General features: G+C 38.9%; 5 protein-coding genes, 2 long non-coding RNA genes and 1 other non-coding gene across 13 annotated transcripts; 2 read left to right on the top strand and 6 right to left on the bottom strand.

Annotated features, from left to right (window-relative positions):
• The first annotated feature begins 10291 nt into the window (after positions 1-10291).
• LOC122639643 (DNA mismatch repair protein MSH5) lies at positions 10292-32211 on the top strand. 5 transcript variants are annotated; one of them, XM_043832517.1, is made up of 34 exons: positions 10292-10458; positions 10996-11027; positions 12100-12194; positions 12507-12587; positions 12665-12734; positions 14082-14145; positions 15749-15903; positions 16057-16158; positions 16256-16283; positions 16357-16388; positions 16465-16522; positions 16701-16787; positions 17722-17778; positions 18229-18330; positions 18435-18479; positions 22411-22488; positions 24909-24959; positions 25058-25139; positions 25949-26022; positions 26128-26227; positions 26522-26618; positions 26746-26835; positions 26980-27044; positions 27124-27182; positions 27640-27716; positions 27828-27914; positions 28224-28285; positions 28445-28506; positions 29217-29270; positions 29356-29441; positions 29930-29961; positions 30050-30073; positions 31822-31937; positions 32039-32209. In XM_043832517.1, exons 1-34 carry the CDS (start codon positions 10414-10416, stop codon positions 32126-32128), a joined length of 2439 nt encoding a protein of 812 aa, XP_043688452.1. In that variant the 5' UTR covers positions 10292-10413; the 3' UTR covers positions 32129-32209. The 5 variants fall into 5 exon arrangements, 4 of the variants coding, with proteins under 4 accessions (XP_043688452.1, XP_043688455.1, XP_043688454.1 ...); XM_043832516.1 differs by lacking the exon at positions 10292-10458 and adding an exon at positions 10594-10867; XR_006329550.1 differs by lacking the exons at positions 10292-10458; positions 32039-32209 and adding an exon at positions 10590-10867 and having other exon boundaries at positions 29364-29441; positions 31822-31930.
• LOC122639644 (small ribosomal subunit biogenesis GTPase RsgA 1, mitochondrial) lies at positions 18194-49230 on the bottom strand. Of its 2 annotated transcripts, XM_043832521.1 has the most exons (6): positions 48339-49230; positions 47484-47705; positions 47198-47392; positions 46892-47085; positions 42827-42961; positions 18194-18222 (listed from the first exon to the last, which is right to left on the bottom strand). In XM_043832521.1, exons 1-6 carry the CDS (start codon positions 49008-49010, stop codon positions 18207-18209), a joined length of 1434 nt encoding a protein of 477 aa, XP_043688456.1. In that variant the 5' UTR covers positions 49011-49230; the 3' UTR covers positions 18194-18206. The 2 variants fall into 2 exon arrangements, with proteins under 2 accessions (XP_043688456.1, XP_043688457.1); XM_043832522.1 differs by lacking the exon at positions 18194-18222 and having other exon boundaries at positions 42832-42971.
• On the bottom strand, positions 26286-30160 carry LOC122639647. Its single transcript, XR_006329552.1, has 3 exons — positions 30150-30160; positions 28811-28817; positions 26286-26427 (listed from the first exon to the last, which is right to left on the bottom strand). It is a non-coding gene; the product is annotated as an uncharacterized LOC122639647 (long non-coding RNA).
• LOC122639645 (F-box/kelch-repeat protein At1g67480-like) lies at positions 36440-37984 on the bottom strand. The gene is made up of 2 exons (XM_043832523.1): positions 37420-37984; positions 36440-37164 (listed from the first exon to the last, which is right to left on the bottom strand). The coding sequence occupies exons 1-2, from the start codon at positions 37947-37949 to the stop codon at positions 36537-36539; spliced, it is 1158 nt and encodes a 385-aa protein (XP_043688458.1). The 5' UTR covers positions 37950-37984; the 3' UTR covers positions 36440-36536.
• Positions 38126-38557, bottom strand: LOC122639646. The gene is made up of 2 exons (XR_006329551.1): positions 38351-38557; positions 38126-38245 (listed from the first exon to the last, which is right to left on the bottom strand). It is a non-coding gene; the product is annotated as an uncharacterized LOC122639646 (long non-coding RNA).
• A 3498-nt stretch (positions 49231-52728) lies between the features above and the next one.
• TRNAF-GAA lies at positions 52729-52801 on the top strand. Its single transcript has one exon. It is a non-coding gene; the product is annotated as a tRNA-Phe (tRNA).
• Positions 52802-54187: 1386 nt separating this feature from the next.
• On the bottom strand, positions 54188-59197 carry LOC122640900. The gene is made up of 4 exons (XM_043834181.1): positions 58710-59197; positions 55490-55635; positions 55286-55396; positions 54188-54799 (listed from the first exon to the last, which is right to left on the bottom strand). The coding sequence occupies exons 1-4, from the start codon at positions 59107-59109 to the stop codon at positions 54218-54220; spliced, it is 1239 nt and encodes a 412-aa protein (XP_043690116.1). The 5' UTR covers positions 59110-59197; the 3' UTR covers positions 54188-54217.
• Positions 59198-62472: 3275 nt separating this feature from the next.
• LOC122640062 (glucan endo-1,3-beta-glucosidase 1-like) lies at positions 62473-65575 on the bottom strand. Its single transcript, XM_043833175.1, has 4 exons — positions 65314-65575; positions 63921-65222; positions 63531-63558; positions 62473-62987 (listed from the first exon to the last, which is right to left on the bottom strand). Exons 1-4 carry the CDS (start codon positions 65387-65389, stop codon positions 62789-62791), a joined length of 1605 nt encoding a protein of 534 aa, XP_043689110.1. The 5' UTR covers positions 65390-65575; the 3' UTR covers positions 62473-62788.
• Positions 65576-70269: the final 4694 nt, after the last annotated feature.

Below are 70269 nucleotides of genomic sequence, written 5' to 3'. Positions count from 1 at the left end.
GGCTATAAGCATGACATAAGCCATAGTTGATGGGAATCCATGTAAAGGTTAGGTTCCACAAATAGAATCTTGAGAATGTAAAATGTCTTTTCACACGTGGAGAATCGTGCCCTTCCGCTGCCCTTTACGTAGGGGTGTCAATGCCAGGCCCACACCGGTAGACCCGACCACCCCGATCGCTTGAAGACCGAACCGGCCCAACCTGTTTATAAATGGTCGTTCCCGATGCTAGAGGTGACACCGTCGGGTGCCCGACCGACCCGCCTGTTTAAAGCCGTTTAATGCCCCGACCGAGCCCGACCCCCTTTGCCCCGTTTAAACCCGACCCCCTAAGCCCGATAATTATAACCTATTCTACCCCAACCCCAAGGCACGGCCATGTCCAAACGGCCAAAAGAGAAAAGACCCAAACGCAAACGTTCCAACTTCCAACTCCCAAACGACCTAGGTAACCTAACCCTCCTAAATGACTAAGTAACCATTAACCCTAATTAACCCTCCAAATTCCACCTCTTTTTTTCTTTTTTCTATTCAGTCTTGCAAAATCAAAATTTCAGTCTTTGAGTACGTAATTGTTTGTGGATTCAATCTAACACGTTTCCTCATAGGGTTTGTTTTATGATGGGATCTTATAATCTAATGAAGATTACATTTGGAATTAAGGTGGCTTCTTTAATTAACTTCTACCAGAATCTAACAAGTGAATGAACCCAGACAGATTGGTATTTACGCTTGTGTTCAAGGCAGTTGTGCATTTTATTGCATTTGTAATATTTAAATTGGAGCAATGCTAGGAGGACATTATCTGCCCACACCGTTTAATGTCCGTTTAGAGTTAAATAGGCCATTAGCCCGACTGAGGCCCATTTAAGACCTGTTTACCTTGAATAAGATTGCCCCGATTAAAGACCGAACACCGACCGACCGACCGAAATTAAACAGTACCATGTCCACCCAATGCAAGCCCGAACACCTAAAAGGTCGGACACGATGCAGCCTATAAAATTGGTGAGGCCCGTTTAGGCCCGACCGAGACCGACCGAACCCGATCGGTTGACACCCTTACCTTTACGGCTTTTCCTCTGACTTTCCCCATGTCAAGTCTCAACTTTCACGAAATTACGATGCGCATTGCTGTGATTGTCTCCGCCATCCTATCCTCATACGTCATTCAATTGGCTCCGGTTGTAAACAAACCCGGTTCAACTCATCTATTGGGTCGATGCCAAGTCATAGAGACATGGGAGTCAATTGTCCGGTTTGGTCCACTTCCAGTCCAGATGAATTGGTCTCACTCTTGTTGAAGTCGACGTCAAACCAGTAAATTAAAATTTTGATTTCAGTCTGATTCGGTTCCAGTTTTGTTTCGCTTTTTCTTAACAAGTTTTTATCAGTTTATATTGATTTTTGGTTTGTTCTGAATTTTTTTTAATATGTTAAAAAATAATGAAAATAAAACTGCTTATTTTTTTCCCGAAATGATTTTGGATTCGAATGGATTTTCATTTCTAAAGGTTTAAACCCAAACCAAAGCTGAATATATAAAGCATTTGGTTCAGTTTGTACTGGATTTTGATACCCCTATTCGATTTGATCTGACACTAGCTGTATGTCAACTCTCATTGATTCTGGTTGAGTTAATGTTCGATTCACAGAAATTTCAAACTCCTTTAATCATTTATTAACGTATTACATTGCTATGTCCAATGGTTCAAAAATTCGATGACTTAATGATGATGTGGACTATGGCAACATGTTCACTAAATGAAAAGATCCAACTAAATAACCTTCATGGAAATAGAACTGTGCAGTATAATGGGAGTTCTGGATGTGGTTGTGATGAAAAATTTCTCCGTAATTTCGTGAAGAAAAGGAAGGGCAAGAGATCGGTGCTTGGTCAAGTAGATCTTCCACCAATGCACAGGGCAAAGAAAGCACGCACAAGGGTATCAAATCAACATGAATGGGGTTTTTAATTTCATAAGAGGTAAAGTGGTAATTTCACATGCTCTCATGTCCACGTCTCCACGCAACCAGCACCGGGTTAGGGTCGTGATGGATATCACTCAGCTTAACCCAAACCAACATTGAGTGCACGTCGGGGCAAAATTAGGTTCATCTTTGAACCAAAATGACCTAGAGTGGGCCAAGTCATATTGGTTCAAATTTTCTGCATTCCCCAACTAACTCGATCCCAGTTGCATTTATCTTTGAAACCTAGCCCAAAATCGCGGGCTAAAAATCCAGCTCAAGCATTAAAAGATATTATTGTTACATCTACCGACCGTCATTCATGTGATTCCCAAATATAATGCACGGCTCTTATATAATAAGATTACCTTTCTTTCTTTCTCTCTCTGGCCATGATGGTTCCTTCGGCGACTTCGTTTAATGGTGGTTCTTGCTCTCATCATCTGAAACATCTGGAAAAAGTGGAATCGTCCTTGGTAATTTGAGTTGATATCCGGCCTGAGAATGGATCTCTTGTTATTCTATGGCTTCTTCTTCGTTTTCTCCATCTTCTACAACTTCTTCTTCGTCTTTCCGTTTCCTGATCTGAACTTGGTAAAGGATCTAGAGTTATGGACGCTAGAGATTGATGTCAGGGTTTCAGAAATTGTTAAATCGGTAATCGGCCAATTCGTAATGGAATCGACTGGGACCAATTTCAATTTCTTGCGTTCTGAATCGGAAAATTTATGTCAAGATTCCTTCGATTTTTGCCATCTCCAATTCGGGCTGATTCCGATCCGATCTGAATTGGAATTCGGCTAAGACAATTCCTGGTTTAAAAAACCCTGATTGACGTATCTCATTCTCTTCTTCATTTCTTTTCGCTTCATGATCTCCCAAGTTTCAATTCCACTCTACTCAATACAAGTTGGCTGGTTGGGTAAGTTTTGAACCCACTTTTCGAGATGTTTCAGACGACGAGGGTGGGGGACCTGCTTAGCAGAAGAAGAGTGCAGGGAGAAGGGAAGAAGCAGATCGAGGGTTGAATGGGTAGCTTTTCATCCATATTATGAATTATAGATAATCTGAATTCTGAATTCCCCATAATACTAATGAAGTGATCCCATATTGTAACGCCTTATTCGACCATTTGATTGTGCTTCATAAATAAATAAATGGTAGAAGAACGCTGCTGCGAAATTATGGCCCAGCCTCCATTACCTAAAAAAGAAATTATGGCCCAACCCTATGAGAGTTATTGCCGAAAGAAATGTTGCTTAGGTAATTAAAACTATTATGGTTCTTATTGCTATCCTATATATAAAAGGGACCAATATAAAATCCAGTCCTTGGTTTTTTGAATTTATCCAATTTGTGCTTCATATTTTTTATAGTTTCTTTATGATTATTCTGGAGACTTTTGGACGAAATTCTCCTGTTTATTCGTTCTTGAGAATACAACATCAGAAGCAGAGATGATATTCATCTTTAATGGAGAATTTGATCATCCAAACATCCTAGTCCAACAAATATTGTCACGAACATGAAAATAATTTAAAATTGTTAATCCATCTGTTATTGCCTTAATTTGCTTGCAAATGGATATCATGGCTCTTGATTTCACTATTATTTGTCCATTAATAAGAAACATTATATTTCAATTTTCTCCACCCTCACCCCTACCCTTTTCTTTTTCTACAGTGATATTTCAGTGTGTTTGTTTTCAAAGAAAAAATTGGATAGAACCCTTGCCTCAAAAAAAATTTTATAGTAAGCTTAGACATATCTAGGGCTGCAACAAGGTTGGGTTGGGCTGGGATTTTTAAAACCCTAGCCCAACCCTGAGTCCTCATAGCTAAGCTCAGACCCAGCCCGGCCCTAACTCAGAGCCTGAAAAATCCAACCCTAATCCACCCTCAGGGTCGGGCTGATTTGGCTCTGATTATGGGGAGGGAAGAGATCTAGATGCATGGGTTGGGCCAAATTATCAATTTTACATAAAATATATTATATCACTTATTATCTTCATATATAATATATTATTTAACAAAATATGTGTGATGTTTAAAGTTTATAATATATGTATTATCAATATATATTTTATGGGCAAGAGATCTCTACTTGGTTGCATGGTCTCTACACAAGCATCTGGGCCAATGGGGGAGCACGCCTGGGTATCTACCCAGGGGGCAGAGGCATCATTTCACGGTGCCTTGTGAGAGGGCATAGGAAACACCATCAAGTGGATATATTTTTACCATATTTTATAGTATAACTTAAAACAGGGTTAGCCCGGGCTTGGTCGGGCTTAGCCAGAGGCCTCAGCCTGGCCCGACCCGACCCTGACCTAGGGCCATAAATTTCCAGCGCTAACCCGCCCTCAGGGGCAGGGTATCTTAACCCAAGCCCTGTTCGGGCTTAGGGTGGGCTAAGACAGGTTCAACCCTGACTTCCCCCATCCCTCTCTCTCTCTCTCTCTCTCTCTAACACTCACGCATACACACACATTCTTGTTAATCCATCTGTTACAGCCTTAATTTGCTTGCAAATGGATATCATGGTTTGTTATTTCACTATTATTTGTCCTTAATTTTGTGTGTGTGGGTGTGTATGGGTGAAGGGGAAAAGATCCCCATGACGTCGGTTGATATTGAAAACTACAGCATTGGGCCCCTCTCCAATGAGTGCCCAACAAAGCATCTAACAACTGGGCTGACTGGATGTACATTGAGCCCCATGTAGGCACACATCCCAGTGCACACCCAGTCAGTCCAGCCGTTGGATGCTCATTGGAGAGGAGCCAGATCTCCATAGCCATCCCTCTCTCAACCCAAAACATTGTCCCCCCCCCCCCCTTAAAAACTCATAAGTAAATATCCCCCTATTTTATGAGTTGTTTGTAATACCCCTTCCAATGCTTGAAACAACACACTGGCGTCGAAGGAAACCCTCCCCTCATAGGTGAATTCTATCATTGTTGTTTGATTGTCAAGTATGTATAATAAGCAAACTAGTCATTCCCCACTCTTATGAGAGGTAAAAGGGAATGGCCAATCTTCTCTCAACTTTTTTTCCCATTTTATTTTCTCAACTACTCAACATGATGGATCATGGATGAGATACAAAACTAGGGATAATCTTTTCCAAAAATAGTTATTGTTTTCATAATTTTTCTCTAGTCTACACAACCAAATGAGTATATCTCCAATTTTGCTCTTTACATTTTTTTTTTCTTCATATATTGTGAGGGTAACCAATCAAACACAATGTATGCCTAAGTCAGATCTCTCTAAGCAACCATTAGAACAAGATGCCTCTGTAAATGGTTATACCTGAGTATATATAGTGTTCGTAGCTCATAGAGGCGGTGGAGGAGAGAGTCTCAACATGGTAGGTTTTATTTTTGGTAAGAGTATCACTGGTAGAGTCTCATCAGAAGTGTGATACTTGGTTCATAGGCATCGTGGACGCTTCATTAATAGTTTTCTTATAGAAGTAGGATGGTCGATCATGAGGAAAGATTAATCCATGCCTACATGGCGTGTTACACCGTTTTTGGTAGGTTCTTTATTAGAACAAGCTATTGAAGTGATGCATCGAATCCTCAACCGTCAAGGGGTTGCAATGCTCTGATGATGTGGCGTAATTTAATTGGATTGTTATATTTAAGTATAACACATACCAAAACCCTAGGATGGTAGGTGACCAGTCCTCTATGAATGGTGGAAAACTTTATCCACGTTTTATCTATGCCTATAAGCATGACATAAGCCATTGTTTAGGGGAGTCGATGAGAAAGGTTAGGTTTCCAGAGAGAGAGAAAGAAAAAGAATCTTGAGAATGTGAAATGTCTTTTTTTGATAAATAGAATTTAATAGCGATGGAACAATGTTCCAGCAAAATTAAAGTACAAGCAAGAGAGGATACAAGGAGGGGGGAATTAGAGAAAGTAGAACATTGTGATTTGGCTCCTGCGGAGGCTAGGCAGTCTGCTATAGAATTACCCTCACGAAGAGTATGAGAGAAGTAAATCTCATCAAAAAACTGAACCAAAAACATACAATCGGCCACAATGGGAGCGATGCGCCAAGGGATGGATTGGGTTTTGCCACTGAGAATCTGCACGACAAGGAGGTTGTCACTCTCTATGATGATCTTTTTAATATTAAGAGACAACGCAATCAAAATAGCTCTTTTGGCAGCTGTTGCTTCTGCTAATAGGGCATAATTCCAGCTGATGCCTTCTGAAAAGCAGCAAAGAAAAGCATTGACACTTCTACAGATTCCTCCGATACCTGCTTTACTTGGATTTCCTTGGCTGGAACCATCCACGTTGAACTTGAAAAATGGAGTCAAAGGAGGAATCCATTTTACCATTCTTGGATCCTTCCTTCTTTCAAAATGAAACGCTTCAACTTGCTCTTTCGTTCCAGAAATGGCTCTTAAAATGATCTCACTAGGATTGAACCTCTTATGTCTGAAAATAAGGTCCCAATAGCCAATCCATATATTCCATATAATGCTATAACTTAAGGCTGTTTTGAGGATGTTGTCTCTGCTAGAGTTCCTTTGGTTTTTAATGAGACTTATGATTACAGTGGAGATAGGGGTGTCTCTGTTGTTGGATATCAATCCCACTTGATGCCATATATGTTGTGACCATGGCCACTCCATGAAAAGATGATCCTCCGATTGCATTTGATGATGGCATAGAGGGCAAGAAGGATCAATGTTAAGGCTTCTACTGTTTAAGAGATTTGGAAGTGGAATTTTGTGATGAAGGATTTTCCAAACAAGGTGTTGGGCTTTGGAAGAAGCCAGTAGATGCCAAATCTTGTTCCAATAAGATTCAGTAAAGGGAGAGAATCCTTTTATAGCAATACTGTAAGCCGAAGCCACACTGAAGATTCCATTGGAAGTGGCAGCCCAAATGAACTTGTCTGTAGTGTGAAAGATTGGAATGGGAATTGAAATGATTGTGAATGTCTTTTCGGCTGTGGAGAATCGTGCCCTTCTTCGGCCAAAAAAAAAATCGTGCCCTTCCGCTGCCCTTGACGGCTTTTCCTCTGACTATCCCGTCTGAACTCTATCCGTGTTACGAAATTACGATGCACATTGCGGTGTTTGTTTCCACCATCCTATCCTCATACGTCATTCGATTGGCTCCAGTTTTAAACACACTCAATTCAACTCATCTATTGGGTCAAGATCAAGCCATAGAGCCATGGGTATAAATTGTCCAGTTTGGTCCGGTTCTAGTCCAAATGAATTGATCTCACTCTTGGTGAAGTCGAAATCAAACCAGAAAAATAAAATTGGTTTCAGTCTAAAGGTTTAAACCCAAACCAAAGTTGAATTAGGATTGCAACAGGGTCGGGTTAGACCGGGCTTTATAGAACCCTAACCCAACCTTGAGTCCTCTTAGCTGGGCTCAGACCCGACCCTAACTCAGGGCCTAAAAACTCCAACCCTGACCCGCCCTTAGGGTCGGGCTGAGCTGACCCTGATTGACCTTGATCACGGGGAGGGGGAAGGAAAATGCATGAGCTGGAGAAAAAATTATCAATTTTACGTAAAATAATACTATAATGACATGTATTATATCATTTATTCTTCATATATAATATATTATATAACAAAATGTGGGTAACGTTTATAATTTATATAATATATATATATATATATATATATACGTATATTATATCAATATACATTTTATAGTATAACTACATGGTCGGGCTAGGCCGGACAGGCTTAGCCCAAGACCTCAACCCTGGCCCGACCCGATCCTGACTCAGGGCTAGAAATTTTCAGCCCTGACCCGCCTTCAAGATCAAATATCTCAGCCCAGACCTTGTTCGGGCTCAGGGCGGGCGAGGGCCAACAGGGCCAAACTTGCTCCCCTAAGCCGAACCAATAAGCATTTGGTTCAGTTTGCTTTAGATTGGACTTTGACACCCATACTCGATTTGGTCTAATACTGGGTGTATGTTAACTCTCATTGGTTTTTTTTTGGGTAAAACTCTCATTGGTTTGGTTGAGTTAATGTTCGATTCATAGAAATTTCAAACTATCTTAATCATTTATTAACATATTACATTGGTATGTCCAATGGTTCAAAAATTCAATGATTTAATGATGATGTGGACTATAGACAACATGTCCACTAAATGAAAAGACCCAACTAAATAACCTACATAGCAATAAAAATGGACAGGATAGAGGGAGTTCTGGATGCAGGTGTGATGAAAAATTTCTCCCTATTTTCGTGAGGAAAAAAGAAGGGCAAGAGATCGTTGTTGATTGTGTAGATCCTGCATCAACAAAGAGAGCATGCACAAGAACATCAACATGAATGAGATTTTTAATTTCATGAGAGGCAAGGCGGTAATTTCATGTCACTCAACCCAACCCAATATTGGGTTGGGAATTCGGATTTTTTCAATCCTAGCGTGCACGTTGGGCCAAAATTAGGCTCATCTTTGAACCAAAATGACCTAATGTGGGCCAAGTCATATTGGTTCAAATTTTCTCCATTCCCCTACTAACTCGATCCCAGTTGCATTTATCTTTGAAACCTAACCTAAAATCGCGGGCTAAAAATCCAGCCCAAACATTAAAAGATATTGGGCAGGTTACGGTTTTTGGGGCTCAATTTTTACCTCTGCCGACCGTCATTCATGTGATTCCCAAATATAATGCACGGCTCTTATATAATAAGATTACCTCTCTCTTTGGCCATGATGGTTCCTTCGGCGACTTCGTTTCTTGGTGGTTCTTGCTCTGATCATCTGAAACATCTCGAAAAAGTGGAATCGGCTTAGTAATTTGAGTTGATATTCGGCCTAAGAATGGATCTGTTGTTATTCTGGGGCTTCTTCTTCATTTTCTCTATCTTCCACAGCTTCTTCTTCATCTTTCCTTTTTTTCTGATCTGAACTTGGCAAAGGAACTAGAGTTATAGAACGCTAGAGATTGAGGTCAGGGTTTCAAAAATCGGTAAATCGGATCGGTAATCGGTTGATTCGTAATGGAATCGGCTGGGACCGATTTCGATTTCTTGCGTTCAGAATCGAAAAGTTCATTTCAAGATTCCTTGTTTACGATCCCTTGGTATCGGATTTGTTTCGACCATCTTAGAAACCAAAAACGATATTGATACAAATCAGCCTGGATCGACAGTTCTACTCCTGATCTGTACCATTACAATCTTATGGGATCGGTTAAGTATCAAGATCGGTGGTTAGCAATACCGATACAAGGGCGATCCAATACCAATATATGATATCATCTGGGTCTTGGGCTTGTATCGTTCACTTTTTCGCTTCATACTCTCCCAAGGTTCAATTCCTCTCTACTCAATACAAGCTCGCTTGGTTTGGTAAGTTTTGAATCCACTTTTCAAGATGTTTCAGACGACGAGGGTGAGGGACCTGCTTAGCAAAAGAAGAGGACAGAGAGAACGCTGACGAGGGAAGAAGCAGAGGGTTGGCCAAATGGGTAGCTTTTCATCCATATTATGAATTATAGATAATCTGAACTCCCCATAATTAATACTAATGAAGTGATCACATATTGTAACTCCTTATTCGACCATTTGATTGTGCTTCATAAATAAATAAAGGGTAGAAGAATGCTGCCATGAAATTACTGCTCAACCCCTCTTGAAATCAAAATTTCCACTCGTGTTGATGCCCATGTGCATCGTGCTCTCATTAGTCTTCGCATTGATGCAAAGGTTATACTATCAAGTAGCGATCTCTTGTCCATTAATAAATTTTTAATTGATAGAGAAACAAAAATGATGAATATCAATACAAGGAAGGGAAGCGTTTCTTGGCATGGTGGTGGCTGCTAGTTAAAGTAGAGTGTTGGTTTAAGTTCTAGGAAAGAAAGTTCTAGGAAAGGGTCGTTTGTTCGACTCCCCCCCTCCCCATTAGATGTTACACATCCTATACTTCTCCCATGTTCCTTTGCACCCTCTAACCACCTTTCCTTGGAGTTGGGATGTCGCCCCAAACCGCCCTCTTGGATTGTCATCCTAATGGCCTATGGGCCTAAACAAGAAATGACCCAAAAAAAGATAAAAATTGGAAGGATTTGTCATTAAATTTGAGTTTGAAATTTGACATGTTATCTAGATGTCTAACTAATCTAAGAGAACAAAATACAATTATGATTAGGCTTCTGAAGAGTGATTTTATCATAACTCCCAGTTCAGTCCAATCACAGGCCAAAACCTGTGGATGAAGAGATTCTCTCTTCACCTTGTACAAGGAGAACAGGGTTCTTTGAATTCTGAACAATTCAATTAAAAATTCCCCGTATCTAAAGCTAAAGCAAAGCATGCCATGCAAGTCTTTAGAAAATAAAACTTAGGCGCGCAAACGGCGAGTCTATATAAAGATGGAGAAACTAGGGACACCAACCTCTTAAGTCCTAAGTCCTAACCCCTACTCTATGAGCCAAATGGAGGAAGTCGACGAAACGGAAGCAGAATCCCAGGTAATTTTATTCACATTTGCTCTAATCTGGTTATGATTTTGTCTCTAATTTTCATGAACTCTACCGATCGTACGCTTCCATTAAGCTTGTCTGCAATTTCATCAGCATCTCCATCTACCACCAATATAGCGGTTACGTTTCTGATAATATCTTGGTTCTCTGAAGCTCGTGCTGCAACTTTGGTCGTTTTCCCTAGCTGTTCCCTATTTTTCTCTCCGCGGTCTTGGAAAAACTCCAGTTTAGTGGAGTTTAAACTCTAAAGCTATCAGATATAGAGACATTTATTTGATTCAATATTTCCCCCTGTAATTATGAGTTAAAGGGTTTGGATGCTTGCATAAACTGTATAGGCATGCCTTCAGATCTCCGTCTTCACTCTATGCAGATCTTTATGTGCATACTTACTCCTGTACATGATCGATATACATCATCTGTTTTCTTTACATTCGTATTATTGTGGAATTACAAAATTACTGAGTTTAGATTATGGAGTTTGCGTCAATTAATTCATCTGGATTTGTGTTGCTTCAATTGCAGGTGTACATGGCATGCATCATGCAAGGTAAACGGTGAGTTTTGTACATCAGAGTTGAAACTATTTCCTACTCGTTACACTTACAATGTCCGTTGAACAATGAACTTATTAGTTTTTAACTATGTCCAAAATGAATAGCACAACTTAAAAGATACCAAATTTTCCGAAAAAGGATTTTTCAGACCTAGAGGCTAAAGAGTAAAATAAGTCTTCATTGCACTAACTTGATTTCAGCTGGAATTGTCTTTGAAAAACGTCAAATTAGATAATTAGATGAAAAATCAGTGGTTCCAAAGTTATTTTCTGAGATCTTCTCTCTTGTACAAAGAATCTAGAGTAGAGCATATGCTTATCTGCTTTTTCCTTGGCTTTTGTGGCAATCCCAAGATACTTTATGTTCATGGTAGGCCTTATTATGAACTGGAGTAATATGAAATGAATCAGATTGTATCTGCTACTAGTGAAACTGTCACAATCAGAAGATGGTTTCCTGATAATATTTCAAACTTATTACTTTCTAAATTATAATTAGGTGTGACTATAGAAGTTATCCTTATAGGATGATATTCCCATAAGTGTATCCTAGTGAAGTTGTTTTTGTTACATCCTTCTCTTTACGAAAAGGTCAACACATCATTTGTTAGGAATGAAAAGGTATGTATCATTTAATCCATCTCATAACTAACTACTAAGAGATGGTAAGTACAATCACGACTTGAACCTGAGTGGAACGGATTGCTTTGATGCTTTGGGGGGGAATTTTAAAAAGAGAAGAACAGAAGAGAAGCAAAAGTGAATGAGTGAACAAAGATTAATTGGCAATAATGAGTAAGTTGCATCAACAAGTCATTGATGATGTTTTACATATCTGTTAAACTAAATATGATGTCATGATCATACTAAATGACTTAATTTTTTGTTCCAAACTCCAGAAACAGAGGACCAAGAGCTCAAAATTCTCTTGAACCACTAAAGGCCTAATCTTAACACTGACAACATTATAACATAATTTGAAAATGAACTCAGTTTGTGTATGTTAGCATTTGCTGTTACGTGCAATCAACATTTATTTGTTTGGAGATGACTTTCTTAATTCTTGCTGCTAGAGTTGGGGTTGCATACTACGATTCCAATATCAGCCACCTTTATGTCACTGAAATTTGGGAAGATGGCAGTGCAGGTTTTCCTCTCGTTGATCTCAGTATGTGATTCTGTCTTTTTCCCATGTTATCAACAGTGGGTCAAACCTTACAAGTTTGGCCATTGTGGTTTTATTTGTTTAGTTTCTAAAGAGAAGGAAACAATATCTTACATATTCAGAATCATGTTGTGTTTTTTTGATACTCAAGACCGAATAATATTGAATTTGCCTCAGCGTTGCTCTTGATTATATATTCATATGTTTGTAATGTTCATTCCTCGGCATATTTGGATTGTTGCATAGATGAATTATCACCTTTAGATTTGCATTTTTCTGTATCTTATATGTTTCTTTTCACTAACATTGGCTCAGTAAAATATCAAGCCAAGCCCCTGATCATTTACACAAGTACAAAAACAGAAGAATCCTTACTCGCTGCTTTACAGAGAAGTGGTTTGTAATTGCAAACTTTACTGGATAAACACAAGTTGTCAAAATTTTTATTTTAACGACCTTCTGAAGTATCACAGATGGAGCTGAAGCCCCTCAAGTGAAACTTATGAAAAGCTCTATATTCAGCTATGAACAAGCATGGCACAGGTAATAAAGCATTTGCATAATGCTTCAACCTTTTATTTTGGGGGTTTATAAATACCTTTTTTCTGAACATGTTTGTTTCCAAACAAAGTGCTTTTGCACCAGGGGCTGGCATTGGTTCTGTACTTGGCATTCATTATTTAGTAGCTATTGTAGATGTTATTTTGCATGAATGTCATAAATTGAATAAGCTGAAGATTCCAATCACTGGAATTCAGGTGATGCTTTAGTTATAGGCAGTTATTTAACACAAACCTTGGTAAGGATTTGCTACAATTCTGATTCAAATGTTTAGACAGAAATTTTCCAAAAATTATTTTATTACAATTCTAATTCAAATCTTTATACAGAAAGATCCCAAAAAAGGCTGAAGAAACTTGATGATGGAATACTTAAGAACTAACCTGGGAAAATAAAACCTTATTCAATTAATCTGTTTAGGGACTAAACCGTCATCTGAAGAACCCTTAAATGCATGATACCTTATCAAAGACACATTTGACCTGACCATTCTACTCACATTCTGCCAACAAAGTTGCAAATAAAAACCCCCATAACGGATCCTAAACAACACTTCATTCATACTGTCATACTCCATTCAATATTTGAATATCAATGGTTGCAAATTGACATCCGAGATGCCCCTGCATCAATTAGAAGGAAGACCAAGGATAGGAGCACTAGAGAACTTATAACTGGCATGAATAAACAAATAAATATAATATTAGCATAAAACTGATAAGTTTTCTATTTACATAATTTTTTAGTTATTTTACAATTTTGATGCAATTCCTACTTAAAGTTAGTCATAATAAAGAAACATCATATTCTATTTCGCATTTTTAATTATCCTTCATTTATTCCGACACTGTCATGAACCATATAATCAATAATTTCATAAAAATGTCCTTCTTTGTAAGTCATGGGCATAGCTAGGTAAGAATCTTTTGAAGTCCTAGCTTGAACTTCATGGTTTAGTAGTAAAAAAGAAGTTTGTATGTACTAATGTAACTTATTAGGGCATGAACTTGTTGAGATAAAGCATAAGCAGGCCAAGTTCTAACGCTATAGCATGGATTCACTCACAAACCACTAAACCAGGAGTGACCTAGCTGAAGGATCTGTGGTACCCGTTCAAATGTGATGCTGCTCCAAAGCCATGACTATACATTATGCAATTTCCCATATTATTTTGAGGAATCCTGTTTTCTTCTCTTTGGTTGGCATTGCAATGAACTATTTCAACTCATATAGCTATTTTTTTGGCATGTTTTGAGTGGTTTTCTTTCCTTGATGCAAGGGTTCTTTTGTCTCCTCTGATCTTCTCGCCCCTTATTTCAAACATTGCAGATTGATATACCTTCGGGTCACAGGGATGGATGATGGGCTAAGCGTCAAAGAGAGAATTTGCTTTGTGAGTTGATTTTTTTTCCTTTCTATTGTTAATTCTGGTTTATTGATTCATATCCTTTTATTGTTAGTTCTCCCAGAATTGAACCGATGACCGACGCTGTATGAAAGCTACTCTTGTCTTTGAAACACTGAGTCACTTAAGACTCTCATCTAAGAGAAAGAGTGTCCCAAAGGGCTACCTTTTCTCTTAGATGAGAGCAGCACAGCCAATAAGGAGGCGGAGCCAGTGGATGTGTGATTTTTGGAGTTGTCATTTGTGCACCTGTCCCCAGAATGAGTGATCCATTCCCCTGCAGATCATAGCCTTACCACTCGGTCCCTGATGTTCAAGCCATAAAATGATTTTATCCAAGATGAATTTGTTCAGTTGAATGAATGGCAAGACTAGGTTGGGTAGTATAAAAAAAATGCATTCAATGGTTCTTAGGAGTATAACTAAAGTGTCGAGACTAGTAATGTTATGTGTGATGGTTCTGCCATGTGCAATCAAGATGAATAAAGGTACCAGTGAGGAGTGATGTTGTGCAACTTGGAGGTGTTAAAGGAGGAGGGACGGCTGAAAAAGAACTGGTTGGAGAGTGAGAAATGCAAGGGTGTTTATGAGTTAACAGCAAGCATGGCCTTAAACAGGGCAGAATGGTGGAAAAGGATTTGTGTAGCCAACCTAAGTGTGGTATGGAGTGGGAGTGCGAGAGGATATTAACCACTGGAGCACAAATTTCAAATGCTTCAAATATTTGGAGCATCTGTGAATATATTTTTTAGATTATCTAGTATTTTGGTCACTTTAAGGAGGCATTTTCAACTTCCAAGCTTTTATATATAATTATTGTTTTAAAATGTCTTCTTGTATGTGGATCGATAAGCAATAGTCTTGTTGGCATTTAATGCAATTTAAAAGAGATACAGAAAGAGAAAGAGAGCCCGCTGCATTCAGGTGGGCTCTGGTCAGTTTGAGCTTGACTTACTCGGGTACTCTATGCTATATAAGTGTTAACACTGAGCACCTCCATTTGTTTCAAGCTAGAATATTTTCTTGGATTTTTTAAAAGCCAATATAAAACTGCATAAGGATTAAGTAAGGGGGAAAAAATTCACCCAAAAATAAAAGTAAGGGGAACAATATTTTACTGAAATGCAATATAAAAAGTTGTAAAACAACTTCCATTTTTGTTTCAGGATGTTGTTTTCCAAAGAGGTGGTGATATCTTCGATAATTGATACACTTGGCAGTTGGCACCCATGGAGGACTCAAACCCCATCATATGGCTGGATTCTTTTCCTCATTCAACTATGCTTAAATGTGCTTTCTTGTCAAGTCCAACAAAAAAAATGACAAATGACAGGAAAATATAAAATAAAATTTATATAACAATAATTAATTTTCCAGGAAAATATTTTACTGTGGGAGAAATGAAGCCTGACACCGTCAAATTGTTAGTTTGTCTTAACCACTACAATTTTCTTTCTTTACTTGTTCCATATGTTGAGTTGTTGACTCTGATATTTGCATGCATCACTATCATTTTGTGGCTTGTTTGTAATTTTTTTTTTTAACTTTTACAATGATTTTTAAACATTTCCTGTTTTCTTATCAATTGCAGTTGAACTCTATGATGGACATTGGAAGTGAGGTCCAAGTTCGTGCGAGTGGGGCCCTTCTTGCTATATTAGAAAATGAGAGACTTGTAGAGACACTTGAACAAAGGGAACGTGGGAACGCATCAATTGCTGTTGATTGTGTTACAGAAATTTCATTTTATCCTCAAAATACTATGTTCCCAGAAATTCTGCTTTGTACATGAAATCTCAATCTTTAGTTGCTATTAGTTTAAGGCTATATGGTTCAGCTCATTAGTTGATAAGTTTGTGATTTCTACCATCATTATGTGAAACCTTACATCCAAAACAGAAACAACTTTCTCAAACTGGACTCTGCTGCTTATGAGACACTGCAAATTTTCCAAATAGACAAACATCCAAGCCATATGGGCATTGGGAGAGCAAAAGAAGGGTATGAAGTGAGACAGGTTTTGTGGTCTTTTTTTCCCACCTAAGTGAGAGTGGTGTTTTTGGTCTTACGAACGCACATTGATGTTCTTAAACTGCAGGTTTTCTGTGTTTGGGATGTTGAACAAGGTATGGTAGAGCTATGTGGTTTTAAAGTCAGCAATATCCATGGACTAAACAGCTTAACTTTTCTTTATTTCAGTGCATCACACCAATGGGCAGGCGCCTTTTGAGGTAAATCATGTCATGAAATTTGTGTCTCCATGGTTTTGGGATTGTCTCTAATTTCATGAATCTTGCATTGTATCAGAAACTGGTTTCTGAGGCCTATACTAGATCTTGAAATTCTGAACAATCGTCTCAACACTGTATCCTTGTCAATCAATAGATGATTCTTTGATTATTTGCAGAATCAATAGATTGGGGTGGCATAGCTGGATTCATGTAACTACCCTGTAGTTGTTGAAGGTTTTGGTGATCATAATATTACTTGATTTTGTTTTCCATAATTGATCATGAGAATTGTAGTCTCCAATATGATAATAGATATCATTCTTTGTTTCTTGTGAAGAACTGATTACCACTTTACGTGAAACACTGAAGTCTGTAAAGGATATTGCCCACATTCTCAAGGTGTTGGTTTATTTCTTAAATTTTCTTTTCCTTAATAGTTCTTTTATTGACTTGGGCACCATTTCAGTATCAAGATTTCAAGCTCTATTTCCCAGTACTTTTAGCAGAAAGGTCAACCAGTATGTGGAGATTTAAGCCATAAATTCATACTGTACATATATAGATGCAAAATTTTGTTTGTGTCAGATATAATTCTCTGATGAAAATGTTGAAAGTTTAGCAAATAGTTTTGTTGTTATGTGTCCTTACTTTTAACATTCATGAGATTGAATTAACTTTAGTTTTAGACATGAAAAGAAAAGTGGATTCTATGGCTTAAAATATGGTAGACCTATTCTACTGGATGTAACTGATGATCCTCTGCAGTGGCAAGCAACTCTGTCCTGATTCATCTATATTTATGCAGTATCATACCAGGAATGTGACATTAGGTTAGAGTTTTGTGCCCAGGTGCTCTTTTAACTGCATTGGATACTGCAACCAATTGTTTAGAAAGCCAACATTGATCTCAGACCCAGATTCATTTCTTCGGTTGATTTTCAGTTGAATTTACTGCATTTAAAAAAAATGTTTTTTTTTTAGTAAACAAAGAAAAATGTTTCAGTACTTCCTTGTAGGTGATCTGCAGTAATGCAGTCTAATTTTATACAATTGTACAAGTGCATGTTTTCTTGTAACAGATACACCAGTCAGTTTCAACTCCATTGGTTGTTCATTGGCCTTCCAAAATGGACTTCTGTTATAAATTTCAACTTAATCTAATTATATTCTTTTATCTTCATTTATTCCTGAAAAATAGTATATTTGATTCTTCATTTTCAGGTATGATCTAACTTATGTTCTTATTTTCATCTGTTTATTTATTATTGTATTTTTGCATTTGGAGTTTCTTTATAATCTCACATGTTAGCCCTACTGCTTTTGCTCATGGAAGAAATTCAACTCCCCAAGTTCTGTATATACAGCTGGTGACTGGATGACTTTCCTGAAGGTAGATACACAGGCACTTTTTTTCTTTTTTTTTTTTTAAATTTGAATTCTTTGATACTTGAAGATGCTATACTGTTTAGTGACTGAGGTGAAACTGATATTATGTAAAAGAAACTACAGCATTAAAAAATAATATAATTAATTCATGACAAAGTGTCCCATTCAGCACGCAATTGTTCCTTGACGGAGCAGTTTCTTCTGATGACATACCATGTGGCCATGTTTATCATTTATTTTTATTCAGATTATGTGACTCTATCATGTCATGAGTGCTTCTAGAGTCTCGTATGAATGTTTACAGTATTGATGATCACCTTTAGGCACCTGGCTTTTCTGAGTAAATAAATCATGCAATTTTGGTTTTTCCTTTTGAACAATGTAATGTGGTCTCATAGATTTTACAATCAAGCAATCGAAGTACCAGATTTTCTAATTCTGCTTGTTTTGGCAGAGCATTTGTTCACTGTTGCATGTGAACAAGATATTTGAGGTCGGTATTTCTGAAAGTCTTCAAGAGCATGCGAAGTATTTGAACTTGGATATTGCTGAGAAGGTATTGAGCAGGTCTTTTGTGGGTTTTTCTGCAAACCAAATTATTGTATGGATTTGAAGTTTCTCACTAGATGGACAATAAATGTGGTATATGTGTTCTTGTAGGCTGCTTTAAGCATTTCACAGGAGCTGGCTTTTGTCTATGAACTGGTAGTCTGTATTTGTTTCCTAATTGCTTGCAGTTGCATTCTCTTTTATTAGTGTTATATTTTCTTTAATTTTCTTGTTTTATTGTTAGATCTGAACAAAGGTAACAAATTAACCGCATGTACTTGGTTCCTCGGGGGTTACTACACAGCCATGAGGTTCAAAGTGGGAAAAGGGTCTAATCCCTGGATCAGAAGCTTTAAATGATTTGAGCAGAAAATGATGGCACTTATTTTCTCTTTGATAGAGATGCCTGCAATATGGTACTGATTTGTTGTGCTTGGGTTCCCATCCGCATCATGTGGTTTTTTTTGGTGGACCCATTAGATGATGAGGCAATTCTTTAGCCTTATTAATTGGGACATTGGTATTACATTAGACCTTGGCATTTTTCCAATGCCTTTGAGTGAAATATCTTGCATGGTCATACCTTATGAGGCACCAATTGTCTGCTAGAAACATCGGAGGAGTTAGTGTAACTGTACAATGTTTGTACTATATATAGGGAGCTCTTTTCCATTGTGTCCATAAATACAACTTAAAGAAAAAGGCAGTATCTGTATAATCATGTGATTAAACCCAACAAATGCTCCCAGATAGATAACCTAAACCTTTTGATTTAGTGCTAAAACCTATTTGCACTGCATTAGTACCACTTTCTGTATCCTTGAAAGGTCGCTCTGGTCTAAAATCAGTATCCAAACCATTCTTTTGACTTGATATACCCAACAACTGTCTTACTTTGTCCGTATTCAATTCTCCCATGTTAAAGTGTACCGTGGGATAATATTCCACGCGGTAATGTTCAGTAGTTGAGTTGTAATTAGTTTGTTATTGTTATTTATTTCCCTTTACTTATTTCCTTCTATTGTAATTAGACTTAGACTCTTTGTAGGTTTCCTACTAAGAGTTGGTTACTTGGTAATATAAGGAAGGGGCTAGTCCATGATACAAGCATTCTATTCTTTTTCGTCTTCTATCTCTCTCTCTCCCTCTTCTCCATCTCCATCGTGTTCACTGTTCTCTTCTTTCTTCTTCTTCTCTTTCATAGGTGCTGGTTTATAGGTTCAATATATTGTCACATGGCTCAGAGACTTGTTAATTAGTTCCTATCTTTTTTTTTTTCTCCTAGTTTGAAAGTCCTTTAAGGTCTTTCCTTTCTGGTTTGCAGTAACCTTTGCTGCCATATCTGATATATGGAACCTTTTGGAACTCCATGAAATTAAACTAAGGTTTCCCCAACCTATATTCCTCACTGTGTTTCCTTTGCTTGGAGTACCAAGTAAGATGGATCGATCTCACTGTTATCAACTATATGAAAATGGATCCACCTCATTGGGTCCGTTCTTGTAATGTTTCTCGGAGCTCCTCTTTATTTTCTTTAGTTTATTCTGATGTTTGGGATCCGTGTCGTGTCAAGAGTCAGTCAAGTTTTTTATATTTTGTTACCTCTGTTAATGATTACTCTCAAATGACTTGGTTATATCTATTAAAGGATTGATCATAATTATTATTATTATTTTTTTTGTTTTTAAGCAATTTTATAATGAAACAAAGACTCAGTTTGGTGTGTCAGTTAAAGTTTTATGCTCTAACAATGCTCGAGTTTATTCAGTGAGAAATATCTAAAATCTGTTATGATCATGGGATAATACATCAAACTAGTTTTACATATACTTCTCAGCAGAATGGTGTGGCTGAGAGGAAAAACTGACATTTGCTGGAACTGGAAGTTGCTCGATCTCTTATGTTTCATATGCATGTTCCCAAGTTTTTTTGCAGCGATGTTGTTTTGACTGCCTGCTATTTAATAGTATGCCATTTGCTGTCTTTGACAATCAATCTCCCTTTTCTGTGGTTTTTCCCAAATCGTTTATATTTGGTTTACCTTCACGGGTGTTTGGTTGTATGTGTTTTGTTTACAACCTTCACCTTGGTCTTGATAAATTACCTCCACGTGCTACCAAGTGTGTGTTCCTTGGGTATTCTTGCACTAAAAAAGGCTATCAGTGTCATGATCCAGTTACGCGTCAGCATTTTATCAGGGTTGATGTTACCTTTTTTGAAACTACACCATATTTTTCTGTTGAGAGTCATAAGTTGGATACTGATTTCCTTGATCCTCCATCTATTCCTGTCCCCATTCCTCTTACTAACTCACCACCACTACTACTACTTCCCCACCTAAGCAATTGCAAGTATATAAACGCCATTCCAAGTTGACTTCAACAATTCCGACTGATCCTCCGATACAATCCTCTACTTCATCAGAACCTCCTGTGGGGATCTTACCTCAATACCTCCATTGACTTGTCAGTCGCTCTTCGTAAAGGTACGAGAACTTGTACTAAAAAATCCAATATTGTCTATCCTATGGCTAAATCTGTTTCAGTGTCTCACCTTCCACCTTTACTTCGAACTTTTGCTCTGTCTTTATCTACTGTGTCTGTGCCTGCTAAGTTCTAGGAAGCATTGTTATATTTCGGGTTGAAGAATGCTATGAATCTAGAGATGGATGCCTTGTTAGATCGTAAGGCATGGTCTCTTACTGACTCACCCCTGGGAAAGAACTTGTGCGGTGTCGTTGGGTGACTGTCAAGCATCTACCAGATGGTTTCGTTGAGAGATTGAAAGCTCGCTTGGTTGCCAATGATATGCTTAGACGTATGACATTGATTATTTTGAGACCTTCTCTCTAGTAGCTCGTCTTAACTCTGTTTGTGTTCTGATATCCTTCACTGTTAATCTTAACTGGCCTCTATTTCAACTTGGTATTAAAAATGCTTTTCTTTATGGGGATGTTGAGGAGGTGTATATGGAGCAACCTCAAGGGTATGTTGTTCAGAGGGAGAATGCATCAAAGGTTTGCCAACTTCATAAGGGTATTTATGGGTTGAAACAGTCCCCTCATGCTTGGTTTGGCAGATTCAATAAGGTCATTGGTAGTTATGGGTTTACACAGTGCTTCTTTGATCATTATATTTTTTTGTGGACGTGGGTCCAAGGTAGTTATCCTGGTGTATATGTGGATGATATCATTATTTCAGATAACGACTCTTCGGGGAATGAGGATGTCAATGCATATTTGCATCAACATTTTCAGATGAAAGATTTGGGAATGCTCAAATATTTTTTTGGTATTGAAGTTGTTCGAAGTACAAAGGGAGTTAGTTTGTCTCAGAGGAAGTATGTAATTGATCTTCTATTGGAGACTGGGATGTTAGGCTCTAAATTTATGGATCCTCATTTGAAGCTTGGAACATGTGATGACAAAGACTTTGTGGATTAACATCACTACACGCGACTTATTAGAAGACTTATTTATTTAACCAGTACTTGACATGATATTTCATTTTGTGAGGAATGCGGTTGTGCCGAGGCTGACTTCTACTCTGTTTGTCAACTCAGGCGATCAACTTGGTGATATGTTCACTAAGGCGTTGTTCCGGCCTGTGTTTCTTAGTGGTTGTTCCAAGCAGGGTATGGGAGATATATATACTCTAGCTTAAGGGGGGTGTTAAAGTGTACCGTAGGATTATGTTCCATGGGAGGGATAGTGTACCTTGGAATAATGTTCAGTGGCTGAGTTGTAATTAGTTGGTTATCGTTATTTAGTATCCTTTAGGTATTTCCTTCTATTGTAATCAGACTTTGACTCTTAATAGGTTTCTTACTAAGAGTTGGTTACTTGGTAATAAGGGGCTAGTCCACAATAGAAGCATTATATGCCTATCTTGTTCTAGCTATCTTTCCCTCTTCTCCATCTCCATCGCGTTTACTGTTCTCTTCTTTCTCTACCGTAGGTGAATAATATCTAACCAAAATCAGTAGCTTTCACCCATGTTTATTTTGCTGGTATTCTAAAGTAATAAAGGATCTCTTACTGTTGCCTTTGTTTTTGTATATTCTAAATCCTCACCATGTGTATTTGTAGGTAATAGGCATTATTGATGTTAACAGGAGTAAGGAAAAGGGGTACGGGACAGTGGTGAAGGAGGGGTTCTGTGACGAGGTTAAACTTCCTACTAATATAACTTTCATCGGTTTGGGTCATTAGTCTTTGCACATCAGATGATATTTCTGTTGTCTATTTTTGCACATCAGATGGTATTTCTGTTATTTGAAAGCCTCCACTCCTTGTCTTCTGCCTACAATCATATGTGGATCACCACCTTTTTTTGTGACTTACATATGAAGAGTTGCTTATGCCATTGTCGTTGGGAATAATCCCACATCGATTAACTCTGGGACCTTGGACAACTTCATATACTAGTTGAGACCCTCCACCTAATAGCTTAAGCTTTTGGATAGAACACTTCAGCTTAGTATCAGAGCCACCAGGTCTGTTATGTTATTGAGACATCTGTGTATGTTCACCCAAAAGAGATGCCACACATACCACATGTACTTCCACCCCAAAAAGAGGGGCAACACGTGAGGGGGCCTAGTAGCCTAAGCTTTTGGGTTGGACACTTCAAGAATTGTGATGGTTGGGCCAACATTACCAACGAATTAATCAGACTTCAATATAACCACTATACAATAACCAATTACTCCAAACTATAGCAAAATATTTACAACTTTCAGAATGTCTAGAAAACATCCAAACTGAACTCTTGTAGGGCTACAATAGACATTAAAATGCAGCCAATTTTATAGGTAATAAGCTCTATATACCTCAACTTCAATCAGGCAACACAGATTTCTCAGTTCCAGCCAAACTAGGTCCTCCAAATATTTTGGTGAACCAGACTGATTTGCAGTGCAGATGCACAAAAATTAGTGTAGGTTGGTTTGTATTAAAAAACATGCAAACAACAAACTAAATTAAGAAAACTTGGCATAGCAACAGTACTACCATGAGTCTGATGCAACTCCCACGTAAAATTCCATCCCAAGGAAGCTAGTAAGGTTTTTATGGATGCTACTATGTTTCTAGAAAATATAAGCAATTTTCCAAATAAACCGGAACTGAAAAATCTGAATTGTTAGTTTGAGATAATGAGATGACTTTCATGATGAAGAGAATCTCTTACTCTCAATCCAACAAGCAAGTCTTTTGAAAAATAATGGCACAAAATATAATTTCCAATAGAGAGTATGGATTGCAATAAAATAAGAAAAGTATTGCTCCAACCAATGGATCAAAAGGCAGACCACTGAAGCAGTGGGCTAGCTACCCTTACCGTTTTAGTCCACCTGCCTTGTAATTTGGTACCTTCAACTTCTGCACCATATCGGTTGCTATATAATCAGATTAAATTACAAAGTTGACAGGCCTTACCTTTTCTTCCTCTTTTTTTTTTTTTTTTTTTTGGGGGGGGGGGGGTGGTGGAGTGGGGTTAGGGGCTTATCACGTTCTCTAAATTTTTTTTTACATATTGGGGTCTTATTCAAGGATGCTCATGTATCTTATGGTAAAATGAAGACTTTTTATGAAAGTGTCTTTCACTGTTATAGGTTTGGTGGACATATGGACAGACATGTTGTATATAGCTGAAGAGGACAGGCCTCGGTGCTACAGTAAGGTTGCTCCACTGCGACCTAGTGGTCGCAGGTTTGAGTCAGGAAACAGCCTCTGTGTGAAGCGGGAGTAAGGCTGCATACATTATGACCCTCCCCAGACTTCGCAGTGGTGGGAGCCTAATCCACTGGGTACGCCCTTTTTAATGGTGTATAGAGCTGAATGTTGGGCAACGAAGTAATAACACATAAACAGAATAATATTGTGGGGATGAAGAAGTTGAGATGGCTAAGTGGGAAACTAGAAAAGATAAACTTAGGTATGAAAAAAAAAATTGAATGGCTCTGATGGAAGAAAAGTTGAAAGAGAGACGTTTGATATGGTATAGGCATTTTTAACTGAGGCCTTCGAGTGTACTGGTAACTGGTAAGGAGGAGTTATATGATGCAAATTAGAGAACCTAAAAGACCAAGGGGTAGACTGAAATTAATTTGGGCAGGAGGGAGGAGTGCTGAGAAAGGATACAAATAGCTTAGAGTTGACTAGAAACATGGCTTTGAATGGATGGAGTGGCGAAAAAGGATACTTGTTGCCAACCCCATTTGCTAGGAAAAGGCTTAATATTGTTTAATTTAGTTGAAGATGGATATCTAAAGTATTAATATGCATAAAACTTAAATGGTCTGGGGAGAAGTGAAAAAAGATATGGATGACCATGAGTTTAAAAAAAAAAAAAAACGAATTCAAAAGAGTTAATGGCAAAGCATGATTCATGTAGCTGATGCCCTCTAGTTGGGATACATTTAGTTGAGTTGACAATATGACTCTAATTTGACAAGCGTGTAGAATAGTTGAATGTTGAGTAATAGGAATATGTTTCCTTAATTTAAATCTGCCACCAATCTGAGTTATATTTTTGTCCTACATTAATAGTTCAACTGAACCTTGCCTTTTCCTTTGACATCTAGCTGGATGAGCTAAGAAAAATATATGATGAATTACCAGAGTTTCTAGAGGAGGTATATTTCCTTTCACATTTTATTCATCAAATGTAAGTTATCAACCATAATTGATGTTTGCAATCATTTATATATCCGATTACACCAATTCCTTGCAGGTGTCGTCATTTGAACTTGAACAACTACCTCATCTACGTGGAAATAAACTTGCTCCTTGTATTGTTTACATACATCAAATTGGTTGGTCCATGTTTCTTTGACAATTTGCACCTAAAAATGCTTCAATTTTTGAAAGATGTATAACTTTAATAGCAGATTAAATCCACTCTTGATTGGAGTGTTAGTAGTGAGTGATGCATCTAGTGGTTAGCTTCCATGTATTTCTTACATTCAATTGCCATATCCTTCCCCCTGCCCGTCAAAAATTTGTTTGCTTATGGGTTTTTGGAAAAGTGGTTGTTAGTCCCCAAAAAAAATATGGTATTTAATTCAATTGCTATTACGAAGGCCTGGCCTCAAATAAGTCATTTTTATCAATCCTTTTGTCCCTAGAGCTGTGAATGAATCAAGGTGTTTCTCTGTGTCTGTATTTTGCGAATACTTGGGGACTTAAATAATTGGAAAATATATTTAGAAGAATTTTGATTAAGATGTGGGGATTTGCATTTTCTAAGATGGTAGAAGAATGTGAAATATGATTGAAGTGTGATTGTTTCTTGATTTTTCCAATTAAATAACAAGAACTCTAGAAGCTTTGAAGATACAAGATGTGGGGTTTCAACTTTGGCTTTTGGTTACACACTGCCAGTTTATTGAGTCAGAAGAAGCCTTTCAGACTATGGTCACTCTTCACTATTTTAACTTTATAATGAAGTTAATAGTTTAGATGTACAGAATTATTGTTTTCCCTTTTTATGTTCCTTGATGTCAAGCTGATTTCTGTTCTGCTACTGTATTTTTTTCAATTCTAGCATTCCCATGCGGTTTTTGATACTTCTAACTGATTTACTAGTTTCTTCTGATTTTCTTGCTTCTTTCTTGATCTGTAGGATATTTGATGTGCATTTATGAAGAAAAACTTGATGAAGACATACTAAAGGAACTTCAAGATTTTGAATTTGCAGTAAGTGTAAAGTAGTTGCTAGAGATAGATTCAAACAAATCTATCATGTATTTGAGGTAAGATTGCATATATTCTTCTGAATATGCGATGCATTTATCAACCTAGTTTTCAGATGGGGATGGAGAAACAAAAAAATTCTTCTATCGTACTTACAAGACACGGGAATTGGACAACCTTTTGGGTGATATTTATCATAAAATTTTAGGTATGTGGCTTTAGGCACCATTCTTACTTGTATTCTTTTTGTTGAAAATTTGGATGGTATTTGTATAAAATATGTAAATTTTGTGTATATCTTACTTTCAGGATGGATAACAGTAACTACTTTCTGCACTTAAAATTATAAATACTTAGAACTTATAGTTTTTACATTTAAACTAAAACATTATCTGCAGAAAAATCTACCTCAAATGCTAACAATAAAAGGTGTATTGCGATCGTAGGTATATTAAACTTGTCATTAGTTCTTCTTGCTCTCTACTTTGTTTCTTAATTACAGACATGGAGAGAGCAATTGCTGGGGACTTGGTCACCCGTATTCTTTTATTCTCATCCCATCTGCTCAAGGCGGTGAACTTTGCAGCGGAACTTGATTGGTAAGAAGGGCTATTATTAAATATTTATAATTTCATCTGTTTCTTTCCCAGTTATTTGAACTTCTTGTTTTACTTCTTTTCTTCATTGTTTCATTCCTGACTACTATTTTTTGGGTATTATCCTTAGTCTTTTGTCACTGGCATTGGTCGCCCATCAGAACAATTATGTCAGGCCCAATTTGATTGCAGAAACCTTCCTTGATATACGAAATGGCAGGTTAGTTTATGAAATACCATTTTTATATGGCTGTATTTTTATTGCAGTATGTCATATGAGATAGATCACTTTGTTGGGGGAAGAGAAGAGAATCTCTTTGCATCAACCTGTGCAATTAACAAAAGTAGTTCAAATGGGTATCAGGCATGTTTTGCAGGAAATGACAGTAGACACATTTATTCCCAATGATACAAAGATTCTTGATGACGGTAATTGGTATCACCTACTCCAATAGTTAGCATATAGTTCCTTTCTCTGGTTAAAAACTTTAAATGATATATGTTTCAGGAAGAGTAAACATCATCACTGGTCCTAACTATTCAGGGAAAAGCATATACATAAAACAGGTAGTAAGATATATTAGCTTGATACATCTGTGTGTTCCTTGAATTGCAATTCAAGATATAGTTAAACTCATTCTAGAGTATATTCCCATACTCGTAATTCCTGTACATTAAATCTGTTGTCTCCTTGTCTTCATTTTATGTAAATCTAGTTATTGGTATTTTGCTCATAATACTGTGAAATTATTCTTTAGGTTGAAGTTGAGGACAACCCTGGACCATTTATTTCATTAATATTCACTTCTAGTGTTGCGGTTGCACACTGCAGTTTCTAAACTGGCATTTCTTTGGAACCAGCTGCTTTTGAAATTATATGTTCGCAATTATCTACTGGGTCTTTAATTTGTAAAATCTGTATGTATGCTGATTATCATAACACTGAGATGACAGAATGCTAAACAGAATGGTGTGGTTTATTTCAAGAGGAATCAATGAGTAAGTTGGGAGAAATGTGTTTCAGGTGGCTCTAATTGTCTTCCTTTCCCATATTGGAAGTTTTGTACCTGCAGAGGCTGCTACTGTGGGTTTGACGGATAGGTTTGTGAGCTCCATAACCACCGACATATTTCACTTTTGGGGTTCTTTATAACAGCAGTTACATATTTTAGTGTGCAATAGATCAGGCTAACAGCAATACTTCGGAAACAGGATATTCTGTGCAATGGGAAGCAAGCTTATGACTGCTGAGCAATCAACCTTCATGATTGATCTACATCAAGTAGGAATGATGCTTAGGTTAGTTCCAAGCTGAGTATGGCACCTTGCTAGCGACCATATCTAATGGTCTTTTGGGCTCCAGTGGCATGGATTCTCCAATCCGAAGTGTTAGGAACAGTGTTGATCTGTGCAACCCTCCTTTTTGGTTTCTAAAATGGCACAGTTTCTAAACGATGCTTGTTGGATCCCATATCGGAAGCTTTAAGATCATTTCAACAAGCTTGCATTGTTTGATGTCTCTTTTGTTCAAAAATTCTGTTTGGCAAATCTATTCGTATATTGCAACTTTTATCATCTTTTTATGTTGATAGCCAGAAATTTCTGTAGGCAGGCAACATCACAATCATTATGTTTAATGGATGAATTTGGTAAAGGTACTCTTGCAGTAGGTAGGTTTCTTTGGCATCACTTATTTTATGTTTATCTTGGATATTTGGTGTAAAATAGATATTAATCTATTATCTCATTTTACAGTAAAGTAACATTAATCCAATTGCTTTGCTTAAGTTACCTTTTGTGTTAAAATCTGTTCTCCTTGTTCATGTCAGATGGCATTGGTCTCCTTGGTGGAACTATAAATCATTTTGCCTCCTGTGATGACCCTCCAAAGGTTTGGTGAAAGTAATAATGCAGCAATTGTCTGTGCTGTTTATTGTACTTGGAAATTCAGTTTTCTAGCCATGATAAGTTTATAACTATGAGAAGGGCTTAATACTGGAGAAAGATTTCTGTAATTAACTCTGATCTCTTGTTTGTTATTTATATAATTATACATGCCACAAAAAATACTAACATTTCTCTTATGCAATACTCCCTCTGTTCCTTAAAAATAGTCCACTTTGAAAAAACACACATTTTTAAGGGATGGGATTACTTTAATTTCCCAGTTTTCTTAATTTATTTTCCTAGTTTACCCTTCATCTGCAACATGGTTCCAGATTAACCTTCATTTACATGGAAAGTAAAACTATTTGGAGTGGTGTGTCAAAGGGTTGGAAAAGCAAACAAAATTAATGCATTAAATGCCTAAAGCGGACTACTATTTTGGAACACCGAAAAAGCCTAAAGAGTAGAGTTTTAAGGAACAGAGGGAGTGCATAGGTAAATAATTTACAATTAAATCTGGCAATTATGGGAAATGATCCCTAAGGTTCATCCCCTGGATGGATAAACTAATATATATTCTAAATCAGTGTAGTGAAAATTATTTCCTTCTGAGATGGCTTTCTGACAGTCTTAAAACATTAAGCATATGTCGAATTCTTAGACAGGCATTACTATGTTTAACTTGCCTTTTGGACTCTACTGAATGATTTGCAGGTTCTGGTGTGTACACACTTGACTGAGATATTTAGTGAGGGTTGCTTACTGAAAGTGTGTTCAAATTCTGTTATTTTATTAGAAGATATCATCACTATTTCTGTTGAGGAAATGACAATCTATCTACTGACCATTTCAGTCTGACAGCATCAAGTTCTACACTATGAGTGTGCTTAGACCTGATGATAGTTGTAAAGATGAGGAAGACATCGTGTTCTTATACCGGTATTTGAACAGATCCTCTTAAATTAAATTGATACTGAGATACATGACACCTACTAATTAGATGTCTATTAGCTGCATAGCAATTATGCTTAGAGAAGAACTACACCATCTAATAGTCTTCCCTGGAAAAATAACTTGTTGACCTAGTTGTATGGTGGACTATATGATAATTCTCTCCTGCCCTTTGGGTAATTCTATCCATCTGATCCATCACTTTCCCTGTTAGTAAACCATATATAACTACACAATCATGGAATCTGGTTGTCAATTTAGATGGTTATGGTTATATACAACTTTTTCCAACTAAATGGGGTCGGCTACACGGATTCTCCTGTGTCATCCAATTTTATTTTAGATCATTTCAGTTCTCAAACCGTGGCTTTTATGATATCATGCTGGTATATGATCCATAAGCTATATATATATAATGACCTCTATTTTCTCATTGATAAATTTTCCCTGGAAATTTTGTATGTTTTGCCATGCAGGCTTGTCCCTGGACATGCACTTCTGAGTTATGGTGAGTCTGTACTTCTATACCACATGGTTTTGGATATCAACTGCCACTGTCCATTTCAAGTCTCTGAAGTTAATTGTGTGTGCTACAGGGTTGCATTGTGCTTTACTTGCTGGTACGTCTGAAACTCATTCATGGTTAGCTTATCACCCCCCCTCCCTTTGAATGAGAATGTAGATATCCTTATCAACTAATTGGAGATAACATCGGTCCACATTGTACCAGTTGGCATCCCTTGTTTAGATTGGCTAGCACCTCCATGTCAATGAAAGTTGACTACTTCAACCAATTTTGCAGTTTGTTGGCCTAGGAAAATCATGTCCTTTTTCAAGGAGTTTGTATTGTCTTTCTTTTCATGCCTAAAATAACTATGCAATTATGGATTTGTTGTTAAGTTATTCATTTGATGATAAAGAGGAGATGAGTACAGGACATTATCTTTCAATTCCTCAATAGAAAGATCTGCCAAATCTTGAAAATCATCAAACTTTCCTCAGTATAGTAATTGAATAGATTTTCCCATTCCCCATACTTACACCTGAAAGAAACAACACAGAGCTCTTTTAATTGTATAAAATGGATATTTGTAGAACTTTGACGGTAGTAGGGGAAACCCAGAGTTTGCGGCATTGGTTGAGTTTTCGGGATCATGAGAGAAGTATCTTAATGGTGCTCCTTGGTCTGGTTGGTATACTAGACTCAAATGCAGTGGAGAAGAAAGATTTGAACTAGCGATTGTCTATTTATTTCTGGAAAACTTACCACAATTGATTGTAAAGGGCAAGGTCATGATGTGGATGTCTTGAACAGGAGACTCTTCAAAGATTTTCACACTTGATTGGAAAAAGGTGTTTGTGTTTTCCAAGAAAAATCTTGTTCATTTGGAATTAAGATCTGGCAATAGCTTAGTGAATTCTGTGACTAGAGAAGGGGTAAGGAGAGAGATTTTGTACATATGGGTCTCATCCACCTGATGACCCGGGTAATTGTAGAGTCTGTATATTGTTCTTATTTGAGGTGGCCCTTCTGTACTTTTTTAGGGGGGCCCAGTGTGGCAGTGCCTAACAAAAGTGAACTGTTACATATTAAAAAATAAAAAATAAAAAAAAAACTAACCGAACAACTGTACAGCACTATAACTCAGAAATGTCATTAGCTCCCCTCAAGATGAAAAGATGGCATCAGTCACCCACATCTTGAATGCCAGAAATATGAATGGGCCAACAGCTGCTCCTGCGGTTAATATATTAGAAATGTGAGTGGGGCAACCTCTGATCCAATTATAGGTTGCTGCACAAAATGAAGTTTTTGCCTAATGTCCCCATGAATTTACCACAACGACATCTGTAATTTTGTTTTTTTATTTTTCCCTCTTTGGTGGCCCCATTGGTTGAATTATCTATTCAATAATGGGAATATAAACGAATTGGAGAAGGTCACCCCTTATATATTGTTTTAATATGAAGTTGCTGAATTTACCAAATAAGATTGCATGCATGCGATGTAATTCATACAACAGTTTATTTTGAAGAACAGTTAGCTGAAACCTGTTGATGCTTGTGAATTCATCATGATCAGGGTATCCACATCTTTGTCTGATTTTTGGTTTTAGAGCGACTAGAAGAAGCAGAAATTATCACTGCTTGCTACAGTACCGGAAGGAAGGGATTTGATAGTAAAATATGAAATTTTCCAAAGTGGAGTTTAATTCTTCTCTTTTGCATTTGATATCTAGATGGCTCCCACCATGTTGTGATATCAAATTCTAGCTTCTTGTTATCTATCCAGCAGGGACCTTAGGGGTTTACCCAATTTGAAAATTTGGTATGGTAGGAGGGAATGATTATTACATTGTTTATGTAGGTGTACCAGAGGAGGTTGTCAGGAGAGCAGCATTTGTTTTGGAGGCCACTGCAGCAAATAAGCACATTCAGCGACTGTGCAATGAGAAAATATCAGCTAGAGATCAGCAGTACAAGGTAATATCTTTACGAGCTAAACTTCATCCAAAAGGATTATGTAGTTATGTGCACATGTTTCCTCTTAGAAAATTTGGTTTGCATTACTGAATGTAATGCAGGATGCAGTGGATAAGATGTTGGCATTCGATGCTCTCAAGGGTGATCTCAACCTCTTCTTCCAAGCTATTTTTCCTTCTTATCTGTCCTAAAATCATCAAAGGTTTCGTCTGCTAAATACCATTGGTCAACTGTGCCAAGTTTCCCAACTGTGCATAGGTTAACAGCATCATCAAATGCTGACATGAACAGGGTTCACTTCTTTTTCCCTATAAGTTTCATGATTGGTTTGCAAAATAGCGTAAAAAATCTGGGAAAGGGTAATGGTTTCTTTGATCGACCATGCCTCATTTATCCAACTATGGGAATCACCAAATCACGCTTCGATATGGCACTAGATCAGCCCTTTAGGGAGGGTTTCTTGGCTGGGCCATCTAAAATACTTTTTTGCCATTATTTTTTGGTAACTCTATTGCCATTTGAGAGGGAAGGAGTGAAATTATTGGCATATGATATATCTGACTCACCAATGTATAGTCATGATTTTCAATGTTGATGTTGAGTTCTACTTCTGCTCAGTTAATAATCTAAGGGTGTCAATCGGTTTGGTTTTGATGCGGTTTAGGATACAATATATACAAACCGAACCAAATAGATCTAAAAAAGCTAAAGCATAGACCGAACTGATTTGGTTTTCATGTATTCGGTTCTTATACCATTTTAAAATTTCAGCTCAGCCTATTCGATATTTTTATGCCTTTTGGTTCAGATTCGGTTTGATTTGCATGAACTGTTATAACTTTAAAACTAAACCAAAATAATAATTCAATTTTCAAACCAAATCCAATATAGTCTTTTCTGTTTGATTTGGTACGGTTTTAAATGGCCCTTTTCAGTTCGAGTTTTGGTTTAGGCTCAAAATTGACACCGTTAATCAGTGCCACTAATATAGGAATCGGTATCGTCTGTAGTTCCCTAGTGCCTCTCACAAGAGGAGGGTGGACCCGGTCAGGGAATCGCAGACGATAAAAACTCACTAATATAGTGCCGAATAAATGTTGGCTATTCTACCTACGGTTAGGTTATCAACCAGCAGACCAAGCAGTCATAACTGTGGACCGTTAAGCCTGTTCTCGAAAAACTAAGGCTGTGTTTGGTGTGTGCAGGGCCGTTCAGATAGAATCTATTCTGTGAGAATGTTTCATCTGAACGGCTGTGAGTCGTTCAAATGTTCACTTACGTGAACATTCACCCCCCTTGTGTTTGGTCTGCAATATCAGAACCTGTTCTGGATCTAAAATGCATTCTGGAGCAATAAAAATGGTGTTTGGTATACGTTCTTATTCTGAATTCTTAGAATGGGGACAACAATGGATCTTGTTCTGGAACGAGAAAAAAACCCATTCCGTCTTTCTTGTTCGTGATGGCTTTCATTTCGTTGATGCTGAGTTAAAACTTCAACAGCAGGGTGGGATTGGGTTCATAGTAAGCTTCAGTTTCTTAATCGAGAGTTCACCCATTAAGCTCTCATGGCGATTCTGATAGTCTGATACCACAAATAAATCCCCGGGGGAGAAACGATGAAGGCAAGCTTTACAATCCCAAATTTAGGAATTACTTTCCATATCACCATGAGGTATCGATCACAGATATTGGTCGATCTGGTTCGGTATCGGCACCCACCAATCTCAATACTTGACCCATCCTAGGGTGGTATCCTAGATTGGATCAAGAATTACAATCAGATATGGATCGATGGATTGGCACATCGACCGATCCAATATTTCCATCCCAACCTGCGCGACTTAGTTCTTCTTCTTTAAAGCCAAAGAACTTCACTGGTTTTATAAGTTTGCGATTTTGAACTTCATTCCACTATTACTCTCTCATCCTTCTGTGTTTTTGACGAAATTTGGACCCAAGCACCGTTTTTGCCTCCTCTTGACATCCAACTGTAGTTTGAGGAATCGGTATTAGATGTATATATTTGAAGAAAAATGGGGGTAAGTCCATCCGATCTGAAGAAATACAGACCGATCTGGATCAGTATTGGCAAAAAACCGATTCCGATACCGATTATTTATTCCTTTGGCAAGATTTTTTTTTGGGGGCGAAGCCTCACTATTATGGTTTTCAAATCTTTGGCAAGTTTATCTTTTTGGGCGAAGCCCGACATCTAGGGCAGACAAGGAGCTTACTAGGGCCCGACAAGGACCCACAAGAGGTCAACAAAGGGTGAATTTTTATCCTTTGTTGTTCGCTGCCCAAAACAGCACAGTGCTGTCCCTTTACAAATTTTTATCCCCTGTGGTTTCTCTGCCTGGTACGGTTCCCTAGTACCTCTAATAAAAGGGGGTTGGATCCCACCCAGGCAGTGTGTTCGATCAGGGGGTAGAATGGTCATTTTAACCCCCTATGAGAGGAACCGCACAACTGTACCGGTCAGCGTACCTCAAGAGATAAAGATCCGTCCCCTCACATGGGGCGCGAAATGACGACTTAACCTCCCTTGGGCAGCGTGTTCGGACAGGGAGGTTAAGTCGTCATTTCACCTCCCATGTGAGGGGACAGCAGGTGCTGTTCGGGCAGCGGACAACAAAGGATAACGATTCGATGGGAGGGTCAAACTATCGATCTTCTATGGTCTTACGCTAGACCCAACTGTCCAGCCGCCTACAATGGGCATTAGTTTGAGGTATGTGGGCATTGTGCCTAGTCTTTTCCCATAAAACAAAACTAGAAAAAATGAAATAAAAAATATGAGCAACTACAAAATCTTACCTTTAGAGTCATATGGTCTTAAATAGACCTATTCAAGTGCTCATGTTTAGAGATCTCTTAGCTTTGTATTTCCTTTTTCTCTTCTATCCTTTATCACAACTATTATATAAGCAAAAGAGAGAATGATCAATAATTCTCAACTAAAGTTTATAAATAATTTTATTTTAGGGGCAATTTTCCCTGTTTGGGAGCGTAACGTATGCTAATGTCTCCCTGTGTATTTCTCTCTCCTCTCTCTCTATGAAATGATATATGTGCTCCTTGTTGTGGGAGGAGAGAGAGAGAGAGAGACTCAGAGAACGCTAATGAACACTACACTCTCGGACATAGAACGAAATCTCTTTATTTTATATACAGCGATATGAAGTTTCATCAATGTCATTTCAATACGTGGCATAAATTCAAAAGGTATTTTATATACAAGGTTCTCAACATGGGAAAGGTTATCTAAGTTGATCATGGAGGGTACGCTTGCATCTCTCTCTCATGAAATAATCTCTTTGCCCCTTATGTAAACATTTCTTCGCTACTCATTGATGCACTCCCTTCCTATGCCATTAGTATCTAATAGCATTTCCCACACTCAGCTAATGGGTGCATGGGAGGAGTGACTAATGATTCGTATACAGAGGGACCTCATATGATCAGGGCGGAGAGAGAGAGAGCGTGAGAGTGATGTACACACATGTTTTCCCCTAAATTGATATAGGAAAAAAGTTCTTTGGTGGAGTAATCTCTCTCTCTCTAAATAATGGCCTAATTTAGGTTCTTTTTATATGATTTATGTTTCTATTTATCTGACATATTTCTATTTATGTAGCTTTTTGTAGGATTAATGAATTTTATTTCTATTTAATATAAATTAAAATAAATAAAAAATGGCAAATAGCTTGAGAGTTATATATGATTTATGATCACAAGTCAATTATTTTCATTTATTTCCTACCCTTTAACGAGCACATGTTCTAAGGATCTGGCTCTCCTTCAGCTGTGGCATGAGCTAGAGGATCCAGCCCAGCCAAAACAGGGGGGAAGTTTCAAACTCTCCTCTCTCTCTCTCTCTCTCTCTCTCTCTCTCTCTCTCCCCGGCTGTTTGTTGGAGAATCCATTTCGACAAGCAGAGAGAGATGCGAACACTTTAAGAGAAAAATGGAGACTTGGAGGGAAACAAGATTGTTTACAAAGATGGGTTTCATCGTTCTCATGTAACAGCAGACAAATCTAAAAGTTTGGAGACTTCGAGTAGCAGGTCTGATGGCGAGGTCTCAGAAGAGATGGAGTTTCTTGCGAATGTGAGGAACAAAGGAGATTGTGGTTCATGTGACAAGGCAATCCTGTTTCATTTAGTAGTAGTAGGAAACAAGATTGCAAAAAGTGAAAAGAAATCGTGGCCAAAGCTAACCCCACAATGCGTACAATTGGATATGGCTAACTCTCTTTCACACCAATAATAGATGACTTCCACTAGTCTTCAAAGCCTTCAGCATGCATTTCAAATGTTTGATGAAATTTAAAAAAAAAAAAAGACTAGAGGAATCAAAAGTTAAAGAATTCTGTACATTGATAGACCAAACACAATTCTCATTCTATGACACAATTTGTCTACCAGTAACCAAACAGCTGTTATTTATGGCATATTACAGAATTCTCATAAATGATTTTTCATACACAGGTCATAATTACAAATAGAAAATAGACCAAAGAGATCCCAGAAATTGCACAAGTACATCATAGACTTTAAAGGTCATATTATGTAAGACTCTGTAAATGCAAATTTCTTCATGCCTTGATTGTGACACTGAACAAGCATAGACCGGATGGCTTAATTGCAGAGGTCTGCCACTCAGAGCCTGGTGCTGCTTCCGGATCATACACCAATGTTTGATAATCTGCTTCCTCCTCCAAGGAGAACAGTAGAAGCTTCCCATCCAGTGTCCCAAACCGAAACTCGATACTTGAGCTTCCTGTCAATGGAACAGGGACCATCTCCCATGAGTTGTCAGCAGGGTTGAATATAGCTAGCTTACGCTGGTTCTTCCACTCCATGCAGAAGAGTCTCTCGCCCAGCACAGCATGTGCTGTGACCATAGCACACCCATTCTTCGTCTCAAACCAAGTGTGGACCTCAGGGTTGTAAACATCCACAACTCTTGAGTTGCCAATAGCAAAGCTTGACCGACCACCCATTACATAGAGCTTCCCCTGCAACCCACAGGCAAAACAACCCCACCTTGGACAACGAAGACTCTCTATTAGTGTCCACTCATTTTTGTATGGATCATACACCTCAGCACTTGAGAGGCTCTCACTATCAGCTCCATAGCCCCCTACTGCATACACCTTGCCATCAACTTCAGTATAAGCAAAGTCATAGCGTGCCACATTCATCTTCGCCAATGTGCTCCACCTGCATTCGGGGAGAAACAATTACAACACCCTGGGGAGCTGATAGAAACATAAGTAATTGAATCCATACTTCTTATTTCACTGCAGAAATTAAGAAGCAAGATTTTACAAAACAAACTGCACATCAACCCCACACCTTTTCTCTATATATAATACAAATCAGAAAACAATGTTATCATGTATTTGTATGTCAAGAACAATGCTTTTTTCTTTAGTGCCATTCTATTTTTGGAGAATAATGTCATAAGAAGCATACCTGTTGAAACAAGAATCATATTGGTAAACATCTGCAGAGACAACTCTGGTCCCTTCAGATGCCAGATAGCCAGCAATAATGAGAAGCTTCCTATCAAGGACAACCACTCCAAAACCAGCTTTCACTGGACCAGGCATAGGAGGAAGGAGATATTGTTCATTTCCCAAGCAACTCAACACCTCCCAGTGGCTCTCCTTTCCATCTGCATCTCCAGTTAAGACATAAAGCCATTCCTGAACCCTCCCAGCCTGTTTCCTCAAAGTACCGAATTCCTTGCTTAGGATAAATGACCTCCATTGCTTGCACACAGCACCCATTGCCGGAAAATTAGTTGGGAGAACAAATGCAAGGCAGTACTTTGCCACATCATCAGGGAGGCCAGGTAAGATAGGGCTGTAAAACTCATTAGGTGCTCGAGAGGTTAACTGAGGATTCATATTTGAATGACCTGGCATATCTTTCTGGACTGTAGTGGAGAAACACATTTCTGAATCTGTGAATGGTTTCTTGCTATTCACAAAACCAGGCATTCTCTAAATTGGGCAGTTGGATTAATCAAAAGAGATTATAAGAACGAAGTCCGATGCTTGGCAGAAATATAATTAAACGAATTCAGGATTAGCATCACCTATGGGGATTTTAAGAGACCAAGGCATGAAATATATCAGAGAGTAGAGATTCTGAATCGTAAATGACAAGGATTTTGTGGGTTTTGTCCAATCTAATTCATATTCCATGCCAGAGCACCTCTTGCCTGTGGATCTGTTGAGACTAAGACTGATTATGTTGAATGAATTGCGCAAAGGCCCCCACACTGCCCAAATATCTACAAAAGACAGAAATATATTCTAATATGATATCTAAAGATATTAGAAACACAACACCCAAAAATTAGTAAAAGACACAAAAGGAATTGCAAGAAAAACCGCACCAGTCAATTCCATAGAACCTGATAACTTTTAGCCCCCTGTAACTTCCATTTTACCAAAATTCACAACCACCTGAAACAAATCTAATCACATTAGCTATTTCCTTCACCAACTTCTCCTAGGAGCTGAAGATCAAGGCTTTTGACACTATTCATATGCAGCAGTCAATTAAAATTTTAAAGGAAGAAGAAAAATAAGAAATTGATATCTCTGTAAAGATATAATGGGTACCCCCTTCCCCTTTACCTCTCATCCATCTGAAACCATAAACAAATCATATTAATCATATCAATAAATTTAAAAAAAAAAAAAATATCCAACAAACAAATAAACAAAAGACGAGTCTTTACTTTTTAGGAGGGAAATTTATGTAAGGAAAAAAAGGTCCACCAACCGCTGAAGCTGTTGAATAATTCCGGTCACTAGAAGTACAATTTCCCGGCAACCTAAACAAAAGAGACGGCATGACACAACTCCTAGCACTATAAATCAAAATCAGAAGCTCAAGTAACACTATTGCTTGATCAAAGTACTCAATAAAGGTTCTGATTGACTGACAATTTCGATGAAACGGTAGCTAAAGAAATATTGGAAGAAGATAACGTCCAATATCCCAGTTTTTAAAAAAAAGGGTAATTGGATAACCCTTGAAGACGAAACAGAGGCAAGTGGGGGGGGAGGGGGAAAGAAAAGGTGGAATTGTCAACCACAAGAAAAAAACTTTTATCTAAAATCCCGCCGACGACACCAAGTAGCCGAATAATATCAAGTATAAAGTGAAGTTCAGGTCCGATTTCGACAAAATTCCAATTTAAAGGAATGAGAAAAAAAAAGAATAAAACAGGAATTAAAAGACCTGCAACTCTGCAAGGAATTCTAAAACGAGAACACAACAACTGAAGCTAAAATTACCTGAAGGAAAGAGGAAAATGTTTGGAGCTTCAATATCAAGTTCTCTTAGCGGCGATAACAGAGGAGGCCTTAGTTTCAGTTCAGACCTTAGACTTACAATGCCAAATTGCCAGATGTTCCATGGAAGGGAGGGAAGGAAGAAACGAAGAGATTTAAAGGCCAACTGGGCAACACTGTCAGCAAATCTAAACGTCATAGATATATCAGCGAAGACGTTAATAAGAAGAATCTTGGAAATATTAATCAAACAAAGAAACTTCTTTTGGTTGTTGGGGGAAGTTTTCTGTCCGGGAGTGTGGTCTACGCAAGTACTTTCATGTGTTCTCTTCTCCTCAAAACAAGGGGTAGAGGGGTAGATGTATCTTTTCAAATGGAAAGAAGAGAGATAGACTCAGAGAACTTTCTCCCTTTGGGGGAGGGGGGCCCTTTGGGGGAGGGGGGGAGAAGAAGTTTCTTTGTTACTAACTTCTTACTATAGAATATTACAAAAAAAAAAATATCTAGTCTATTATCACATGATAATCAGATTATGCTAGAAATTTTATGGAGACTTCTTATATTTAGAATTTTTGCAATCCCATGAGCGGAATGAAACTTGTGAAGAAACAGTAGATGGTCAAATACATGAATATCAGGCTGTGTCTGGATACTACCAGAATAAAAGAAATGAAAATCGTACATTTTTTATACGGTTTTCTTGGCGTTTGCAAGGATAAGAAGGTTTTTTTTTTAAAATAAAAGATAAGAAGTGGAGATTTCCTTAAAACATTTTAGATAATGATTGTGGTTTATTTTCTTTATTATTATTTTATAGGATAAACGTGGAAACCTTGTTCATTGGGTACGGTTTTTTTTATTATAATTTTATAAAATATCTATTTTATTTTATTTTTGAGGGGGGGGGGGGAGGGGGTTAAGGACCTTTAACTTGAATAGTTCCAGGCCAACACGCATACGCCCTTTCAGACACTACTGGATCCTATGAGAATCACAGAAACCGTGAAGTTGACCCAAGGGGAGTAAGGGGAGTGGAACTCAGCGCTCCCTTGTCCATTGAGCTACGCTAAAGCCTTTCATAATACAAGTTTAATTGGTTTTTTTTTGGCAAACAAGTTTAATTGGTTAAGTAGAGAGAGAAATGGGTCATTGCCAAACTAGAATACCGTTGGTGACCATATCGGCAAACGTATGATATATTTATAAAATTAATGGATCGAGTTATCTAGGTGAAAGGAAAGGATTCTGTCATTATCGTGGTTGTACTTTAAAAGCACGGCAGACTTCGTACAATAGGGGGAAAAATGATGATTCATCATTGACCAAGTCCGAATATTGACCCTTCATATGCCTATGGGTTATGGCCAAACTACAATGTTTTGGTGTGGTAACCATGCATATGATATATTTTACGAGATAAAGAACATTGCTTGGTTGCGTGACTCTGCGCCCAGATAAATTTCCCCTGAAATGACCATTTCAACCGTATCAAATGAAAACTCACCCCTATTGATGCCCTTGTATATCCCTTCATTAGTCCCCCACATGACCAAGCAGCATTCTCTTTCTGCTCTCATCTACACGATTAAACAATGATCTCTTGCCCTTAATTATTAAATACACAATCATGTACATTGCACATCTGTGTTTGCAACCATTGAATGAGGATGAGAAGTCATGTATAGTACACAATCATTCCTATCCAACAATTGAAAGTATGATTGATTGTGTACGAAACCTTTTGTGTTAAATTAATACCTACAATAGATCCAATAGTCCGTAATAAATTATTTCAATTCGACTAATTGCACCAGCCATGCAACCACACAATGTTCTTTCTCTCATACATAAAACAACAATGCAATAAAGTGCGACTCTACTTCCCCCCCCCCCCTCCCCTCCCCTCCCCTCCCCTAAACACCCTCTCTAGTAATAATAGTAGTGTGGAAAGAAAAACTTAATCCAATTAAGGCTGTATTTTGTATGCTTTCTCAGAATATATTCTACATGGATTGTCGTTCTTTGTGGGGGAGCATGGCACCCACAAATACGCAAGGCCTATAAGAGCATATGTTGGCATCATGAGAGGATGGATTTTCGTCTTTTATGGGGGTGGAATGGTCATTTTACAATATGTTTTTAAACGTGGACAATACACTCTCTCACAAAGAACTTTTCTCCATTCTGTATTAATGCCCAACATTAGGAGAAAAAACCCCAAATATGGGTGGGAAAAAAAAAGAATCAAAAAAAGAGTTCTTAGTTGAAGGAGGTAGGGGTGCAAGTTTGGCTTTGATGGCCCGAGCCCGTCCTGAGCCCGAACAAGGGCCTAGGTTGAGATACCTTGGCCCTGAGGGCGGGTCAGGATTGGGAATTTCTGGCCCTGAGTCAGGGCCGGGCCGGGCCAGGTTAGGGTTGATGCCTTAGGCTGAGCCCGGCCTGACCCAACCCAACCCAACCCTGTCTTCTTCTTCCTCTTCTTTCTCCTTTCTTCTTCTTCTTACCAGCTTGGCCAGCTCATGCATCTCCCTTTCCCAGCCTAGCCAACACATGCATCTCCCTTCTAAACTTGGCCAGCCCATGCATATCTCCTTTCCCCCATGATCAGGGCCAATTAGGGTCAGCCCGGCCCGACCTTGAGAACGGGTCAGAGTTAGATTTTTCGGGTCGGGCTTGGGCCCAGCTAAGGTGACTCAGGGTTGGGCTGGGGTTTTAAAAGGCTCAGCCCAACCCAACCCTGCTGCAGCCCTAGAAGGAGGAAACGATAAGGTCATTGAAGGATTGTTCTCTCCTACCAATCAAGGATTTAGGGCGGGTCTCACATGAGTCCGGGGTTTCTCTGGTCTACCCAAAGGCTGAACCGGGGTTCCTTAGGATTGGCAGTGATCCCTAATTAACTCGGTCGGTACTTGACTGAGCCAGGCTTATGTTGGCTTGTTATAGTTGATTCTTGGGATAGGTTCACCGAGCCAATGAGAAACAGACTCATGTCACCCAACCAATCTCATTACAACTTGGACAATACAGCCTAAAAAATGACAATCTGCCCTGAAAAGATTTCATTGTAAAATCCTGGGCATCTTGCATCTTACTATAGAACATTTGTTTTTTAGTAGAAAAGAGATCATTCATTAAGGCGAGAAAAGCACAAGGTCTCTAAGCGACATTGCTCAGAAAAACAGGAAAGGAGAGCGGCCATTTAGTCCTCACAGGACAAGGCCTTCCGAGCCAAGTGACTCCTGGCCTTCCTGGGAATATGAAAAAAAATTAAAAGACTCGAAAGCAGGGATTAGAGGTCTTACATCTTGAAAGATGTTTAAGATTTTACTATAGGACATTACCAACCTATCAACAGAAGTGAAGTTGCTATTTTTCTGTAGTCATCGATTACGTTTTAAACCCCCCCCCCCCCCCCCCCAAACAAAAAAAAAAAGAGGGAAAAGGAGAAGGGGAGGGGGGGGGGGGGGTAGCATCCTTGAAAATCCCTATATACAGTGTATGAGAGATGCTGCAGGCGGTTTCTTACTTGTATTCATGACTCATGGCTCCTAGAACAGTCGGGGGTTACGTCCTCATCCACATCATCTAGATCATCCAATTCTTCGAGTACCGACTGGTTGATCCGCTTCCGAGATTGTCTCCTATGCTTCTTCATCTCCAGCCTAGGCTCTGCTTGTTGGATGCCCATGTCACCCATCTTGTACCTGGAAAATTCTTTGGTGGTTGATACAATTTCATATTTTCTGATCTACTAATTATGATGATGATGCTTGAGCCAATGCAATGGGCGATAACAACAACAACAACTCAGCTTCATCCCACTAAATGAGGTCGGCCACATGGATCCTTGCCCTATGATATAAGGTTGTAGAATCCATGTAAAAGGGTTTCGTTGGGTTATCTTTCCGGTGCCACCTGACGACTTGACACACCAAGCCCCCTTCTTTATCTGGGCATTTTATGAAGCAACCGCTTGCTTTAAAAGAATATTAAAATTCAAAGTTGTTATCAACATACAGATCAAACACAATAAAACATAAAGAAGCAACATTGAAGTCTCAAGAAGAGCTTGGAGAGATCTCTTTCTGGGAACAAGAAAGAAGCTCTCTTGTTAAGAAAGGTTTTGTGTGATGAAGAGCAAAGCGAACATCACAAGGCATAAGATTTCATCTTTTTAACTCAAACTTCTTGATGTGACAACCCAATTAAAGATTGCCGCTGCCTATCTTGTTTGACTTTGTGAACAAGTTTCAAGAGCTCTTTTAATCAAATTTCAGAGAAGCTTAGGGGTTTCATGGTGCTATATTCTTCAATGCTTGTGATCATGCTTTTTTCAACACTAAATATTACCGAAAGAGCATCACAGCTAGAAGAGTTAATTGTTATCAGGTTATTTTTATCACCTATTTATGGCTACCTTTGGAATGTCAAAACTTGTCCTTTTGACATAGTTTAGATAGTATTAAAAGCTTTTTCTGCTAGCTCTCCAAGAAGACCACGACCTTGCACTTCGAGTAGTGTCAGGTATTATCACCAATTTACTGAAGCTGTCAGGCAATAACAAGAATTCTGTTTTTGAACTTCAAGTTAATAGGGAATTCTTGTTTACTTCCTATTTGAGACTTTCTATTTTCAAACTTGCAAGAGTTGCCAAATTTGTACTTGGAATCAAAGCAGTAAATTGAAATCTTGATCAAGCAATTAAAAAGAAGCTTCACAGAGAGTTTCGTTTTTTCAAAGCATCAAAACCTATATAAAGGCAAAGGGACTGGCCAACCTATGCAGTTTATGTTATTTGCTCCATCAAATTGAAGTTGAGTTGTTGCTTCGCTTTGTTGCTCATGTGGTTAGTATCTTGGGCTGCAAATTGGTAGGGTAGGGTTGGGTGATAGCCTTACTCGTGCCCTCGAGTCAAAATACTACTCTTACCATTACATAGTGGGTAAACCTGTGTTTCATAAAATTTCCACATATTTTCCTAACAGAATAAATATTTACCAATATTACAGAATACTACATTATTCCCTTATAAAACCTAATAAACAACCATTAGATATCCAAATACACAATACCTTTGCTTTGAGCCTCACGTAGTGGAACTGGCCTGGGTTGGAGTGGGATGGCCTAGTATTTTTTTTTTGGTAAAGGGATGGCCTAATATCAAATTACAAGATTCACATTCAATCCAATATGTATTATATGCTCAATACATATTAATTATTTATTTACTTTTATTGAGGAATGTAAACGGGGAGGGTAGAACTCCCTTATGCATACCCTCCTCCTTTAGGTTAGAGGGACAAAACTTCTACACTTGCCCTCCAAATGATGGTTGGGAAAGATGGGTAAAAGCTGCAGCCCCATTAGCAACCTTGAGTTCTAGTGCTACTTGCAGCTTACACTCAACCCCAAGTAAGTTGAAGTAATGCAGTCTGTTTAGTTCTCTCTCTCTTCTCTTCTTTCTATTGAATATTTGGTCCTGCTACTTGTGCCTTGTGGGACACTTCTTTGCTGCTCTACATCATCTACAAGGCTACAAAACTTGTGGTCCCCTTTTTCCCTAACTAGTGGAGTTGCAATGCAAGTGCATTTTTGTTGTAATATTTTTTTAATTTATTTTCTTAATAAATTTATTTCTACTAATTTTAGTAATTACGAATTTCACTCTTTTACTCGACTGAGATGCACTGTCATAGTAAATTACAATTTTACTACTTATAGTAGGTTCCAAAATGACTATTTGTAGTATGTACAGCTTTTCTTTGGACTTCTGGTTGTATTAATTATGTTGGCTTCTTTTCCCTTTCCAACTGGGACTAGGATTGGTTAATGAGAATCTTCATTAGTAGCATTTGGAGTCCAAGCAGGGACTATAGAATTGATAAGGTCCTTGAAAAAGGAACGCATTTGTGGCCTAAATATGCATGTAATTCATAATTCCCATTTTTTTTTTTCAAAATAAGGTTCATAATTTGATAAAGTTGAATGACAAAACAGGTTCCACATAGCCACACCATTTTATACGGGATAAGGCTTAGTTGGGTTGAGTTTTGTATAAGGTTCATAATTTGAATTCATTTTATGGTATAGTTTTGGTTATGGATAACAGAATGGTGCTCTGACATTAAGGGTTAATGGTTAACTCCAACAACTGTTATAGTTCGGCTTACTGTTGCAGGATTATTCATACCTGTCCGACATCAACCACCATACCCCCAATTTTTGGAGTACATAAAGCGTTCTTACGTCTGATAGCAATTGCCATTTTGAGGAAAAAAAATCTCATATAATCTTCCCTCTTCTTTCAACTAATGAACCATCTATTAACATCTCTAATATTTCAGACAGATATATCAGGGCCTATGACACACAGACTTGCATAGGTTTTCAGACCTATCCTGCATCATTTATCTTGTGGCCATATTACTGGAAGTCTGTTAATTTCTATTGAGAATTTTGCTTTCTCCAGTTGCAGTTTCATTATTAATCTATCAAAAAGTATTATTATTGCAAGAAATTGGGATGTGTAGCTATCTTCTCTCTCTACATATGAGCCACACTTTTTTTTTTTCTTTGTAAGAAAGATTCTTCTTCTTCCTTTTCTTTTAAAAAAAGTCAGAAAGCATATATGGGCAGGATTAGTAGTCCAGCTCCAATAACCAAGAAGAAGGGTATGCTATCAATAATAGACAAAAGACCTGTAAAAAGCCCAGATGTACTCTTTATACAAAAATCAAAGCAGACCAGTTAAGCTTAAGTCTTTCCATCAAAGCTGATTGCACTCCTTAGATAAAGAGGCCCAAAAACTATGTTTTCCGAAAATATTTGAGAAATGTGCATGGCTGTCTATTTTCTCTCCCCAACGACCACATTCTGTTCTTCTAGCCCATATTGCCAGCTGGACCAACCTTCATAGTGCACTTTTCAGTGAAGAGACCATACTAGGTCCAAATGTTGATGCTTATTCCTTCAATGGTCAATTTTGTGGATTCTTCAAAACACCACAAATAAATTGATAGAACTCCATAGGTGGATTCCTATGGACAATGATCTTTTCCGTTTTTCTTCTTCTCCCAATCTTTTAATCTTCTATTATTACTTCTCGAAACCCAATCCCTTTCTATTTTCATCAGTTTGACTTCAAAGTTCCTAAAACCCAACTCAACTCAGCCTTATCCCAACTAAATGGGGTTGGCTACATAGATCATTTCTCTCCAGTCAGCTCAATTCATAGCCATACTTGTTACAAGGCCTACCTGTCATTTTAGGCCTACCCCTGGCTCTTTAGCTCTTTCAATCTAAATCAAATCACTCCTCCGCACTGGAGCGTCTAAAGGCCTCCATTGCACACGTCCATGCCACTTCATACGACTTTCTCGCAGCTTATCATGTATCAGAGCTACTCCTAATTTAGCTCTAATTTGTTCATTCCTTATTTTATCCTTTCTAGTTTTACCACTCATCCATCTCAACATCCTCATCTCAGCTAAGTTAATATGCATACAAAAATAAAGCAATTTCTACCTATCAAAGCAAGAATTGGGCAGTGCTCATAGTTCAAATCAACTGAAAACATAAAAACAAAAACATTACATGAAACTTAAATTTATCACTCCTATGCACAATGAACTTACCTCACGTCACCTTCCCTTTTTGTTCCTAATGTCCTCAACTGGAATTCTTCTCTGATTTTGATCTCATCAAGCAGTTGAAGATAGTATGGGTACCTTTCCCAGTCCCCCTTCACCACACAACCTTGCTCACCAAGATGCAGGCAATCGCTGAATGAACATTTCACAGGCTCACTGGCATTGAGCCGCCTTCTGATCTGGAAATATAAAGAAAGGGGCATTATGGAGCCACATAAAGATCACAATTTGTTTGATCGGGAACTCAAATAGGATGAACTATGTGTAACCTATCATATTCACGGCACAAACCTCTGGAAATGCTTGTGCAAGGGATTTCTTTGTTACTTTCATCAGACTAGGCTGATTAAACCCCGGAGTATCAGCAAGATATCCTTCTCCAGATAGAGGAAGTAAAGAAACATGGCGAGTGGTGTGCTTCCCCCTGCCACTTTTTGCGGACACTTCACCAACTCGCTGATCTCCAAACCACTTGCTGCCTTCAACCTGATAAGATGGTGTAGGAATGAGAAGAATTTTATAATTCACGATGACTACAAGATGATGGGACTACATAAAAGTGTAAGGAAAAACCCACAAGTTCAAACCAGTTATCCGCTTCTGCAGCATAAGGAACTCGCTGATTGCTTCTCAAAGCATTGATCAGACTGGATTTGCCAACACCACTTGGACCCACAATGACAGTTGTTTGCCCTCTTAAGATTAATTCAAGAGAATCCAAGCCATGTTTGGACTCTACACTACAAAAGAGTGGCTCATAGCCCCATTCGCTGAGCCTTGCTTTCCATGCCAATTGTATCTGCAACATCAATAAGACAATAACAAGGAACTCAAACAAAAATATAGAAGAAAGTTAAGATCTCATGGTCTGCTTTCTTGTTTGATCAAAACCAGGATATTATAGGTGGTTGATATGAGGTCTCCTAAGAAAATCAAACCAAGACCAACATTTGAGTCACTTGAAGCAGGATTTAGTTGAAAAATTCCTACTGATTGGGTCAACTTAGTCAATTTCATATCCATATTTGAACTCAACCAAGCAAGCCAAACATCCAAATTGAAGAGAATTTTAGTTGAAACATCCTTAGTGAGTGTCACCTTAGTGGCTTATTCAACTTCTTATTAAAATCCAAAACCTACAATATATACATGTAGCCAGCAAAGTAGCCATTGCTCACAGGACTGAGTATCATCCCAGTATTAATAAATGTAATAAAGCAATGATCAGTGACAGACATTCTCCTTTTTAGTTCATCTTTCTCTTGATGGTATAGACTCTCTCTGTATATGTGCATGTGAATCCTTAATAATATATTGAAAACAGAAGCAGAAACCAACGCATGCGTAAGGAATTTGAATAAGAAGAACGTATCCTCAAGGGAATGAGAATCAATTATTAAACAGAGCAAGGAAGGCAGTCAAGCCATCGAACCTCTTCGTCGACAAGATCCAACTTGTTCAGAGCGAGCGTGAGAGGAACCCCGACCGACTCAGCCTCAACCAAGAACCTGGTGAGAGAGAATGGCTCAAGCTTCGGCTGCTCAATTGAGAAAAGCACCAGCAAATGATCTACATTGGCAACCGGAGGATCGAGGATCTCAGAATTCCTCTGGAAAACATTCTCGATCATCCCTCTGCGGTCCACCCAATCAATGGACCCTACCAACACCTTATCCCCAACCAAAACCCTCCTCTTGATCTTCTTCAAAAGAGCCCTAACCACGCACAGCAACTCAACTCCGACTGTTTGTTCCTCGGGTTCGATAGGGTTTTCAGGAGCCGTCGACGGACCAGCTGACTCGACGATGACTCTCATGAAATTGGCTTGGGCAGCGGCAACCATCCCGATGGCCTGGTTCGGCATGAGAACAGGTCCATTCTCCGGAGAGAGAAGTGGAGAAAGAGATGATAGTTCCCTGACGGTGTCCTTTGCTCTGAGGAGGTACTTGTGGGGTTGTTGCTTTCTGTAACTATTTGGGTTTTGTCGAGCTGCAATTGAGACGAAACCGAAACGAGAGGTACGAGAAGAGACATGGCGGAGGAAATTGTTGCAATTAGGAAGAACCGAGCGATTGCGAAGGATGGAAAGGGCAGTAATAGACATGTGTGGATGTCTCGAATTGGAACTAAGAACTAGCAGCAGTAGCAAGTGGCAATCCTCTCAAATTCTGGGGATTTGTTTCGAATCTATAAGATTTACAGCGTTCCTTGAAAGGGTTTTACGAGTTTGAATTGCAGAAAGAAGACTGGATTATCTCTCAAATATCGATACAACGAAAGCCAGAATCATCAATTTTGCGTTTCCGGCCATGGCAGTTACAGACTTACAGCTCGTCTCTGTACGTACTGTAGTGTATAGTAGAGGTTTCGAGGCTTTTTTTTCTTCTTTCTTTTTGCCCTTTTTTGGGTCTCTCTCACTCCGTTTTCCCATTTGTTTCCTTCCGAACGAGGGCGCTCGCCAATTTTTAGCCTCATGGAAGATGATGTTGCGATTTTGATTAATTGAATAAATGCTTCTAAGATAAAGGCAGGTTGTTGACTCATCATTTTTTAGCCAAATGGCCGAATGATGTGGCAATGTTACTATTGGATAACATTTCAAAGACTTGAGGCAATGAGAGCAGTGAATGGCCACATCTGCCTATTAATGGAATTCCACACTCAACCAACGGGGAAATTACTAGAGGGTATTGTGAATGACCAAGATTGATTCCAATTCAAAGTAATAAATATTGGGGTTTATACTAACATTCTCTTTTCTATTTTGACCATGTAGACCCCATGTGAATTCCACGTGGATGATATTAATTTTCAACCCCTCATTGGTATAGTTTGTTTGTTGATTCTTTCTTTACTCTACCCTTGTAAGAACTTTTTCCAATTGATTTAACACTAAAAATTAGAGTAGTGATATCTTCATATACAAATGTAGATACAACCTTACATTCTCTGGCAAGCAATGAAACTTTGCGAACAATAGTGAAATTTCTTTGTCATAGATTGTGGAGGTTGTTGTTGCTAAATGTGAATTGAAAATCACAAGACAATTCTAAGTCTGTAAACATTCTTGTTTCCACTAGGAGGGTAGAATGCGTAGTAATATCTAGAGTAGTGGTATACATGCATGGATATACATGAGGTGTGTGTTCATACAAAAAAAGGTATTTGATTGAATTAGATTATAAAATTTGACAAATAACAACTCTAGAAAATGTCTTTTTTAGCAAAAAAAATTCTAGATCATAACAGTTGGGCGATCATTTTGCCCCCTTATGCGTGGTGTGGCTTTACAAGGGAATGCAACGTTCTTTTTTCCAACGAAGAAAATATCAGGATCAATATTAATTTAGTAAACCTGTGTTCCGACTTGGATTTGTTCGGGAGTATACAGAATATCCAAAAATTGTTGGGAAAATTACAAGATTAAACAAAATTAGGTTTTCAATTACAAAACTATTCATTTACTGTTTAAGTTTACAAGAATACATAGTATTGTGTTTGGGTTTACAAAACTAGCTACTATAGTGTTTCTCCTACTTATCTTGTCAATTTTATCCTCACTCTCCTCCACCTCCCCTCCTCCAATCTGCAGCGACTCCTGCACATCCCACCCTGCTAGAGGATCTGGCCACCTGCACGGACGACACACAACCATTTCACGCTTGGCTACATCCCCTAAACCAGACGGGCTCCTTGCTACCCTCCCGCAACCACATCCCACCTCACCACTATCGTCACCCTCCGCTGCAACTCTTCCTGGCGCCCGCTCAACCCTCTGCTGCAACCACTCTCGTTCTCGTCCCGTTGTTCTTCCTTCATCCCATCTTCCCTCCCTGCCCGAGCAACATCACCAGCCACTTCTCTTCTTCTTCTTCTTGCAACCACACCCAAACCACCCTCACCCGCCTTTGTACCATGTTGCAACCCAACCCACCATGCCAGCCCCCACCACGCAAACCCCCTTCCCAGCTCAACCACGACCTTCAGATCCCACTCACCATTTCTTCTTTATTCTTCAACCACACCGGGCCCTTCCTCTTCTTCTTCTTCTTCCAAACCACCCACCCACCCCTACCCTCTGCTGCAACCCAACCCACCACCATGTCATCACCCACCACCCAAACCCCTTGGCCCCTAGCCCACCCAAATGCCGGTGCCCAAGCCCCAACAGCCCTTTCCTTTGTGTGCCTCCACCCTGCAAACATATCCCAACCCCTGTTCTTCCTCTCGCCCCACCCCATGCAATCCTTCCCGTCTCATCTTCTCTGGTGGAGTGGTCCTCTGCGTGGAAGGAAGTCAGCCACAATGTCGACTGTTAATATCCCAGCCACATATCCCCTATTAAAGCAGAATTTCCCTCCGTGCACCGCAAAAGAAGTTATTATCATCAACGGAGCCATCAATAACAGCAACAACACATGTCCTTCTATAGCCAATGTGAATAGATAACTCTGATAGTATGACCATCAATTGATCAACTTTGAGGACCAAATCTAAACTAAAAGAATAGTCGGGGAAGAAGGAGCTACAAGGAGTCTCGGCCACATCCCAACAGTCCTCTTACCGTGCCTCTCGAACAACAATTTCGGGACCGACCTTCTCTCATTCAATTCAACCACTCGACTAGCTCTGAAATTTGCCGCGTAATGGTCCACCCATTCTTCTCCCTTGTTCATTGACGATGATGACCAGGAAAGGCAGAGAGGAGGTTCCGCTCCACTGTGATCAGAGAAGGTAAAGGTGGGGTGGACATGGTGACTGGAGAAAGTAATTTTAGGGGCAAAATTGTACAAAGTGTTTCATGTTTAGAAAGGAATATTGTTTTGGTTGATTTTGTAAACCTAAAGAGTAATTGGATAGTTTGGTAACGAGAAACTCAAATGTGGATAAGCATGTAATTTTCCCAACATTGTTTCGTCTATTAATTTTCGAAGGTATATGAGGCCAATATGTTCTGTGGGAGAATGAAATCAAATCGAATTTGTTAAATACAATTCTAACAATAACAAATTCAGCCTTATTCCAACTTAATGGGGGTTAGTTTCATGGATCCAAACAAAATAAAATAGGAAAAATTGATATCTAAACAAAAAAGGGGAATGAAGAGTTGGAAAAAGAAGGATAAAAAATTATCTGAGTAATGAAAAATGGGGAATGATAAAGGAAAAATAGAAAATAAAATGTGTCAGAGGAAAAAGGCACAGTCTAGCAACTTAGGAGAATCTCAGCTGAATATTTCCACTACCGTTTAATTCCCACAGAATAAAAATCAACATAATCAAGACTCTACTAGGTTTGGATCGACTACCTTTACCCTCTGTTGTGAAGATAGAATGTAAATGCAGCAAACAATGTCTGTGATGCAGGTTTAAGAATTTGGAATCGGTATCCCGATCGGTGAGAAATTGGAAAAAAAAAATCAAACCAAATGTGTTTTAACCCTAGTTTTTTAAAGGGGATTGGTTGAGCTGGATTGGCCAAGACCGGAATCAGCTTCGACCTATTCCTATATGAATAATTATCACCTCCAATTCGTGGCCCGTTAAAATTTCCTTTAATTCCTCACATAGGAGCAGAAATGACCATCCTATCCCACCTTGGGCTGTGTGTTCAGGTAGGGGTAGGGTGATCATTTCCACTCCTACGTGAGGAATTGGAGCGGGTAGCGAATTGGAGGGGATACCGATTCATTTCTATATTGCCTCATCCCATGAAATAAAAAATTAAATCTATGCTGATGTCTCTGCGCAAAATCATATTGGTGCCCACGATCAGGTCGAGATTGCTGGAATAAGTAAAACTATTAGAGCACAAGGACAACTGCGGGGATAGCTCAGTTGGGAGAGCGTCAGACTGAAGATCTGAAGGTCACGTGTTCGATCCACGTTCACCGCAAACAACAATTATTTTTGTGTATATTTTTATCTATTTATAAACTAACATAATTGCATTCTTTTTGTATAAAGAGTACATCTGGGCTTCAGACTGAAGATCTGAAGGTCACGTGTTCGATCCACGTTCACCACAAACAACAATTTATTTGTGAACTAACATTATTACTATAATCATTTTCTTTCAGGGGAGATCACTCCTGAGATTGTGTTCCATTCTTTTTACCAAAAGAATTTAGGGGTGTCAAACCCTAGACTGAATCGGTAAAACAGGAATGCAATCTCAAATCAAATTGAATCGAATTGTTATTGGTTTGATTTCGCTTGAAGTAATGTAGAATCGGTGGAATCGGTTGACAATCGGCGTACTGATCAGATCCCAAATACTAACCTCAAAATTCATAAAAACCATGTTTTTCCCCCATAAGTATGTATATAGATACATATTAACACCATGATCATATGATGAAGGCATGAGGCCATTTTTATAAATAAACAAGTAGAGTGACACAGTAAATGTCTAAAAAAGAAAAGGGAGAAAGAAGAACGCCACCTGGCCATGCAGTGCACGCCCACGTTGCACTATACACATGGACACACATAATGACTACTGCACCCTCTGGAAAGATGAAAATGACGAGGGGTAGATCAAGCTAAATAAAACTATGGAGAATACACATTATGAGTGCACCTTATTGTTGGGTTCTCAAGTCTCAACATGCAGGTTGATGACAAGCAAAATCATATTAATCTAGCCAACCTAATGAGCATTGCATCTATTGCATCCATATGTGAATCATGAGGTCTCTGGTTCTCAAATATATAGGGAAAAAGTTCTCTGTCCAAGAGTATGGCCTCCGCCAGCACTGCCATGAGTTTATCTCTCTCCTCCCCATGTGAAAAGACACCTCTACCCCTTGTTTTTAGGAGGAGAGAGATAGACACATGGGAGTGCTGGCGTAGGCCACACTCCCGCACAGAAAACTGCTTCCCCAAATATATATTACCACAACTGCCTTTATTTCTACGCTCAAATTCCTAGTTCATGCTACTTGAGGATTAGTTGAAGCAATGAAGCTTGAAGAACCTCCTCTAATCAAGTTGTTAGCTCCCTAATAAGTATTATCAAAGACTGGAGTAATGCTTGCTACAAGAAAGGAGCAGTGGAAGAGAAAAATGGGAAATGAGGCCTTCTAGACAATTTACACAGTTCCAATGCTTGGAAGAAAAGGAAATTGCTACTCATCTAAAGTGCAAGTCATAATGTTTCAACACAAGCCCGGGGAAAAAAAGAACACATGAAATGAAGTCTTTACCCCTTTACATCCTTTAACAGAGACCTACCATACTCACAAAATGAAGGATGAAGAGGACGAAGTAGATTACTATATTAGGAGTTTCACAAACCCGTTCATCATTACTAGTTGCTGATTGTTAAGAGTAAGCCATAATGGTCACTAGGCAAAACAGGGAGCACCAATGTCTGCAATTCTTTCCTCACTTTTTTCTCCTTAGAATAAGTCAGTCCTGGTATTGCTTCCATCCCTATCATATCAACTGCACTTATTTTAAAATCACTTAACTTGCACAAAAATCGGTCTAATCGCTTCTGCAGTGTCCTGTTACCAGACAGCATCCGGTTGGACTTGGTATCATATGTCCATCCATTCTCCCCACGCCTTTGTTCCACCCAAGCATCCACCCACCCTTCAGGTAAGGGAAATTCACCATCCAACTTGTCATCCCAGTTCATGTCACCACCAAATATTACATTCGGAGCATCCTTGAGAAGGTTAATTGCCTCTTTTGCCTGAACAACACGCTCCTTGCTGAACATCTGGTCCCATTTAGGAGGTGCAGGGCTGGGACTCTCAAGGTGACTAGTAGCAAGAATCAAGGGTTTGCCCATCCCAACTTCAATCTCAGCCACACAAAGTTCTCTTCCCATTATAGAGTTTCTGAAGGGTTTACAGCTGAAGGATTTTATGGGTAGTTTACTTAACTGCAAATAAGTTTTAGACAGTAAGTTACAATTGCATGAACTAAAATCTTGCAAAAAAATATTAAAAAAATAATAATAAAGATGTGTGAAATAAAAGCTTAACTAGATGTCCAAATTTATAGGGATCCCGATAAACTGAAACCCACAAAGCAAGCCAAGGAAAACCATCAAAATAACGGAAGGCATCATGAAGAAAAATGTTGTTTATTTTAATGTATGGACACAAGCCAAATGTATCAGCTTAACATTATGACCGCTGAAAAGAATGTAATGGAACAGATGGTCAGCATTGTCAAATAGAAAGCTAGTACCATCAGATTCAGTCAACTTTGACACTAGTGATCTACCTAGTGCTAAACAATAAATGGATGATCCTGATCCATTGCATGCATAGTTGCATACTGCCATATAGAACAAGCTGGTCAAGGAACAGTAAGCTAAACATGAAAAGAATGCACAAAGATGAGAAGGGGATCAGAAAATTACCTGCATGCAGAAATATGGTCTTGTGTTTGCCATCTCACTTGGGACTGAACAAGTGTAAACTTTCCACCAGCTTGCATGCTGAAAAATGTCATAGATATTGGGTGTGACTTCCTGGAAAATAAAACTTGTAAAAGTTAAAATAAAAAAGAAGCATAAAACAAATTTCCTAGGAACTTAAATAACTTGAAAAGGGAATAGCAAAACCTGGAAACAGATGAGGTCCGGGGAATGCTGTTGAATGAGATCCCCAAGTGCTTTCATCCTCTTATGCATCTCCAGGTCTTCTCGGAACCAAACATTATAACTCAAAACCTTTAATGTACTAACACGAGCATCCTGATTTATGTCCACTGCCATTCATGCAACACTCCATGATGAAAAATTCCAAAACAGCAATAATCATGTCTCAAGCAGTTGTAGGCAGTTTTATATGATCTACAAGAAATCATCTTTAATTATAAGATAACTAATCATCCAACATTCACCCCATCAGTTGAGTTTTCACTCTTACTAAATGAGCTAAAACTACCATAAATTACTACCACAACAACATCCAAGCCTTATCCCAACTTAATGGAGTCGGCTACACGGACCCAATGAGAGACAATATATTAAAAATCTAGTAAAAGGGGGGGGGGGGGGGGGGGAACAACATGGACACAACAACATGGGTGTCGATATAATAAAGTTAAAATACAAAAGGGGGGGGGGACATACAACATCGACACAAACTCTAGGGCATCAACGCTTCTTAGCTATGTATCACTTCTTAATTGCCCAACATTCTGCTCTAGGTCTTGAAGAGGTGTAAATACAAAATAGCATCACAACAACAAAGTCCAACTAAATGGGGTTGACTGCATAGATATTTGATCTCCAATCAGCTCTATGTGATATCATACTAGGAGTAAGGCCTAAGCATGTCTTTCTTCACCGCTTCTCCTAAGGTTATCTTGGGCCTGCCCCTGGTTCTTTTTGGTTCCCTCAATTGGGATCATGTAGCTCTTCCGGACTGGGGCCCCTAAAGGCCTCAATTGAGACTCTCTAAGTTTATCATGTACCGGAGCTACTCCCAACCCAGCTCTAATATGATCATTCCTTACTTTATCCTTCCTAGTTTTCCTACTCATCCATCTCAACATCCTCATCTTTGCAACTCCATTTATATGGCACATCTTCACAGCCCAGAATTCTGACCCTTACATCATGGCTGGTCTAATGACAGTCCTTTAAAATCTTCCTTTCAGCTTTAAAGGGATACGCCGATCACACAATATTCCGGTTGCACCTCTCCACTTCATCCACCCTATTTTAATCCTTTGGGCAACATCAAGATGTGTGTGGCTGAGGGATGGGCGAATCTGGGAGGAGAGAGAGAGGGAGATAAGTAGAAAATCGGAGCGGTAATCGTGGGTTTGGAAGGATGGGAATCAAAGGTTGAAGGTAGGGAAAATCTGGGGTGAGAGAGAAAGTGAAAATCGGGAGTGAGAGAAATAGATAAAATAAAACAGGGGACAAAATAGTCATCACTCTCTCCTAATTTCATAAAAGAAAGAGGGTTCTTGTTGACCAGCTAGATTGAATTATCTACATAATTACAGTCAAGAATGTATCTACAAAAGACCAATCAAGTTAAATTAGTCCTAGTCCAAGCTAATAGGAAATGATCTGACCACTAAACTAAGCTACTCAAACGACCCCGTTGCCTTACTAATTTCCATTTAGATGCCTCTCAATACTGAACTCTCCACTTTCTTAGCTGCACCCTATGTTAACTGGACACGGAAATTGCTACAACTTGGGTATAGCAAATATTTACAGCATTCTCATTGGCTTACACAAATTGTTGGACATGGTTTCTGTTCATGATTTTAAGTGTCTGGGTAACATAGACTGCACCTATCAGTTTTAGCAGCTATACGATAAAGGATGTGTAATATCTGCATAGTAATTATCACCACAGGAGTGCACAGGAATCAGAAGCAAGGTGAATTCTCATAGGGTTGCAAGAAGTAAGACGGTTAGGGATCACAACCGTCACCATTTGGACTGATTCTCAAGTTATTGTTCTACTGCTGGACCAGGAGATGGGTAAATGGCCATGGGATATTATTACATTTCTGTCGGATATTAAGAATATCGTCAAAGACTTCATTAATATAACTATTTTAAAGCAGGATAGGTGTTTGATCTCTCTTTCCCATGATCTGGCTACCAGGGCAAGAAGAGATAGGATCAGTGCTACTATGGATGTTTTTGCTCTTTCCAGTTTTTATTAGCTTAAGTTATTTTCTTCCCAAACAAAAAAATATATCACCACAGGAAGTCAGCAAGTGTAATTTTAGACCATGTTAACCCAATTTTGTTATTAATAACAATTTATTAACATGGAGGGAAAAGAAAAGGCATAAGAAGAGCCCATTGTAGCAATAGGAACTGTTAGTACTGCCCTCACATTCATTCATTCTCTCTAGAACCCCAATTGGTTGCTTATAAACTAAAGTAATAGTAGTGACCTTGAAATGAATAAGATATTCCTCCAACAAACCAAAGAGCAAATATCTCTGACATAATAGGTAAGCTCCAGGGGCTTCTAACCCCAGAAGGCCAGAAATGGGCAAGCTAATCATGCTAGCAGGTCTCCATCCACTAAGAACAACTGTAATCCCAACAAATAACTTAGTCTGCAACCAAAGAGTTTAGACCATGGTTATCTACTGCCACCGAGTCAACAACTCCATAGGCCCTGAGTGTACTCTGCAACTCCGGACAACTCCTAAATTATCCTAGATGACAGAACACCCGTCAAAGTTTAGTTTGATGACGTTCTTAGAAAAAGGAAAGGATAAGGAAGGGCCGGGAGTGTAATACAGCACGTACTGTGGGGATTAGAAAATTAGAACAATGTAAGCTCAGAAATTTTCAACCTTTCTAAGTCGATTTATCCATCTTAAGTCGTAGTTGGAAGACCACCGGAAAATACTACAGCTATAATAAGTAATGAACCAATAACGAAGTCACACACAACGTTGTTAGATCTTCAATGGTGAAGTTTCAAGATCATCATAGATACATTCTCATTGTAGTAATTCATAAAATAGAACTCATCATAATAACATCCGTGGATAAAGCAAAATAAAAGCATACATACATGCAATCATGTTCCAGCAAGAGCAGAGCACAAGATTAAGAATGGAAATCGGCAAAACCATTGAATGGACAAAACCCTCCAAACAACAGAACAGAATACACAAAGAGGCAAGAACCAAAAGAAAATGGAACAATTTCACACACTTTAAACAGGGAAAACACAAAGCTGAAACCAATGAGGACTACAAAAGAAACGAATGGTATCAAGAAGAGGGGGAAAGCGGCAAGTGGGTATTTACTAGAATGAATATTAAACAAAAGAACAAAAGCTCACCTGAGACGGTTTCTGATTGCCTAGACGATTTTTCTCCTCGGAACTTACCCAATTCACTAAAGCTATCACCAATCTCAACTGTGTCCTGATTTTTCCTCTTACAGGGCTGCAAGGGTAAGAAAACAGAACCCACTTCGGAACCCAATTCATCATCTGATCCTAGAGAATCAAAATCCTCTAATCTCGATAGGAAAGAAGCCTTTTGTCTGGTACCGCATATTTCGCAGCTAGTACTGCCAAATTTGTTGGAGAAAGTACACGCCTTGCAAGACCATGTTAATGGTGAAAGAGAAGGCGAGGAGGATGATGGATTTAAAGAAGAAGAAGATTGACAAATTTGGCACGATAATGTTTGTGATGGAGGATTAAGGAAGGTGCACTTCGAGCAAGCCCAAGCCATCAATCCGAAACGAGAAGCAAAGCTTTTCTCTAGAGCTTTTGAAGAAACCCAATAGAAAGCAACCTGCAAACCAGTCGAACTGTTCACTGAGAAGGACATTCTTTCTAGGCGACTTTCTTTTAGCCTTTATAAACCCAAAAAGTAAGATAAAAAACCGAGGAGTCCAGGCCATTCAAATCGGATTTGCCGCTTTTTCGGCTCTTCTAATGTTGAGAATTGTGATACGCGTAATGGAAATGGATTAATGGGTAGTGGAAATCCGTGGAATACCCTAATTCAGGATATGGGGATGGTCAACCAAAAAAAAAAAAAAAAAAATGGGGATGGGGATCATTGGAATGTTTCTGTTATGTATCTAATGGGGCTGGATATATATCCGTATTAGATTGGACTAGTATAGTATGGGCTAGGTTAAAGGGAGTTTTTGATATATATCGGTCAAACACCTAATATTTGGGAGTAGAGGCTGTAGAGCCGCTTGAAAAGGACTACCTACATCACCACCAGAGTGAGTGTTGAGGTCAAGGGTCCGTTTGTTTGACAAGGACTTCAGTGCAGTGGGATAATTGGGGTGGAAAAGTGTTGATATGGTACTTCAAAATCTCACCCCAACATTGTTTGTTTAACTTGGGGTGATGAACTACAAAAGCTCAAGAACAACATTAAATGCTTTGTCTACTGATGTGACATTTGAAAATCCCACATCTATGCTGTCCAAAGTCTTACAAAAAACAAAGGGTTTTGGTTTATTGTACATAGGAAAAATATAAATCTCACATTCTCACCCCTATTCTCCAACTCATTACATTGTCAAACCCAGCTCCACAACATTCCCCACACATCCTCCCGTCAAACAAATGGGGCATATTTGTATCTGTCCAAATATATATTCAACTAATAATAAAAAGGGAAGCAGTTTTCTGTACGGGAGTGTGGTCTACACCAGCACTCCCATGTCTATCTCTCTCCTCCTTAAAACAAGGGGACAGAGGTGTCTTTTCACATGGGGAGGAGAGAGATAGACTCATGGGAGTGCTGGTGTAGGCCACACTCCCGGACAAAGAACCTTTTCCCTAATAAAAATTAGAGAGAAAGAACGCTAACCAGTGTTGTACCTCAACATGTACCTATGCCCAGACACAACCCAATGCGAAAAGATTGGCGCACCCTTGGTCCTTTCCGCCTTTCCCAAGAATGCACCGGTCTTTTCATGTTGGGCTATGTCTGGACTCTGGGCACAGTTTCACGTTGCGCCCAACGACCGGTTAGCATTCTTTTTCAAGATGCCCATCAATATGTTATATATTAAACCATATATTCTATGATCTGATTTAAAAATATGTGAATTTAGCTCATATGCCAAAAAGTGTCATATCTTTTGAAAAAAATATTTGTGGTGGGAGGGGAGGGGAGGGGAGGGGAGGGGAGGGGGGGGACAGAAGTGTCTAGGGATGTATATGTGTGTGTTTTTTAAAAAAAAATCACAAGTGTGGTGGGGGGGGGGGGGGGGGGGGGAGGAGACAGAAGTGTATAGGGATGTAATTAAAAATCGAAATAAGAAACGATGGATTTATGTAGATAATTATTATATACGAGTTCAGATACTTAATTTTAAGTATCCAAATGTTAATTACAATAAGAATTTGAACTTAGATACATTTGCTATGATTAAAATCTAAAATTACAGATGATTACTTGATAATATAAGCTTAACATGACTAACAAATTCTACATTTATCTACCTTTTCATTGGATAAAAATTATGCATTCCTATATGTTTTTAATTTTTATTTATTAAGAAAAGGAAACAGTGATTAAGAACCAAATTTATATAGATAGTTTCATATTCATTTATTCAAATCATTGGTGGATCAAAATTAGATGGATAAAGGATATATCACTTAGATTTCAATCACATTCATTTAACTAGTACACTAATCAGGTTTGAACTTACAGTTGCTGCATCTACTCTAATTTTGCACCATTTACATACCTTGGTATGTTTTCCACTCTAAAATTTAGTTGTGGATCTTGAGCAGCAGAGCACATGTTTGAAACATCGAATCGAAATCAACCATTTCAACTCTGTTGATTCTGAATGACCCGATTCTGCATGTACTGAGTCTAATTGAATTAGGTGGATTCTTGCCGATTTGAATCGAAATCGATGGATGACTAGTATCCGATTCAGAGCTTTTAAACCTTGACGGAGAAGCATGTCTATTCGTCATTAAAATCTAGAACTGAGCATGTGTATGACATGTACAAGAGTTCATCTGCAGATTAATATGAATAGCATATGGCGAATAATTTACCTCCATTGCGACCCAGTGGTTGCTGGTTTGAGTTAAGAAAGAGTCTCTCCACAAAGCGAGAGTAAAACTACATATATTATGACCCTCCCAGACCCTACAATGGCAGGAGCTGTCTCTCTCTCTCTCTTCTTTTTCAAAATTTTACTTTATTTTCTTTGCCAACCAAAAACACCCTAAAAGGGCTTTGTACATTGGCTTCCTGTTGTGATTGTAAAGCAACATATTCTTGATGCAAGGGAATGTAAAGTTGAATTTTGAGAGTAGTAATAATAAACAACAGCACAATGGTATGAGAGAGAAAGGTGATGACTTTTGTAAGGGGAAAAAAGGGGCTTTGTGGGCTTTTTGTGGTTGTCTCAACACATTGGAGGAGCCTCTTTCCGGAATAGTATTACATGTTTCAAAAGAAGGCCAAGACAGTTCAAAATTTGATAGATGTGTAGTTTGAAGAATATAGTTGCAGTGATATCAGTCAGGCAATATAGTCACTCCCACATGAAGAAATGATGATAGAAGATATGCAGTTTTAACAGTGAAGATTGAATAACTCATGACTTTTTTTTGGGGATAGAAGAATAACTCAAGACCAGGGTACTAAAAAATTGAATTTGATTGGGCAATTCAAAACCCTGTACAGCTTTTTGAAGATTACACCCAATCTTGGTTGATTCCGGCAGCTCCGTGATCGATTCTGATTGATTTTGTCCAGAATTGGAATTCTTGATTTGAAAACCCTGCTCATGAGTCTACTGACTAGCAACCATCTAGCTATAGTTCTAAGCATCAAATAATGGTTCCATATACCATCATCTGCTTCGACCTTCTACAATCACAAATCCATGCTATTGTTGGTTTTTTTTCTTTTTTTTGGGGATACGATTGTCCTTGTCCACAAAAGTTAAAGAGAATTTCAAGAACGGGTGCATGTGAGTTTGTCTATTGGAAACATTTATCTGTAAAATTCATCAATTCCAGAATTTCCATTAAAAAAATTGACTTCTCTGTATGGCCAAATCGAATAGAAAATTTGGCTCAATTGAGTAACTTCTTGTTGAAATAATTGAAAAAATCAACTATTCTTTTATTACAGGTAGATACACCACATCTTTCACTAAACAAAAACAAAAAAAGGACCCAAAAAGGAACCAAACAATTACATTCTTTTCTTTTCTCCTTGTCACCCCTTTCCTTGTGCACTCAGTTCCTGTATTTAAAACACTCTTTAAGTATGTGCCTTTCAGGAGGGGACCCATGGAACATCAATGGTGAGCACTGTGCATCCACACTTAAACAATCTTCTTCTTCATCATCAATCACTCTTGTAAAGAAGGAAAGCTTTTTCCCTTTGCTTTCGCGTAATTGCCTCACCCCATGATTATGGTAGTTGTGGTGGTGCCGTCGTAGATGAAGAAGATGATAAATAACAAGGGAACCAATAAACCCAACAGAGAAGTTGATAAGCTCTCACCCCTTTTGATGAAAGACCATCTTAACATCTCTGCACCACTTGTGTCCGTGGTGTTCCCACTGCTTACAGCTTTTGTCTTGTTGCTTACCTTCTTACTGCAACAATGTATACACATCACAAGTGAAACAGAGAAAAGAAAGAACCACTTGTACCTAATTACTGAAAGACACTTGAGAGAGATGGATCATTGATGGGAGAATTTAGATAGATCACAGACTCACAAGTGTACTTCTGTATATGAAATTGTAGCCCTCGTGAACTCTGAATCAAGGATTTGTGCATTGTGTGTGTGGGTGGGTGGGTTTAAATCCAGTATTCGAAGCATCACAAGAAGATTTCAGCCCAAAGGATTCTTCACAAGGAGAAACGGACACACAGTAGTACACTTAATGGTCATATAGCATCAAAATATCCCATCAACCAAAGCTCCATATTCTTAAGACGACAACCTAAGCTGCCCTCTGTAAAAGGTTACCATCACTTCAAATTCCAATGGTCCATAACAGTCTAGGGAACATAGACACTCGCCACACAAAGAGACAGAGAGAGAGAGAGAGAGAGAGAGAACTTTAAACAATGAGGGTGAGTGAAAGAATCAATACTAAACAGAGAGAGGGTAGGGACGCAGCTTTGCTCACCTTCCAGGAAAAATACAGCTCCCATGACCTGCCAACCACATAATGAAGTCAAGTCCCTATGTTAATGTCTTATTCAGGTCCTATGTTAATGTCTGACTCAGAGACTCTACTACACTACTTTAGCCTAATTGGATCAATTCGAACCCTTTATCACCCAGCAAATTCTGTTTTTCCATTTTAAATTGAGACAAGAGAATACAAGTTTGTAATTAGGAGACATTATTTAGTTTAGGGACACTTAGAAGTCAGAAACCCTGGGTTTGTAACTTTGTATCAATCAAAGGTGAGATGGTGGGACAAGCTCAAAGATTACAGTGTAAAATGTTGAGTAAAAAGAAGAAGAAAAAAAGAGCATAGTTAAGCGATGATGCATCTGGATTTTTTGCTTACTTGGGTCAGTGGTGGTGATCATAGCAACGCCCTTGAAATCGCAAGACCCTGAAGCCTTCCCCTGATTCTGGTAGTAGCTATCGAAGGCATAGGAAGCGTGGTTCTTCACATTGTTGGGGTCATAACAGGCCTCCCCAGGCTGTATCTCGGAGCAATTAGCCCTCCCAGGACCACACGCCCAATCCAGAGCCGCCTGCAATGTCTTCGCATCCACATTATCCATCACCACACAGTATGTCTGGTTCGTCGTATCGTTCGCCAAGAAAGTCCCACTCCCCGAAACATGAAGCACATACACAGCCGACCCGTTACCGTAGAACAACCCCCAATTCGCCTCCGACACCGGTGGCGCTCTCAGGTCCTCGTTGAACAGCTCGTATAGGTACATGCTCGAGGTTACTTCCGGATGCAGAGGCGTTCCACCGCGGTCGAACACATGCTTTATCAGATTCGAATTATAGGTGTCTGCGTTGTCGATGGTAGCGTAAGGTTCCTTGGAATCCCCCTTCGACGGCCACCCAGTCTCCGTCACCAGAACCTCCACATTCGTGATGTTCAGGTTCTTCATGGAGAAGTACGCCCCGTCGATCATGGCGTCCAGCACATTGGTATAGTGAAGCAGGGTATTAGGGTCGACCATCTCCTTGGACGGCGTCAAGGGCTTGAACAGGGTACTGTCCAGGGGCACCACCCCTTTGTTCTCCATAAACACGTAGTACGGATACAGATTCATCATGAGAGGAGAACCGGTTGTCGACAGGAATTGAAGCAGGGGTAGCATCACCGATGTGAGGGATTGGTTAAAGAAGGCCTGAGATGGGGGAAATGGGTCGAGTATAATAGATGCGGCATGGGTAGTCGAAATTTTGATCTTGTTTTGGAGATTGGAAGCCACTAGGGCACTGTAGAGGGACTGAATCGCCGGGACAAGAAGGGGAGCAGAGGATGGGATGGTGGTTAAAACCTCATCGCCGACTGTAACGCCGGTGATTAAAGTTTCCGGGTAAAATGCCACGACATTGCGATTGATCCAGGCGGCGGCGGTGGTGTTGGATGAGCCGATGGCAAGCAACTGGTTATTGGGTACACCAACAATAACGCGGATCTTGGTGCGAGCGAGGGCTCGAAGGATATCGGTGTCGGCGTCGTAGAGGCGGACATGGGTGATTTTCTCCAATTGAAGAAACGAAACGAGGTCCGCCGGAGATAAGATATTAGAGACGTCGGTACCGATGTTTAACCCCACAAAAGGCTCGTCGTCCGAGTTTTGTTGCTTCTTCAACTCTGCCACTACTCCTGCTGCTTCTGCTGCAATGAACCCACAAGAGAAATGGGAAAAAGAGGAAAGCTTTACTTGACAAGGAGTGATGGGAACTGGGATTTTTTAATTTACCTGTTATTGCCAAAAGAGTAGCTAGAAGTAGTAGTAGGAGGAGTGAAATTTCTGGGTTACGCTTAGAATCCGCCATTGAACTAATTTATTAAAGAGAAGAAACAGCTTTAGTTCTTCGTCTGCTTCCTCTGTTTCATCGGTAGAACCTTGCATTATCTTCCAAAATCTTCGTTTTTTCTCCTCGCTGAAGCTCTTCCAAGTTGAAACATGAAAGAAATCATGAAACACGAGAGACAGAGAGAGGACCACGAGATCTAAGTGGGAACTTTAGCAGCAAAAACCAGTGTCTGAACTCTGAAGAAGCTTTACTAGATCCGCGGCCTTGAAGAGTTGGAAGGGTGTGGAGTAAAAGAGTGAGTCCTGTTAGTAGTTAAGACAATTGATTTGCTTCCATTAATTTCTTCCAACTTTGGCTCTGGGAGTATCGGAATTTTACGACTTTCTCCTCTATTGAAGTTCCATAATAGCCCTCGAGGGCCGACAGCATGAGAGGAAGCTGGAAATCTCTATGTGACCATTTTGGGTAAATCGTTCATAGTCAGACCTTTTTTTGGTGCGAGTTCATAGTCCTGCAGTCGTCAGACTTCATTTTTGGCATTTTCGTGACGGACCAAAATGAAAAAACTGGACTGTGTCACACGCTTACGCTAACGAGGTAGGTTTTCAAAGCAGTGGGGATTATTCTTTTTTTATTGAAAGAGAACGCCACCCTGTTGTGCATTACACACTATTCCTACGCCCAGACACAGGGGTGGACAAAATGATCGCCACATTTCTAGTCATTTCCATCTTTCAGGGTACTACTGTCATTACGGGTGATCGATACCGGATTGATTGTATCAATACCTATTCCCAAGTAAAATGGTCCGATAATTAGGAAAAAAAAACATTGCCAAGATCACCCCCTATGCTCAAACACATGGTGTCATGAAATGATCACTCTGCCCCCTAGTTAAATGCTTGTGTTCGCACTCTCATTGGCCTCCATGTTTGGCACAATGGCCATGCAAATGGGCAATGATGGATGGATTATTATCCTCCCCAATTCCTAAAGCTCGATAGTACTAAGTGGAAATGTCGACATGTGACAGCTCGGACATCCAACAGTCCGAGGCCAACATACTCAATGAGCTTAGACCTTTGGACCCAAAGATGCAAAACTTGGAAACAAGATCTGGATTGAGTCTGATTGATTTCTATTTGACTCCAATTCTGGTATGTAATCTGTCAGATTCTACCCTAACCCTAGAAATGGCTTATGGACCGGTTGGATCATGATCCACGCAGATCCAATCCCGATTGTTGAAACCCTGGTTGGACCCGATTTGGAAGCCAATTCTGGCTTTTAAAACCATGATTAGACCTGATTTGGAAGCCGATTCCGGGTTTTAAAATCCTGGTCTAATCGTCATTACTTGTTGGCCACTTTGAAAGAATCGGCTGCATTTACAGGCTGTCACACTCCACTGGTGTCTGGTGCCTCGTACAAGCCAGCCAGGGAATTTCTATGAAATTTCTTTTGAGATTACCAAAACACCCTCAACTCAAAACTATTTACAGAAGGAAAGCTGAACTGAGCCATGTGCAGTGTAGCTTTCGACTTTAGCCGCCGACAGATGGGTAATTGGTAAGTAAGGCAAAATCTCGGGTCTGGCCCGAATGGGTTTTGGATCCGATCCAACCAGTTTGGACCGGCAAATTGTATCAGGTGAGAGTGTGAGACCGCGAGGGGGTACTTTGGTAAATATATCGTATTTTAATTCACGTTTTCTCTGCCTCACGCATTCCTTTTAGCTAACAATGGCCATTTGATTCTACCAAAACAATAAAAAACAATGGCCATTTGATACCCGACCACTTGTCACTAAGGCATTGATTGGAAATAGTTAAAAGGATTTTGGGCCCACTGTAGTTTTATCAGGTAGATTAAGCATCCACTTTAACTAAAATAAACTTTAGAAATGATCCCATACTTATTATTCTTCCTTGTTTATTTGATCAATGTAAACACTAGGTATGGCAAAGCATGGAAACTTTTTCCTGGTAATTTCTTTTGGGTGAGCCGGTGGGGTAAGGATGTCAAATTTGAATAGTTTTTTCAATTTCAATACATCTTTTTTGGAAAGAGTTTTCCTCCACCGGTAGGGGACGGTTCACCCACCACCTTAGGGATCACAAACTCCTCCCAGGGTTTTAGTATATTTCAAAATACCCTCTCGATACTCATTCTCGCCATCTCACACCCCTTGATGAATGGGAACCCATTCACTGTGGGTGGAGGGAAACTCGGTCCTATATATCTTTTTTGTCTGGTTTTGAACCAATAAGAATTTGATCTATAGAAAGTAAAGGGAGAGGGTTGGTATGCCACCAACTTTCAGTAAGTTAGCGATGTACACCACCCATATGATATGGCTAGACATCGAAGGGCAGAGGGGTCTTTTCCAAAAAGGGAGGAGAGAGTAAAACACAAGCTAGGCACCCTAGGTATGCCGGCCTTTTCCCAAAATTAAAATTACAATTAATAACTTATCAATCCGATCGACTTTGATGATTTTGGTCCCTTATCGGTTTCTCTTTTTTTTGGTACGACCTTATTGATTTCTCTTAACGTTATTTATCAAATTGTTTTCGTTTTCACGTATCAAATAGTTGGAAAATCAAGTTTTTTTTACTCTACTAGTATTTCTCAAAACATGCTGACATAAACGAGTCAAACCTGGTCAAGGCAAAATTTTTTTTAAAATATATTTAAGGGAAAAATTTTCATACCCGACTATGTAAGCCGTGTATGTGAGAGGGGTGGGGCTCTCAAGGCATTAATTAATGGGTGGAAATTTATGACTTTTCCAACTTTTTGTGAGAGGGGATACGATGGTGTATGCATACATGGCCGTATATGCAAACTTCCCCTAATATTTAATAATTAATATATATAATACCAAGAATGGGTAAGACTTTGAACTTTTCACAATTAAAAAGATAGTTGACGGACATTAAATGCCTCATTTTCCGAAAATAACCAAAAGATTATCATTAATATTCATTATTAATTGTGAATGGTGAATACATGCATTAATATATAATTTGGTCCTACCAATCTTTAGACTTTTGCATAGGAAAGTATTGATTATTATTAATACTCATTATTAAATTTTTATGAAGTAGTAATTTATACACTTTTCTATGAACAAAACCACGCCCTTGTTTTGACTTTGGTCTGAATCATCGAGTTTCGTTTTTTTCTGGTCACCCACAGTCTACAATTAAGGGGGGAGGGGAAGAAAGGTGACTTATTTTTTGGCATAATATGTAATCCAAGAAAGTCCAACCTCATGGGGGGTATGCACCAACTTGCAATGCTTCTAGTCAATCGAACTAGCGATTGTTTGCATTGAGTTTCGTTTGACTCATACATAAATACTGAGTTTATAATAACTCAAATCTTGGTCATTTTTTATAATAATCGAGTCTACACTACTCATAACGAGGTTTTGCAATTTTTTGAGTAGACTCGGGTGACTCGTTTAAACCAATGATATTAAAAGACAAAATGTTTGTTTTTTTTCATTTTTATCAGTTATTCCTGATTTTGGTCTATTCCGTTGATTTGATCGGTCTTATTAATTAGTTTAGTCGATTTCGATTTTCACTAATTTTTAAGAACCAAAACCAACATCGAATTGAGGAGAAAATTCGGTCTGGTCAATTTCGTTTTGGTAGGTCCAATCGTTTTTTTTCAAATTGGCCTCTATTTTGACACATCTAGGGTAGGCCGGTAGGCTAAGGAAAATGACGTACATATAGGATACCGTTGGTTGCAAGGAAAATTAAAGGAAAGGATGTCAAATATTTCAAACTTATAAATAGAAATTTTTGTAATCAACCCTTTGTGAGGCTTTAAGAATTAAAGGAGATTACGAATGGTGGAATTCCTCTTTTGTTCTTTTTTGGTAATAATGAAACCCTTGAAACTGTCCGGGTTTACAGGCCTAAGGAAAAAATGAATAATTATCACCTCCAATTCGTGGGCATCTCCAATACCTTCAATTTCTCTAATAGGGGAAGTAGATTCCACCTTGGGCAATGTTTTTAGGCAAGGGGTAAAGTGATCATTTTTGCCCCATGTGAGGAATTGAAGGAATTGGAGGGGACAGTGAATTGAAAAAATACGCTTACACGAAGCCTACCCCACCCTATGTAATGCTTCATTTGTGAGGACTTGAACCGGGGACTCCTTGACCAGTTGACTGAAGCCCATCATCTTACACCAGCCAAGCAAAACCCATGGGGATTCGGCTCCTCTCCTTGGAGGGTACTGCACAATGAGTGCCCAATGTTATGCTATCTCAGCATGTGTCCAATCAACCATTGGGATGTGTGTGTGATACCCAGCCGTCGGATGCCCTCAAAGGCGAGGAGCTCAATCCAACCCACGGTGGATTCTCCTCTTATTTTACTGTATCTTCAGTAATCTCAAACTCTTACCAAAAAAGAAAAAATAAGTAATCTGAAACGATACTCTTCGCCCTCTCGCTCCTCCCCATAATTGATAATCCCTCTTTCGTCCCTTATTTACCCACACGACCTTTCCCCTCCCTCCAACTTTCTAACTCTTTTAGTCTCTTACCCACCCACTTCCAGCCGAGAACGCAATCCATGGAAATGGCACAAAGATTTTTCGACAATATGCCTCTTACTGAAATATTGTTTCGTGGATTTCAATTCAGTCTGGGGTATTTGAAAGCTGAGGAATCGGATATGTATATAGCATACATGCTGCAAAGTGCAAACACATATGTTCAGGTGTGTGGTCCATCCAAATCAACCATTTGATTTTTCCATGTTAGATTTTTTCATTGGTTTTGATTATTCCTCTAGTTCTAATAATTTGGAATACTTCATGACCTTAAGGAAAGTAGGAAACCCATATACGGTACTGAATAAGCTTAATCA

This window comes from Telopea speciosissima, chromosome 9 (assembly GCF_018873765.1).
Source record: "Telopea speciosissima isolate NSW1024214 ecotype Mountain lineage chromosome 9, Tspe_v1, whole genome shotgun sequence".
Lineage (NCBI taxonomy): Eukaryota > Viridiplantae > Streptophyta > Magnoliopsida > Proteales > Proteaceae > Telopea > Telopea speciosissima.
The sequence above is the reverse complement of the archived record's forward strand: the minus strand, read 5'-3'. Positions and strand labels throughout refer to the sequence as shown.

Bases quoted from the DNA above. Each gene is read 5' to 3' on its own strand.
- LOC122639643 (XM_043832516.1), top strand. From the start codon at position 10,811: ATGCCTTCAGATCTCCGTCTTCACTCTATGCAGATCTTTATGTGCATA. The intron at 14,146-15,748 runs GTGAGTTGATTT...TATCAATTGCAG, and splicing joins TCAAAGAGAGAATTTGCTTT to TTGAACTCTATGATGGACAT. The intron at 28,507-29,216 runs GTTTGGTGAAAG...AATGATTTGCAG, and splicing joins CCTGTGATGACCCTCCAAAG to GTTCTGGTGTGTACACACTT.
- LOC122639645 (XM_043832523.1), bottom strand. From the start codon at position 37,949: ATGCCTGGTTTTGTGAATAGCAAGAAACCATTCACAGATTCAGAAATG. The intron at 37,165-37,419 runs GTATGCTTCTTA...CCCCGAATGCAG, and splicing joins TATGATTCTTGTTTCAACAG to GTGGAGCACATTGGCGAAGA.
- LOC122639644 (XM_043832521.1), bottom strand. From the start codon at position 49,010: ATGTCTATTACTGCCCTTTCCATCCTTCGCAATCGCTCGGTTCTTCCT. The intron at 47,086-47,197 runs GTTTGTGCCGTG...TTATATTTCCAG, and splicing joins TTGCACAAGCATTTCCAGAG to ATCAGAAGGCGGCTCAATGC. The intron at 42,962-46,891 runs GTAAGTTCATTG...AGAATTTTCCAG, and splicing joins AAAAGGGAAGGTGACGTGAG to GTACAAGATGGGTGACATGG.
- LOC122640900 (XM_043834181.1), bottom strand. From the start codon at position 59,109: ATGGCTTGGGCTTGCTCGAAGTGCACCTTCCTTAATCCTCCATCACAA. The intron at 55,636-58,709 runs GTGAGCTTTTGT...CATGAATGGCAG, and splicing joins GCAATCAGAAACCGTCTCAG to TGGACATAAATCAGGATGCT. The intron at 55,397-55,489 runs GTTTTGCTATTC...TTTATTTTCCAG, and splicing joins CGGACCTCATCTGTTTCCAG to GAAGTCACACCCAATATCTA.
- LOC122640062 (XM_043833175.1), bottom strand. From the start codon at position 65,389: ATGGCGGATTCTAAGCGTAACCCAGAAATTTCACTCCTCCTACTACTA. The intron at 63,559-63,920 runs GTAAGCAAAAAA...TGTGGTTGGCAG, and splicing joins GATCACCACCACTGACCCAA to GTCATGGGAGCTGTATTTTT. The intron at 62,988-63,530 runs GTGAGCAAAGCT...ACATTGTTGCAG, and splicing joins AGCTGTATTTTTCCTGGAAG to TAAGAAGGTAAGCAACAAGA.